The 60,948-nt window shown below is 48.0% G+C and overlaps 1 protein-coding gene across 1 annotated transcript; it reads left to right on the top strand.

The window, feature by feature from the left end:
• Nucleotides 1-6,243: 6,243 nt before the first annotated feature.
• Nucleotides 6,244-35,869, top strand: LOC142572850 (uncharacterized). The gene is made up of 4 exons (XM_075682252.1): nucleotides 6,244-6,492; nucleotides 29,652-29,916; nucleotides 30,777-31,048; nucleotides 35,759-35,869. Exons 1-3 carry the CDS (start codon nucleotides 6,481-6,483, stop codon nucleotides 31,010-31,012), a joined length of 513 nt encoding a protein of 170 aa, XP_075538367.1. The 5' UTR covers nucleotides 6,244-6,480; the 3' UTR covers nucleotides 31,013-31,048; nucleotides 35,759-35,869.
• Nucleotides 35,870-60,948: the final 25,079 nt, after the last annotated feature.

Here is a 60,948-nt window from a genome sequence, read left to right as displayed (position 1 = left end):
CGTGTCGTAAATCAGTCCATTCCACTTGGTTCGCGTTGTAGGTCATGAACTCTGTTTTGCTTCTACTGTTACTTAAGATACTTTTCTCTAAAGACTTTCGCCGGCAGTCGAACTCCGATTCAGTAATTTCTTTCAATTTTGCATAGAGTAGAATGCACTCTGCACAGAGAATGTTGGAAGGTGCTTCGTTAAAATACTCCATGAGAACCTTCAGCGCGATGTTAAACAAGAAGCACCAAACCTCGGTGCATCCTATCGGCTACGCCGAAGCTTCCAGTATCTTCTAGGCCGGTGTGAACCCGTGAACTGGCTTCCTTGTACGTTTCCTTGATCAGCCGGACACACTTCTCCTGGGTGTTCTTTTTTCGATGCACCTCCGGACATGTCTTGGCTCTGTGTCACACGCTTTCTGCGGGTCAAGGAACACAGCGTAGACGCTTCAGGGACCCCAGTGGCTCACTGTGGCGCGTATTGGAGACAGAGAAATTAGACAGCAGTTTCCCTGCCCGCAGCATAGGATCTCTGTGTAGAAATCGATTTATTTATTTATTTACTTAAATGAAACTAAATAGAAAACCTTTTGTCACCATATGATTGCGACGGCTACTCCATTTTGCTCAGTTATAAAATAAGAAGGCTAAAGCGAAAATATATATGCATTGTTGCTAATAGTAACTTGGGAAAAAAAGAAAAGAAGTTAGGGAATTTTCCACAGGAAGTTACAGTCGAACAAAAGTCTGCGGATGTTGGAAGCCGCACGAATCAGTCACGCAGAATACACGCTGCTGAGTGTCACTGTTCGTCACATAAACGCTCAATGCGCTCACGGCTAATGCGATGCGTGGCATTTAATGGCTGCAGACCGCCTTGGCTCATAAAACGGCATCGAGTTCTTGTTCGAGGCGGTGGGTTTAGGACGCTCTAGGAGGGGTTGGTAGAAATCCTCGCCGCCGTGGCCGCACGAAAGTGACGTAGAGGACACACGCCTATAGTTCGAAATAGGAGGTGCCCTCTGTAAGCGCTTTGTGTACGTGGAATATGCAAATTTACTGGTGAAGATACCTACTCACTACTACACTACCTACTACTACGCTAGCTGTCTTTCTTTCTATAGACTATATAGATAAAGAAAAAAGAATCGCCCGCGGCAAACAGCTCTCTTCCACCACTTGAAATGGAATACAGGAATTGATGCGGACGTTACGTTGATGACAAATGCGCGATGGCGAAGCGGCGTATGAAAGCTACAGGCAGAATAGGCAATGACAGCTCCTTTCATTATGCAAACATCTTTTTTCTCTGTCCAATGTCCTTGCTCGGTTCCTCCGTAAAGAATCTAATGATTTTTCAGGCTGAAGTCTGCATCAAAGCGCTCTTGTCAAAATGTGCATTTCGCTTGTTGCGCAGGAAGCCACTATAGGTCTCATGAAGCCATGTGCACTGCCCCAGAGAATTCAGACTTCGACTTACCGCCGTTTCCTTTTTTTTTTCCTTTGCTTTCGCCGTATTTCCTTTTCTTCTCCGGAGTACCGTAAAAGATTTGAAAGCGTGCCTATCTTTGAACTATTCTAATGTGTGGAAATCGCAGAACTTCAACAGACTTTATTTTTCTCGGTGTTTGGGGTGTCAGGGTGTAATCCCGCAGTTATTTTCACTCGGCCCCATCATATTTTTTCTGTAAGCGTTGAATTCGTTTCGAAAATTTTCGTCGAATGATTTGGTCGACGAAATTTGGTCATCCTATTTTCCCCGTACAAGGTACAGCCAAGTGGACATCTGTCCGGTTGACCTTCATGTCATGTTTTTCATTCTCTTTAAAATAAATAAATAAATAAATAAATTTTATGTTGAGGCATCTTCGAAAATAAGGTGAAGCCGTTGCTGCTAGGACATCCTGCCGCCTCGAAGCGTCCTGAGGAATGTGGTTCGTATAAGGTGCCGCTGTGCGGCCTATAGCTCCAGAGAGAGAGAGAGAGAGAGAAAGGCAAAGGAAAGACAGGGAGGTTAACCAGAGATTATCTCCGGTTGGCTACCCTGTACTGGGGGAGGGGCAAGGGGATGCAATAGATGAGGAAGAAAGAAGTATAAAAAAAGGGGAAAAAAACCTAAGCACACACACACGCACGTACACACGAACTATTTCTATGGGCACTGTCACGCTCCAACTCCAACTCAGCTCCAACTAAACAACGAAGTGACCTGGCACTTTTCTTGTGTACTCCTGTGGGGCTACTACTGATAAGGCTATGGCGCATGCGTACAGACATCCGTATCAATTTACCTGCTTAGGTCCGTTTACAATGCAGTTATATTTGTGCACATGCAGATGTTTTCTATCTTGGCATTTTCTACTCCCTCACGGTCCCTCTATAGGTCAGCTTTGCGATCCTCCTACTTGCGAAAATAAAAAGTAATAAAAAAAAACACGAGCTTTTTTTTTTCTTTAGAAGAACCCGTTGCTTTGTCTCTCCGTCCCTCTCTTTGCCTTTTCGCATTTATGCAATAATCCTCTTGCCCTAGCGCTCTGCACTCGTACTACGATTGTCGCGGTAAACATCTCATATTTTTTTCTTCCGTACATTCGTATACACTGGTGCTACTTATTTTTCCATCGTATTGGTCGCGAGCGAATTTCGAAAATTGCCCCGGAAGCTACTAACTGAAGACTGGTCAGTCGAACGGCATGTGGCAGTTAAGCTGCATGGCTCATTTCCCGCGCAATAAATAAATAAATAAATAAGAATAAAAAATTTTAAAGAAAGTAGAAAAAGAAGAAGGCTGAAGAGCCGCACTGGCTACTTTTATTTTCTTTAAGTGAAAAACTGAACTTCACTTCCTTGCACATTTCGGAAGAAATTCAGCGATAGCATTCACGTTGTCGTGAGCCCACAAGAGATACGCGTAATTAGGCGTCATATTCGCTCCAAATAACGGTTTTTACCATTGTGTTTCAAACTTACCAAATATATGTCTAAAGTCATTTTACACGAAGTTTCTCGTGAAGCAACAGTATTTGCCATATATGGGGTGAATTATTTTTAAGTTTTCCGGAATTTAAAAGATCGCCTGTTGCAGATAACAAATCCTAGACCTGCAGCTAGATTATTCAGAGAGGCAGACATTACCCGCACAAGAAATTGAAACACATCTTCAACTAATTCAAAAATTCACTAATTGAATTCTTAAGTAACCACGTTACGGCAGATATCGCAATTTACAAATTGTAGCTGATGAGTTTGCAAGGCGTCCACTTAGAATGAATTGCCAGAGTGACACCAGTTTGGAGATATGGGTCATCAAACTAGTCTTAAAAATGCACTGTTGTTGCACTTACCTTTTCTTTTTTTAGCAAAGCGCGCTTTTGTGCATTGAAGCACAAAACTCGCTGTGTTCCCATGTGTTCCAAAGCCCATGTGTTCCGTCCGACACTTTAGGATTTCATATCTCGAAACTGATGTCACCCCGGAAATTAATTAAACTTAATTAGTTAAATTAGTTAACTCACCGGCTACAATTCGTAAACTCCAATACGTGCCGTAAAGTGATTCATTAAGAAGTTAATTACTGCTTTTTTTTCTCTTAATTGCTAGAATATGTGTTTCGATTTCTCGTGCAAGCAACGAACGCGTCTCTTCGAATAATTCAGCCCAAGGACAAGAACTGTGGTATCTGTACACCACAGGCGAGTTTTCAAAAATTCGGAAAGCTTAAAGACGATCGCCACGTGTATACACAGTGTGCGCACCCGCTGTCTCACCGACCCTGCCGGCGTCACGCACGCTTTGCTTGCCATCTCCTCGCATGCAGCGCTCGCCTTCCGAGTCCCCTCTTCTGCCGAGCCTGCCTTGTGCGACCCGCTTCTCCGTTTGCTCGTCCGTGTTTCCGGGCAGGCTCCTCTTGTCGTGCGCGCACTACTTTGACAACAGGACACTTCAGCCCTCCTGTCTGCATCGCACGTGGAGAAAAACGAGGCCTCGAGCGACTTACTTCGCGAATCAATTGTTCGGCAGGTAACCCGTGCTTTGGAAGCGCATAACGGCAGCCGCTGTAGTTCACAGCGAGCCGCACCCCGCTCGGTAACAAACGTACGCAGTTGTCCGGTGGCGCGAGATGGTTGCAATGCCTTCATCGTCATCATCATTGCCATGCATGTCATCGCTGCGAATGAGCGCGTTCGACCCTATACAGAATTCGTCCACATAGCCCGTGCTGCTTCCCGCTCCTTTGTGGTACGTTATGGCTAATTTCGCTGTTGTGTCGAGGCCAACTGCCCAATGACTAGCTAAGTTGAAAGCAATACTGTACTTCCGCCTCTTTCCTCTGAGTGTTCTTTCCACAACCTGGCTTACGTAATTACGACTGTTTGACAGCCTGAGGATGCTGTGTGTGCGTTTGTCTTCTTTGTTTTTTTTTTCAGTGCGCTTGAGGCTGCACGTGCAGTCGTGGGTAGAACTGCATGTAGCCTGCGAGATACTGTTCTGACACAGTACAAGCCCTTCAAAATTGTACGCTTCTTTGGACTCTTATTTTGTACATCTGACGACTTTCAGTCCCTCCGCCCTACTCCTTATTCCTTTAAGAAAATAAAACATGCTGTATTAGCGCAGGATTGATGCTGTCAGGCTGAATTGACAGCGATTACGAATCGTTCAAAGCGCCTGCGGACAGATAATCCGAACTTCGTTACATGGATAGGTGCAAAACCTGTCTTTCACTGCTTCGCAGGTTCCTCTGTCGCGCGCGATATAATTAGCGATATAATCGTAAGACATTAGCAAAGAATTAAAACAGACCAAATCAATGAGCGCAGCGACCCCTCTCCTCATATTTGAACCCAGTTGTCGACCATAGACGATGGTTGCTGACGCGAGCTCAGTTTTGCCATTCCGCGACGCACAAGATCGTAGTTTATTTAAGGACTTACATTGTTACTGCAAGTTACACTGTGCTGCAAATGCTACTGTGCTGTCCAGTGACGGCATGCGGTGACAGTGACCGACTGTGATTGTATGTCTATGGTCCTTTCTTTATCTCTGCTTTGCTATCACTTTACCTCCCCCTCCCCTCTCTCCCAAGCGTAGGGTAGAAAAACTGGATCTTCCCATCTCGTTAACCTCCCTGCCTTTGCCCTTTTTTTCTGTCTCTCTCTCTACACTGTTACGGAATTTCTCTGAGGTTAACGATGTAATGCTTTCCTATAGCAGCCTCTAACTTTAACTTCCTTGCTGTCACAGCGGCTCAGTATCTGTGGCGTCCCGCCGGGGCACAACGTCGCGGGCGCGTGTCCCGGTCGTATTCCGACGATGACGAACTGTAGAAACGGGGTGTCAAAATTAACCCGATGCCTTCCATTGTACGACGTCTCTCATATATCCATCTTGTTACTTGGAAACGTTAACCGCGTGAATAAATCAATTTAATTATTTTTTGCTTCATATTCGTCAATATAGCAAAAGATGTCTGTTACTATATGGCACGCACGCCGCATGAGTTGTCAGCACAAATTCAAATGGGCTCTCCAACGGCGTTAGTACTGTATAGGGTTATAAGAAAGAAGAGAGATATAAAGTGCGTGATCTTGCGAAGCATGCAGGACGATAATAAAAAAAAACACAGTAGTCACGAGGCGCCCGATCCCCTCCGTTCGCGTCTTTTCTGCGGAAAATAATGCCTTCCTGATTCGTTTCGAATATGCGCAAGCTTTTTAAGGCTTGCGGAGACGGTTCGCGCCTCGGCAAGAATGCGGAACCCGGACGCTAACAAACACTCGGGTTTTCGTTAGAGAGTGGGGAGGTCGAAAGCAACGCGTGCTTTCCGGCATAACAGTTTATCGAGAAGTGGAGCTACGCGGAGCGCCTCTGTTCCGCGAGCAACGCGCGAAAAAGAAAGAGAGTCGCGGGAGTCGTGTTTTACAAAATGACGGGCGAAGAACGACAACAAAAAAGGGACGGGGAAGACGAAGAGTGCCGTGTCCTTTCCTCCTTCTGACGCGGCAATTAAGCGCCTGCCCAGCGAGAGAGCCACGCGCGCTGCAGCCACGATGATGAGCGGAGGCAGAAGCAACATCAAAAGACTCTCGTACACACAAACACGCACCGGCACCGCTCGGCGGACTCTTCTTCCCCGCGTGTACACGCATGCCCACGCGGGAGTGACGTGCGGGCACACCCGGTGTGTTCGGTGCCTTCTATTTCGGCGCGCCGGCGGGTCGGCTCTTTCCCTTTCTGTTACAGTTTTCTCTAGGTCAGTTCCCGGCCGGAGGAGCTTCCTCCTCCCGCTATATAAGCGCCGCTCGTCCCCCCGCCGTGTGCCAGTCGCTTCTGCCGGGTCCCCGCCGCAAGCGATAGTAGCAGCGCAGTGCGCGGCGCGCGTGCAGTCCGTCGTCCCCTCCGAAGTGTTCTCGAGGCCCTCGCCGAAGGTCAGCCACTCGCCGGCCAGTGTTGTTTATCGGCGCACCGCTTGACACCGACTAAGACCATCATGAGAGGCGTGGTGAGTGGGAACCTGTCCTCCGGCCGCTCGTTCCGGCATAGCGGACCTTCCGGCCGCGCTCGTGCATCTTCGGCGGACGCTCCCCGTGGCGCGTGAGAGGAAACAAATGAACCGTTTGTCCGGCCTTTGACGTCTTCGTATATATATTTGTTTATCTGCCGCGTAGTGAAGGCATTGAAGAGTGCGCTTAGCCTGTTCAAAAGCAAACAGGTTGTGTTTACACGCAAACCAGCACGCGAATGACTGTTCAGCCATGAACAGAGAGGACGCCCTTCCCGGCTACTTCTGTTTTCTACGTGTGTCGTGTGTTGTGCTTCCATCACGCAATCAATCCCCGCCAACTATCCGACCAGTAAACAATGCTTCGTGAGGACGCTTTGAGCATCGCGGTTCCGGTGGTACAAAGCCGTTGCTTGATTATATTCGAAAGAGTTGGCCTCGAGCCATGCTAGAAAAAAAAAAAGGTGTAACAAAAACCATGCCGCTCAGCACAGTGCAGATATTGCGGCAACACTTTTGCTAAGTGGTCGACGGTAAGTCGATGGTTGTAGTTTGCCACTGCACTGGGCCTCAGTGTGGCTTTTTCAGGCATCCTGAGCATGATGGTGCGTGTACCAGGACAAAGCCAAATGAAACGTCAAGCGTTTGCCGCAGCTAGAGAAACAAGGCACTTACGACACGTTCCTTGGTCTGTCGCTCGCGGCCAATATAGAAAAGGCGGACACGTACCTTTCCTAAAAAAAAATAATAAGTAATTACTGCAAGTGATGGTTGACCAACTTAGATGAGTCCTTCGAGTAGAACAGGCGCCTTCTGGTTGCTGAACGGCTCACCGTGAGAAGCTCAAAGTGGAATCCATTCAAATCACAGAGGATTAGAATCAGACAGAGCGGAAGGTAGTTCAGGGACGTTAACACCATCCCACAAGGGAATCGTGTAGAGATATTGATCTTCACGTTTCTGTAATAACGCTTTTTCTGCTGTCAATATCTAAGCGAAACTTCCCGTCTCTGCGGGAACAACACCGATGCTTTTCAGCTTATACGATATAGGATTAACTGACAGAGAACTGCGTGAGTTGAATCTTGGGCCGGTACATTCACTGAACGACAGCCCGCGCATTGAAAGCAGCGGTCCAATGTGAAACTCTCACGCTTTTGCATAATAATTTTCTTCGGTTACGCCGAAATTGACATCAGGCTTTGCTCTTGAGGTAAAATGGTGGCTTTGGATGAAGTCAAGCTAACTGGCGCTAAACATCACTGCGGTGTAAACTTGGCATTCACAACAAAGGATTTGCTGGAAATTCTACCGAAACTGCATTGCTGCACTGCCCTTATACAGGAGCGTACAGACAAAATATATATGTTAAAGGAATAACGAAGGACAGGACAAATGTGAACTCAAAACAACAAGCGAAACGCATTCGTGACATTATTGCCGAAGTGTGTCATTGCTGCTTTAGCGGTGTTCGAGCGGGTCTTTGTGATGGTGCGCGATGAGGAAGAATGATCAAGGGATACGATGAGCTAAGCCGTGCAAACAGGCAGCTCAGCCTTAATTTTCGGCTCTCATCTTTCGGATGTATGATTGCTGAATTTAGCAATAATTAACTGTTTGTGAAGACCGACACGCGTGTTTATGTATAAAAGTTATGCCCCTGTAGTCAACCCTGAATTTCCCTTCTTCTTGTTAACCCCGCCGAGAGGACTCAGTGGCAATGGCGTTCTGCTTCTCAGCACAAGGTCGACGGATTGGTTCCCGGCCATGGCTGCCACATTTCAGTGGAGGGGGAGGGGGCGGAAGATGCAAAAACACTCGTGTGATATATGTGGACGGTCAAACTACAGGTGGTCAAAATTAATCCGGAGCCATCTACTGCGGTGTCCCTCAGAACCCGCCGTGCAGTTTGGGGACGTTAAACTACGCAATTTAATCTTTTTTTTTAGCAAGGGAGATTGCGCCCTTGAGGATCAGGAGCTGAATTCACAAAGCTTGTCGTTGGTAAGTGCTCTTTGCCATTGGCTGACCCCCTCCGATAATAAAATGGCCAGCATCAGGATTGGCTGGAATTTTCTCTTGAGAACAATTATTTCTTGCGTAAGATCTTTTTGTGAATACGGGGCGCGAATGCAGCATGTGTGCAAAGAAACATGCTTAATGCAAAACGAATTCCTTCTGCACAGGCGTGCTGGTTTTCTTTTTTTCTTTTAATTCTGGGGTTTACCTGCCAAAACCACGATGTGATTGTGAGGCACGCTCAGGCGTGGTGATAACGGATTGCGATGATATCGCTTGAACTCTCAAGAAATTTCGCCTACCTTATTCAAGAACCTAATTAGATAGGCGGTGAGTTTTAGCGACTGTCTGATAGCCAATAATAAAAAAGAGAGGCTTTATTACTTAATAAGGTAGTAAGCGCATGTCGCTCGCAAATAGAGTAATAGTAGTAGTTTCTATGAGAGGCCATTCTCAGACATCATGACAAATCTCAGTGCATTTATCGATTAAACTTCTGACAATTCGATCAACTCTCAAAACTGCACTGTTCTGCTGTGCGCAGCCTTTTCTGACCTCGGCTTCGTCCACAGAAAGCTGCAGTTTTGCCGAATAATGTAAAATGTGCCTGACAGCTCCTCGTGTTACAGCAGTCATTCCATGACCGATTACTGCATATATGTAGCAGCAAACGAAAAAGCACACAGAGGATAACAATTCGGCAGAGACACTCGAGACTGCTTACGTGTTGGAATGCGAAAGCATTATAGTCGCTTTGGTGCAATGTTTTCTTCAGCCCGTTCCTTGACCGCGTAAGTTCTCGCCTGCGTTTTAACTGCGCCTCCGTAAGGCCAAATGAAAACGCGCCAAGCGTCTCAAGAGGCTTGATTGCTGGCGAGTGGTTCCTAACTCGAAAAACCGCACAGCGGCATTCAATTGGACATTTTTATTTTTTATTTCGTACACTCATTTTCTGTACTGATGACCTGGTGCAACCTCCTACCCATTGGCTGCGCCGTCACAAGCCAAACGACACACGTTCTAGGCCACAGGTTTAGTCACCCAGATGATGATGATAATGATGATGGACAGTTTTAGTTGGGCGTCCGCAGCAGCTCTGCGTACGCAGCAAAGCAGCAAACCTGCAGAGGCGTCAGTGCGCATGCGCAGTACGCAAGCACGCACGGCATCTTGCGTGCGCCCGCAGCTTTTCAAAAGCTGCGTAGCATCCGCTGCAGGCTCAGCGGGCTTCGCAGGACGTTCTCGCGTGTCCACGAGAGCGCATTTTTCGATATTGCTCTTGCCGAAGATATGACTCCGGCTTGTGGTTTGACTTCGTGGCGGCTGATGCCATAGAATAAAGAACCCTGGTACTGGCTACAAAGTTTCAGAAGGCGGCATATGGCGGCGCTGAGTAGCACGTGCACTGCCGGCTCCTGCGCGTACAAGTCAGCAGTCCCCTCCTCAACTTACACGTCCGGCCAGCTATTGCCGTCTCGTGCGCGCACGCTCCGCTACGCACGCACCAGCTCGCGCGCTGCGTACGTGGCTGGTTGCGGACGGCCAACTAAAACTGCCTTATAACTTTATAGTTCCGTCAGATAAGGAGGCCCCATACCCCTCGTCACCGGCACACAGGCATAGGGGAGGAGGGCTGGGACCTTCGCGATTAGAAGCAAGCAAAGAGGTCTTGACTCTTCGCGGCTTCTTCCGCCAGCTGGACGGCTTGTTGCTGTGGGGTAGGGTCCTCGCTCAGCCAGATGGCTTCGACGTGACGTGCGCAATGATACACGCACTAGGCACACATTTAGTCAACCAGAACCGCGGAGCCGCCGTGGCGTCGGGGTAGCGTGCCCGTCTGGCATCCCGGAGGCCCGGTTTCGTTTCCCACCCAGACCGAAATTTACCTAATATTTTTTTCAAGGGCATTAATTTACTCTGTTTACAGGAACCTCCCTCAGAAACCTGACATCGATTCGATGTTGTTTTACTCTTTCCCGTCGGCCATTTTCGGTACCATCATTCGGTCAAGCCGCCGACTACAAACGCCGGATTCTCGCGTAATGGGATATATAATGCTTTTGCATTAATAATCTGAGTAACTGTGCGTTGTCACGGCTTCTCTCGGAGAACGGTATGATGGATACACTGTAAAAAATGTACTAAAGCGCGGCAATTATCTTGACAGCGCTGTTTCCCGGCGTTTAACCGTCAAAAATACGGCAGAATGTCATTTTTAAGTTGTACACCACAGCGTACTGCACTCGGCAGCCAATTGAATCGTGTTGTCACAAGCTATTTCTTTCTCTTTTTTTTTCTTCTTTTCACGTTCTATTCGTGGCGCTCTTCGTTTTACTTTGTTGACGGCGACAAAAACGTCTAGTCGGAATGGCGCCAATGGCTTGAGGAGAATGATAAAAAACATGACCATTTAAGTGATGGCTGGTATTTACAGTGTACTTCAGGCATTCTTGGTTCGCAGCCGAATATAAAACCCGTGAACATGTGTTCCAAAGGAGGGCAGACTTTGTTAACGTCTTTTAAAGGAAAATTCCAAGCGTCTAAGAGCAATAACAGCATGGTTTTGTGATAAGCAAAAAAAAGAAAATGCGCAATTCGTAGGTGACCATTTTGTGTATAAAGGCCCAAGCGCCATCATTCCTGAGTAAACGTTTTGTCGTCATGTAGTTAGTATCCGAAAAAGTGATAAATTACCTGAAAAATATGTCTTCCGTGTTAAAACACGTGTGACAACCTTTCCGTGCATGCACAATTAACATATTTAAAAAGCAACAATGAGCCATTCCTTGTCTGCGTAAAGTGACAAGCTCTACTTTCTGCAAAATTTGCACCTAATAGCTTATCGCTTTGATGGGTCAGCTTATTTATTGGCATTTGTAGTATCAAATAAAGAAATCATTCTAATGGCATTTTTACAACAGCATGTCTCGATCATCAATTTCAGCAAGAAGATTCGTGGCCTATTTACTTATCTTTCTTTTATTTCTATGGTGGCTTGCAACAAAGCATAATGTTTGATACGTGGTATACCATGACGCGGTAAGGCCTGCGTTATGCATTGATTAAGGTAATCTCTTGCGGTATGTGTTCTGTGATATATTAGCTGGACGTGGCACTGTAGCTGAGGCAGAAGGAGACGGGAGTTTTCGGCTTGCAAGGCTGGACAATTCCATAATCACACTGGACAAGCAGTGGCGAACAACTGCTTCTATTACCGGATGAGGACACTTTGGGCATGTTGCATTCAGTGGAAAGTGCTGCCAGGTCCAAGTACAAGTACGGGCCGATCCAAGGGCCACCCCATCCCATCACCTCCTAGGTACATCCTCCGCCCTGTTATGATGGCATTGTAGGGAGGAGACACATGGCGGTATCATAACGCGTACATCATGCCCGAGGGAATTTTACAGCGAATGGGTTCCTTTGGCTACTGTCTTTCATGGTTGGGTCACGTGTCTCGTGGGAGGGAAAGGGCAGCGTGCGAGAGGGGGAGGTCGAAGTAAAGCCCCTTAACCTTCGTAAAGTACTGCCACGCTTTGAAGAATGCCGCCTCCTCCTCGCGCGCTCTGGTCGAGGCCAACGCCGCGTCGCTATTGGCCTAATAGCATCACGTGGGCCCTCGCGCCGTGCATCAGCGCCATTTTTGCTCGAGAAGCGTCCTCGGAGAGACGAGGAGCGCATGATGGCACCGTTGCTACGCTCGAGCAGTGTAGGCGGCGCCACGGTCGAGGAGGGAGCGTAAAGGAGAGGAGAAACGAGGAGGAGTGAAGGCGGAGGAGGAGAGTGTCACTACTTTACGAAGTTTAAGGGGCTTTAGGTCGAAGGAGAGAGCACTCGCACTCATTGGTTCTCACCGCGCGCTCGCTCAATGGCCCGCGCCAGCGCCTCCGTCACGACTGACGTCTCTCCCGGAAAAGCCAGAGCCGGCGTTGTCGGTGAGGAATAGGGATGTGACGCGCTTTCATCGACGAATGCCAGACCTAGTACGTGCTCTCGCGCGCGAGCTTTGTGGCGGTCAGTGGCGGCGCTATGTCGCGTTTTTCCGCCGCCTGTGCTAACGGCGTTGCGGGGTGCGTTCGTTGGTGTAGCCCGCTGCTCGTATCTTGTGGAGAAACGCCGCTTCGTCCTACGATACGCTGCGCAGAATGCCGAAGAAAAAGCACGTCTTGTACTGCAAGTGAAAGTGTACAGCGATGCGTAACGGCTGGTGACCACAGATGAAACCGTGTGCAGTGCTATGAAATGACGTCCTCCCACCGTTTGGTAGCGCAGCAGCACGCTCATAGACGTGGAAGATAGTACCTCATACTGAGGTGAAGTTGAGGTGCTCACTGTCGATATCTTCCGTTGCAGGTTTGTTTGTTGTGAAGTTAGTGAAACTCTCAAAGAGGCATTGACTAGGGCTGGTTGTTGATAAGGTCCCGTTGAAAGTGCGCATGTAGCTCTGAGACAGCCGGAGTAAGTCGGTTTAATTCTTTATTTGCGTAACATTGGATATGTTCTAAATGAAACTCTTGCAGCAGTCAGTACGTAGTAGCTAGCGGCTAAATGATGAATAAAAGTGATGAAGAGTTGAAATCAAGCAGCAACAGCACATAGGTGTATGCTTCCATACTTTATGCAATAATTTGTCTAAAGAACAAGTCGTAATCAATAAAAGGGTCCGTCCAATTGCACTGATCATTGTAACAGCGATAGTTTACCGGGTTCATAGAAGTATAAGCTTTCCACATGGATGAAGATACCGTAAGGCATATTTCTCATGTAATAATAATAATAATAATAATAATAATAATAATAATAATAATAATAATAATTTATTTGCCGTGCGCAGGAATGACCATGAGGTCTTAGTGCTGGCGCATGCAAAAATACAAAAAGACACAAAATAAAAAGAAACGGCAGGAGAATATAAGTAAAAAAACAACGAAGAAAAAAGAACAATCTTGAAAAGAAGGTTGTACATACAACAACGCGCAAGGTGAATATAAAAGAAAAAGGAGGAGAAGGGCAGTTGAACAATATGTGAAACTATGACACAGCAACGCAAAGCTCCGAAAAGAACAATGACAGATTTATGAAAAAGAGCGAGATCATGAAACTAAGCGTTTTAAAGACTCAGTATTCTGAGGTAGATTGGGTGTTGGTGATGACAGGCCGGAACATGGAAAGGTCTATGTTCTCTGGTAATCTTGCGCGGGATACGAAACATGATACAACTGGGAAGTTCGGGGCACGTGAGAATACCTTGAAGGAGTTGGAAAAGAAACGGAAGGTCAGCGCGATTACGTCGGCAGCGAAGTAAGGACAATGACAAATCACCGTCCAAGCTCTCCGCACAGATAGTGAACCAGCGAAGCTGAAACGTGCAGTCCCGGTGTTTATTAAAATTAAATTACATTATGGGGTTTTATGTGCCAAAACCACGATCTGATTAAGAGGCACGCCGTAGTGGGGGACTCCGGAAATTTTGACCACCTGGGGTTCTTTAACGTGCACCTAAATTTAAGTACACGGGTGTTTTCGCATTTCGCCCCATCTAAATGCGGCCGCCATAGCCGGGATTCGATCCCGCGACATCGTGCCAGTGTTTATCACTGGGTTAATCTCGACGGTTCATTAAACGACAGCTTGGTAGGCTGCCGGACCCTCGGTACGCAGTTGCTGCTTGAGCTCAGCTGCACGAGCCCGTTCTTCTGCCCAGGCTGCAGCATCGGCACGGTGTAGACGAGCTCGTTCCCGGTTCTGCTCGCGGCGTTGCTGATCGAAAGCTGCCTGTTCCTCGGGAGTACGTATGACGCATGGCCTACCCATTTCGGTGCCGGAGAGAAACTGCTCTGTGCGCCCTCAGCTGCCACGGAAAGCAACGACGTCACTCCTGGCGCAGCCAATCGCACGCCTCTCTCTTTTTTTCGCACACGCGCATGGGGTTGCGCCGGAGGAGTTTTCGGCGTACAGGCGACAGACAGACAGACGGTTGGACGGACGAATTGGCTAGCCATATACAGCCTCGCTGTAATAATCCAACAGTGCTAGAACAAGGACCAGTGCCGTGTTAGCAAAGCGGCGGGGATATATGCTTAGAAACGTTTTCTGGGCCCGATCTGTAATGTCACTGTTGGTTCTAGAAATGCCATTCCGGACGACAGACGCGGATTAGAGTTTAGGAAATCAGAACTCTTCCAGAATGCTGTAAGAAAATTGAATTCTTTCAATAGGCTGCAAACAGGGCCAAGAGAGCACATGCATACCCCGCATTGCAACGCGTTTAGTGTGAGCTGAAAAGTCCAAGGTTGTATAAAAATGCACACCGAGATCATTGATCTCACAGACCTTGCACAATGGTACAGAATCTACAGAATAAGAAATAGAAATGCTTGCGTTTTTCGCGTGAAGGTCATGACTTTGGCCTTAACAGCATTCAATGTGAGTATATTATCTTTTCACTGCTTATAATAAGAAACCACGTCAGACTGCAGGATGCGATAGCCATCAACAGTATGAATTTCATTAGAAATATTGATGTCATCGGCATGTAGAAGGAATGAAGAATTCCGAATCGCGGAAAGAACGTCATTATTAAACATAAAATTGGAGTGGTCCTAATACTGATATTCGAGGGACGCCGCTATTTGCCGTGTAAAAAGAAGACCTTTGGCCTTTGACGTTAAAACAACATGATCTATCAAGAAGATAACTGCACAAGAGATAGACAACTGACGAGTCGATACCAAAGTGCGTAATCTCGATCAGAAGCAGTGAGTGGATGACTACATGAAAAGCTTTGCTGAGGTGACATTAAATGGTGTCAACTTTCCCCATTTGAAGCACCGGCGCGGTGATCTTCATGAAACTCGCGAGATTTGTGATAGTGAAGCGGCCGGTGAGAAATCCACGCTGATTTGGAATCAATGAGTTCTTCACAGTAAAAGACAATATGTTGTGAAGAACAAGCTCAAAAATATTATACGTGGCACAGAGAAGAGAAATCGGGCGATAATTTGAGGCATCGGTTTTACAGTCAGACTTAAAAACAGGAAAAACACGAACAGTTTTCCACGTGTGAGGGAAAGTGGGAGTATTCAAAGAGTTATTAAATATAGATGTCAATACTGGGGCAAACATACTGCCGCAAGCTTTTAGAATTACGGAGGGAATGCCATCAGCGCCGAAGTATAGGGAAAGCTTCAAGCGCTTAGGCATTCGCTGATGAGTTTTTCATCAAACAACACAGCACTAGATGTAGGAGCCGTCATGTGCTGCTGACTCACCCTAGCGTTGAAACCTGAATTTTACGTAAGGATTAGAAATAGGCAGCAAAATAATCCTCGACTACTCGGACGTCTACTCCGCTATGGAGTCGAGCAGGAGAAAACACTCTCCACGCGTCCACGTTTACCATAGCGCTTGCGGATATACTTCCAAAATTCCGCCGGCCAATCGGAGGCGCTCCTTTCCAAGAATGCAATATATCAGTCGTGATCCCGCTTATAGTGGTGTTTGCAGAGTGTCCCAAAAAGCGGAATTCTCTCCACTCATCAGACACAAGACTTCTGGATTTGCGTTGCGTGCGATCTTTATAGTTTATGGCAGTTATAAGTTCTGATGAGAACTAGTGGGAATATTTAGAGCGTTTGTGACTGTACTGGAGTATGTATTTGCGAATACTGCTCGAAACAAGCTTCGCAATGTTGCCTACTTGGTCATCAACATTGGTTTTCTCTGTGACCACTGGCCAATCGGTGGGGGACAAGAAATCATGCAAACCAACATAATCACCACGCTTGAAATCAAATTGAGAGGAGTCATTAATGCCACTGGAGGAGCTCTGCCTCAGGGCTGACACAGAGGCAGTTGTCTTTAGTGAAGAATGAAATTTATCGGGACGCACAAGGGAAATGCCAGAACGAGAGACATCTATAACTTGAGCATTCGAGGGACAATGGTCTAATGAGTTGCCACAGGAATTACCGATAAAGTTATGCTGCTGTAGGGAACAGAAGTGCAGAAAGTCCAACAACAGGCTGCATTTTGGACTACACTCTTAAAACGGTTGCACCCTTTGGGGTGAATATTTGTCCCACAACGATAATCGCCATCTGCCTTGCTTGTGTTTCCTTTCTTGAAAACTCGGCGCTCGCTACTTTCCTGTCGAGAAGGTTGTGTCACGCTGATAAAGTGCAAGCCGTTAGTGACTTGGAAGTACCGGGCTCGCAGCGTTAAAAACAGGAAATGCGGGTAAGAAAGATGACGATTATTGTTGTGGGACAAGATAAACCCCAAAGGGTGTAAATTTTTTAAGAGTGTACGTAATGATTGCAATGAGAATATCTGAGTGTGTTTCAATCAATTCCAAGTGCATTAAGAACACCAAGAAGAAGTACCCTGTGCTTGCTATGGAAAGATACGACAGTTTCAATAGAAGAGACCACCTCATCAAACAAGACAGGGGAAATATTCGGCGGTACATAGAGAGTTCCAATTCACAATTTTTTAAAGTGGGCTAGGCTGACTTCAAGCCAAATCGACTCCTGTACACTTTCTCTTTGCACCGAACACATCTCAGTGAACTGTCAACAGCAAGTGCGCCACCACCTTTTTGTTTAGATCCACTGAAGTCCCGGTCACTGCGGAATACGTTGTAGCGTGGTTATAAAAAGTCAAAAGAGGAAATTTCACTTCAGAACCGTTTCAGAAATAACAAAAAATAGAAAAAGAAGAAATGACAGTGGAAAAAAATTCACGCGATTTGGTGCGAAGTCCACGAGCGTTTTAATAATAATAATAATAATAATAATAATAATAATAATAATAATAATAATAATAATAATAATAATAATAATAATAATAACTTAAGTGGTCAGTTGAGCAAGTGCCATTGCTTGACCGCGTAAGGACCCCCCCCCCCCCCATTTCGATATACTTCAAACTTCAATTTGAGACAAGAATAACCAAATTGTTCATTCAGAAAACAAATGATTTAAATGGTCTCTGAATATCCTGGTAATATGAAGCGCGTAGTATAAATCTGAACCAACAGGCCTTTTGACATGTGCTTAGCTTTAAAGATAATATAAACCTGAGGTTCATGGTCACTGTCAAGAGTTGTGTGCACAACTTCCATTTACAAATATTTGAAATCAAGTGGAATATCTTTTTCTAGCTAAAGAATTGAGGGCTGTAATTTATCATCTATTAAGACAATAAAGTCTCCGTGCGTCTTGTTGTTACTTGGTTCATCGATCATATAAGTTTAACATTAGTATTCTGCGATATGTCATGCATCACGCGGTATTTTCTTTCCTTGCTATCATAGAGTGCATGGCGGTAATGAGCGGATTATAAGCGTCACCAACCGAAAAAAAGTTAAGTCCCAGCCTATGGTAGCGTTTTGCTGCGTAATGCTTACATGTTGATTAGTACTCGCGCAATACTTCACATTCATTTCTGGGCGCTCTATTATTTGAAACATACTTTGCCTGGTAGGCACTCCACTGTATACGTAGGTGCCTGCCTCTACCCGTCTGAATCTTCTTCAATAGAGGATCACGTGTCTGATGCTGCGATTAGAACCAAGATACCCCATGAATGAAAAACTTTATTTTCATGAAGGAGGTATACCGGCGAAGGTGGAGTCTTCAGTCCAGGGCCCCTGTGGCATTTGCAATCTTGCTAGCTTTGTCGATCAGCTTGAGCTGTTCTTCAGGCTTCGAGCAGGACAGCGCAGCCTCCCACTGCTCCGGTGTTGGTATTTTGTGTACTGGCGCTACCTTGGGTTTATAATATTTGGGGTTTTACGTGCCAAAACCACTTTCTGATTATGAGGCACGCCGTAGTGGAGGACTCCGGAAATTTCGACCACCTGGGGTTCTTTAAGGTGCACCTAAATCTAAGCACACGGGTGTTTTCGCATTTCACCCCCATCGAAATGCGGCCGCCGTGGCCGGGATTCGATCCCGCGACCTCGTGCTCAGCAGCCCAACACCATAGCCACTGAGCAACCACGGCGGGTTTACCTTGGGTTTCTGGCAGGCCCATGTAACGTGGTAAAATGTTGCGTGCTCCCCGCATAGCGGGCATTTATTTTCATATGTTGACGGATAGATTTTCCTGAACAAACTAAGATTGGGGTATGTGTTAGTCTGAAGTTGTCTCCAGGAAACCGACTAGTCTCTACTAAGGTCTTTGTGGGGAGGGGGGTAGATCCTCCTTAGGGCTCTTTGGTTTTCTAAAATTGCTCCATAGCGTCTGGTAACTGTGTCTGGTTCCCCGTCGTGGTGAACCCCCCGGTTGGCGTATGCTCGGGCGTTGGCGTCGGCACGCTGGTTCCCTGTCACAGTCTCATGACCTGGCGTCCACGTAATGAAGCATCTCGAAAAGGTGATTTTTCTCGTCTTGAGTATGCGGATGGCCGCAGTGGATATGCATCCACTGCTGTACCTTCTGCACGCTTCTTGCGAGTCCGTTAGTATTGCTGTAGTGGCCTCTTCGCCCTGGTTGGTGATGGCGAGTGCGACTGCCGCTTCCTCAGCCTCGAGGATGTCGTTACCTTTGATCGAAGCGCAATTGATTTCTCTAAGCTGGTGATCAACAACGCTGACTACCGCCCCGGAGTGCTCTTTGTATGTGGTCGTGTCGACGTATAACATGTCTTTTCCCGCCGCGAAATATCTGTTGTGTGCTTCTGATCTTGCCTTTCTTCTGGCCTTGTGTATTTTAGGATGCATGTTTCTCGGTATCGGGCTGACCTCAATGATCTCTCGAATCTCTTTAGGTATGCTTTCCGTGCTGTTAATTTCTCTGCAAGCATCCCTCATACCTAGTATCTTCAGCGTATTCCTGCCCGTTCGAGTCAGCATGAGTCTCACTTTCTGCGCGAGGAGGTGAGCTTCGATCTGTTCTTGCACTGTGTTGTTTATGCCCAATTGAATGAATTTCTCCGTCGAGGTGTTCACCGGCAGTCCGAGAACGCATTTGTAAGCGTTCCTAAGGATTGTCTCTAATTGTTCTTTTTCCTGCTCGAGCGGTGTTTGGTAGGGGACACTGTATACAATCCTACTTACCACGAGGGCCTGTATTAGCCTACACGTGTCCTCTTCCGTCATACCTCATCGTCTGTTTGAGATTCTTGCGATCATCCTCGTGATCTGAGCTGTAGTGTTTTGCCAGCTGTATGATTGTGTGATCCACACGACAGTTGCTTTGTATCCACATGCTAAGGATCTTAATTTGGCATACCTCCGGAATCTTCTTCCCACCTATGAAGATGTCTATGGAGTTTTGCAGATTTTATCCTCTTCTGCAGACTCACTCTGAGCACCTCGGATTTCTCCGGGGAGTAGACAAGTCCGCAGTGTTCAGTGTATGCGTGGACTGTATCTGGTGCACTCTGCAAAAGGTCTTGTTTTTCTCCTAAGGATCCCTTGGTCACCCAGACTTTGTCGGCGTATATGGCATGCCTGAGCCCTTCAATTTTTTCGAGCTTCCGTGGTAACCCGATCATAACTACGTTAAAAAGCGTAGGGGATATCACACAGCCTTGCGGTGTTCCCTTTTTGTGCATGTTGAAGGTGTCAGTCCTGATGCCTCCTATACCAATGGTGGCGGTTCTGTCACTGAGGAAAGCTTTGACGTAGTTGTGTATTCTCTGCCCGCAACCAATTTGGAGGGCTGAGGAGGGCTGAGGCCCTCCAGAGGCCGATGCTCTGCGCATTAGGCCACAGACGCATTCGTAACACAAGTGTACAGCAGCTTCACCGCTCTGATTCACTCATGGAAGCTAACGCCTTGAGACCATTGACACGCACGTGACATCCCATAGCAGCCACCAGTTTCCCAATCCTCCCCTGTGGCAGCGAGCGCTTTGGGACACCATGGAAGGATGCACCCTTTCGGGATCAACCGTAAGTGAACAGCCTGTAATGTGTAATGTGTCTTCGCCTCAGTGCAATACCCCATTCGTCATCGCCGTTGTCGTTCCGTCACACTGCCGTTGTCGCCACACGCACGCTCGCGTCACACACATAATCCATTGCGTTACACGGACATGTTGAGCCATCCAGTAACACTTTGAGGAACCCAAAACAATGGTAGATAGCCAGCTTTCTGCAAAACGCTTCGCATTACGTTGATTCCCACAGTGCGTGGGATCTGCATAACTTTTTAGTTTTTAGTTTTATTGCGCGTGCTCTCGTGCTTATCTTCAACAGATTTTTTTATTGCTTCCCAATGGAACATCGGCTCTTGGTGTGCCAACCTTACATTTAGAGCATAACAGTTGCCCAAACTTTTTATCTTCTTAATTCACTCCAGAGTTTACATTATGAGCTCATATATTTTGGAATTTGTATTGTGCGTGCCAGGTTTTATTCACGGCGTGGGTTTGTACGTATGCTACGTGCTCAGTGCACATTAAACAGTGTACGCGCTATAGATAATATATATGTTATCATGATAAACGTAATTCCAGCACCATCCTCGGATTTTCAACTTCGTCATGCGCTGCTTTATATCTCGTTGGTTATTTGTTGCATGTGTTTCATGCAGGCAGCTAGGGCTAGCAGCCTGGACTGGTCAGCTGCCCTGCCTGGGTGTCCTTTTAATTTTTCCCTTTTAAAGCGTTAACTTTTCACAGCTCGTTCCTCGGTTTCGTGTCGTCCGCGCCGTCGGGAGCGTTGGCCTTCTACCAGCTTATATTCAAATGCGAATAAGTCCAAAACTACTAATATACATTGTTGCGCTTCTACGTTTGCTTACATTTGTAATAGTTGCTTGATTCAGGCTCCAAAATGTACATTTGAGACTACGCCGACTACAGAACGCTTCAACGTCGCCATCCCATGTAATTGCATGTAAAAGGAGTTGCTATCAGCCTTTCTCTTTTCTGTTCACGCTTCAACTTAAGCTGATAGTAAGGCTGTGTCGTGGTCTGCAAGTTGATAAAATGTGCTCAGATCACGTTTTTTGGAGCGTAACTAACCGCATGAGCGCTCCAAGCAACGCAATGATTCCAGAGTTTTGTGCGCGCATCTTCAGGAAAATGGATGTTTCAGTAAAGAACGCCTCATGCTAGGGGTGTGGCATTAAGGCTACTCGAAGATCAAGACTAAAATATTAGAATCACCACGATGCAAAATTTATAGTGCGCCGTCCGTGACCTATGATCCTTTGATGCCTCGAATGACAAACAGGCTGTATCTTGCAAACAATTAGCCTCATAAGATGAAGCTGGAAGACCAGCTGTCGCTTCCTTTTAATAAAAACTGGCTGTTTCTTTATATGGCTTCAGTTTAGTTCGCTTTCATAGCTAACGCTGAACGCCTGCAGTCCTCAAAGCACTTTTCAAGAACTAAACAATTGATCTTTGAGGGAGGCAGCCAAAGAAACTCAATTTAAAGTTCACGCTGAAGGACGCTACAACCAAACAATATATGGAGCAGTAAAGAGAGATCGGTATTCTCATCCCCCCCCCCCCCAAAAGAAAGAAAACACTAAAGCAAAATACTGCTTGTTATAAAAGCGCCTCGTCGCCGAGTAAGCGCAAAAGCGATAACAGCCACCGCTGAACAGGCAATGCGAGGGGCATCTCGGAGCAAGCAAAACAAAGCAGCAAAGCAAAAAGCACAAGAAGAAGCAGGCGGTAAAAGCAAACAAGACGACTTGAAAGGTTCCTCGAAGGGTCGTCGGCGAAAATTGCCCGCCACAAAGCGTTAGGAATGCGCGGCAGCCTGCAGCGAGAAACGAAAAACGAAAGCGCGTCATGATTCTTCTTTTCTGGTCTTGGAATAAGGACGGCCGGCGCGTGCTCGATGCTGTTCCTCTTCCCCCTGCAACAACCACCTCCACGCGGCGGCCACTGCCTCGGGCGCACCAGAGAAAAGCGCCGGTTTGCCACCCTCTCTCCAACGCGCATTGGCCGGGGTATAGCCGGATCGCGGTGATAGAAAAAGATGATGGTGGCGCGTTCTCTTTCGGCATCGCCAAGGTGAAGGCCGGCGAAACGCCAATCACGCAGGGTCAGCGACTCCTGCATCGCGTACTACCACGCGCGCGCCTGTGAAAGAGGGGCGTAGCGGAAAGTCGGGAATTGGACAGCCGGGTCCCCCCCTCCGAACCCCTCGCCGTTGAACGTCGCCTTACGGCCTGGCCTTCGCTTCCTCCCCTCTTTTGCGAGGTCTTGAATTTGGGTTATCCGTGGACCAGCGAATCTTATGCAGATCCACTCCTCGCTGTTTAGTAGTGCCTCCCTCACTCTACTCCCCTCCCGAATCCTCTCCCCCTTTCGCGTTGGTTCGTTACTGCTCGCTGTTGGCAGCGAGGTGTTCGAACGAGCCGTGCAATGGATGCCGCGCTGGAACCCGAAACGAGTTCTCCCTTTGGAGCATGTGGGAGCGCACACCTTGCGTCCCGCTCCGAAACGGCTGTGGCGGCAATCGCCGCCAGCCTGTCAGCCGCCCAGGGGAGCGATGGCTCGCGGTGCGCCTGCTTGGCGTCCAAATGTGCCATTTAGAGTGATACCGTGACCGCGGCGTCTATTATTGAGGAGTATCGCCGGTCATGCGGAGCTATGACTATCGGGATGCAACGCGCCGAACGGCGTTCGCAAACAGCCTGTCACGAACGGACTGAATATCACGGCCTCAATCGGCCAGAGATTGCGCCGCCAAGACGCGCTTTATTGTGTAGATGACGGCCCGCACCGCGCTGGACCATGGCTGCCCGTGGCGCTTCTCCGCGAATCGGCCGCCATTCACGCCGCTATGCTGCCGCCATGGTAGCCCATTCACGCCGCGTCGCGTGCCCGAATTTGTCAGTAGACCGTAGTCCAGGCACTCCTCCACTGCTTGTGTTCTCCTGAGCAGATCAACTGGAGCATAACCGCCGTGCCAGTCTAGCACTGAAGTTGAAGTTTACTGTAGTCTTTTAGGGTACATTGCATTTTTACACTCTTCGGGACCCAAGAAAATAGTTAAAGGGTCCCGAAATTCAATCAGAGAGATTCGCTTACCCTGCCATAGAACGGGTCGCGTGAGCAGTTTTGGAAGCCCGGGGCGCGATCGGAGGTCCTTGTTCGAAACGCGCGTTAAGTTTGCGTTCAATCGCGTGAGGCGAAACTGAAAGCAAACTGAACGCGCGTTTCGAACAACAATCTCCCATCGCGCCCCTGAATGCGATAGCAAACGAAACGGGCGCGAATTTGCCAGATAAGCAAGCAAAAGAAGTAAGCTGAAAAGCACCCAGGACATCGGGCGATCAGAACACGGTCGTGAATTGTGTTTCGTGGGAGTGCCATAGCAAAATTTTGCAGATGACTTATCCGGAAAAAGAAGACGAATAAAGAGAGAAAGCGGGCGGAAATGCAATACTATAAATGGATAATTTTTTGGCCACGTGTGCACAATAACGATCCTGCAACACGTGCTTGTCATTGTCGAAGAACGTCTGGGGCGAATTCCCAAATACCGCTCTTATCATCATCGTCAAATGCGTAACACAGACTCTGGCATTGTTGTGACACCAGTTAATTAATACAGAAGGAACTTGTTCGTAATTTTTTACGCGGCTCAATTACCTGGCAAAGGCTATGCTGCCACAGTGCCACACTGTGGGTCCTGCGAAGGATTTATAAGTCTTCAGAGCAATTCTTCGCAACCAATATTCGTTAGGACCATAAACATGTCTACGCTTGTGTACACAAAATAAAACGAGCAAACACAATGACTTCGGAGTACGTACATCTATATTATTGCGTTTGATCGCTTCTTGCCTAGGTAAAGTACCTTTTAAGAATGACTTTGAAAGTTCAGCAGTATACTATAAAATGCTACGATAGACTGGGATTGACATCTATTCGGGTGATCATCAGATGGCGAATGAAGAGTGCTTCAGTATAGCGAAGCACTCACCTCGTCCTATAGTCGATAGCAAGCACAGAAGATGCTGCGCTTTCTTCGAACAGATGGCTAATGTTAACAAGTGCACAGTTTAGCTTTTCTTCTTCTCGCTGCTGTGTTGTATTCGCGTGGATGGCGTTGCGTTATCTTTCTTCCTTCACTTTTTTACCATTCTCCGTGCGAGATACCAAAACTGAACATTCGCATTTGTTTAGCTCCTTGACAGTCGTTTCATTTCTTCTCTCTCTCTCTCTCCTTCTACGCTAAGTTACAAATATGGAGTATAACTCTGTGCGCCGTTCAGTTTCTCTTATCGTGAAAACAGACGAAAGCATTTAAAGCTCTTTTGGCACTCGCCTGCTTCCGTTTGTGTAGCGAGAGGCTTGACAGCTGCCTAAACATCGCATCAGTTATTAACGGAAAGCAAACGAATCAAAGGAAGAACAAAAAAAATTGTACTCGTTCTTCCCAGTTTTTTACATTACGTAGGGGTAATAGCATTTCCGCCAGCAATGCGCTACCTTATCACACATGAATGGATCGTGCACAAAAACTAGGCCACCTACAACCTGAGTGTAGTTACAGTGCAAGGCTAGACATGGACAGATACAAGAAAGAACGTGTACATCGCTGCAGTGCTAACTGACCACGTAAACACACTTAGCAGAAGTGTGACCTCAAGCAGAACCTGCTTGACGCTGTTTCTTGTCACCACGTCTTTCCTTCCTCTAGCTCTCGTTCTCATCTTTCTATTCCCCCTTTCCCGTCCCCCTGTGTAGCATAGTCAACCAGACACATTTCTGGTTAACATCCCTGCGTTCTCCCTTTCTTTCATTTTCCTTTCCCTCTGCTGTTGTTTTCTCTGTCCCCTTTTAGCCTTGCGCTGTAGATACATTGAGGATGACCCACCAACTAGCCACAAACGTTCACCTATAACTGTTACCATCCCATCAAAGGAAATACTTAGGAATTCAAATTCAGCATGTATTCCCAAGTACTAGCCTGAGTGCCGGAGCACGTAAAAGAGGCACTCTCGTGAGAACAAAGTAACAACGACATAAGTCAAACGGGTACTTGGTGCGATCTGTAAAACTTTGCCATAACCCTCCCCCCTCCCCCAACCACAACGACAGGAAAAAATAAGGCCCCTCAAGGCAAATCAGCAAACTAAAGAGTGCAGCTACACCCGTGACATGCGATAGAAATAATCATGCGTAATCAGAATCAGCTTAGGTGACTGCAAAAATAGTTACATTTAGTTAAAGTTTTAAGGACGTCAACATTTGCGTGATGCGAAACCCATAGCACACATCTTGAGGAAAGTTTTATGGAAATGGCGGGACGTTATGCGTTTGAAAACTTGGAGTATTCAAAATTCCGTGCCCTCCTCGTATGCATCATCATCATGACGAATGGTGGCATATCAGAACAGCTCGAGAATGTAACACAGCTATGTGCATTGGCTAGCTAATGACGCAGTTCATCGTCATTTTCTGCTCGAAGCAGTACATTTCAGATAATTTGCTTCTGCGTAGTCATGCTGTCTTGTGACGTATCATAACAGTTACTATTACAGGGGCGCCAACAGTCGAACTAAATTTGAGAAATGGCCCTGTATATGTAAAGTTTCCTTACCTATACTTTAGCAACTGTTAACATCAAAGTATTTTCATTGTGAAGGCCCGTTGCACTTCGTGTGACGATTGTACGGCGATTGCAACTATTCTTTAAATTCTTGGTCAACAAATGCTCCATGGTAATGTCACGTTGCATAAAAGTTATTCCGGGACATCATACTCTTCACGTCTCTTTTCATAGCCTAGCTTTAGCTTTTGGGCATTAAGCCACATAAAAAGAAAGAGAGAAACACGGTAAATTCTGTAAGTTAAACTGTCATACCGTGTAGCTGTAGGAGCAAGCACGCTGGCGGCTTTGAGCACACACTAAGAATATTTAGGAAAGTAATTCAGGTCTAGCGTTAACTCGCCAAAACTGATCAGCCCCTCTTACAGGTTATTCACCAACCACAATAGCCACACAAACAAAAAGAAGTATATATATATATATATATATATATATATATATATATATATATATATATATATATATATATATATATATATATATATAAACGAGAAGAAAGGGGGTTAACCGAAGGGCCCGATTTTTATTAGTCATATCATGAGAACTAATAAAAATCGGGCCCCTCGGTTAACCCCCTTTCTTCTCGTTTATTACATAACGAGGGTCTCGAATCCGGCAACATTGATGCCTTCGGGTAGCATATGTGGGTTTATTGACCAGTTGCCTTCACCCAAAAAGATCACGTTCTCGCGACGCCTGCGGCAAAAAGGACGTTCCACGTCCGCCGCCAAGGCCTGTGAGTGGTGGCGCTGGCTAACACTCCCAGGGTTCTACTAGTACACATAAATACCCAAGAAAGTGGGTGGGGAAACGCCGCCACGGTAGCTCAATTGGTAGAGCATCGCACGCGAAATGCGGAGGTTGTGGGTTCGGTTCCCACCTGCGGCAAGTTGTTTTTTCATCCTCTTTAATTTGCATTAATTTATCGTTTCTTTATTTCATTTATTAAGCACAAGTAATTTCCCCTATGTCTTCCTCGGTGTCAGTGTTTGTTGGCTTCTCATGATATGACTATATATATATATATATATATATATATATATATATATATATATATATATATGTGTGTGTGTGTTTTGGGTTTAAATTATCGGTTCTCCACAAGAAAATAATGAACAAATGAATGAACGTTTATTCAAATAAGGATGACACTTGGCTTACTTATTGATAATGAGGGGATTAGAAAAAGGGTTCACTTTGCAGTGAAGCCGACTGCTTCTCAGGCCTAGATACAGTGGGTGACGCTTGTCTCCCTCGCGAAGGTCAGGAGGATGAGCAGTATCTTATGTTCCAGCTAACGTTAGCCAAGCTCTAAGCCAAAACATAGTTAAAGGTGCGATTTCATGACCAGTCGTGTTCGGGTGTCGGAATTCTGGAGTCCGAACACCGTAGGTCTTGTAACTGTATCTTGCACTTTGTTTTTTAAATCTTTTCTTTTCGTTGGACAATTTGGCTAACATTAGCTGGGACACACTGTACACATGTATATACAGTCGCTGGTGATTTGAAGATGATCGGCTGCGTGGAAGGCTTCCGTATTAAGCGCTCCTCACCGGTAAGAAGGCTGCAGCTATCCTTCATACGATATCAGATGCTGCCTAAATTGGTTATACTTTGAACCACCTCGTGAAAATAAGCAACCTTGGCACGCCTTATACCAACCCAATGACGATTTAGGTGATCACCTTCATAAAGGCGACAACTGTACTCTTTTCTTTCGTGCGTCACTGCCGGTCGGTGCTGTCCACAGTTCATCGGCGCACAGTGCCGTATCAAATACAAAGCTATGAAGAAGAGAATTATATATTTCGTTGCTCTTCGCGAGGCATTTCAGTGCAAGCACTTGCTCCACCTATGCCCTAACTAGAAATCAAATGGAGATGTTGAAGGAAACATGCTTGTGGCTACTACAATTTAATACAGCAAAAAATATTACATAAAAAAGTTATAGGCCAGTAACTTAGCACCCGTAACTCTCTAAGCACATGCCATGCTTAAAATGCGGTTTCTTTGACGTGTCGACGCAGGCGTGCGCGCGCGCGTCACCTTGCACTCTCTCATTTATCAAATCGACGTTTCCGCATGCCTCGCATATCTTACAAATCCGCGAATTCGTGCACACTGTGACGCATTCGCGTACGCTCGAGTTTTCTACTAGATGACCCAATAGCGGGGAAAGTTCGCCAATAATGTTGTAGAATAAATGCGCGAACGATGGTGGGGTTGAACCTCTGTCTTCCAACGCAGCAGCGCAATGCTTTAACCACTAAGTCACGATCGCTTTCCTTTTCTCTTTATTTCCAGGTTTCTGCAAGTCAGAAAATGAACAACATGAAAAAAAAAAACACGTGTGTACGAATAAAGACAACCTAATAGGCATTCCAAATAGGTAGCGCCACTATAGGCCGCGAGCAAGGCACTAGGCCAAGCACGCACGCATGTTTCTCTCGTGCCAAAGTAGCTCGTCGAAACGTCTGGCATGTTCGTCACGTGCCCGTTGCTCGCATTCCTCCCTCGGGACAGCGAGCGCTTTGAGACGTTGTGTTAGACTGCACCGCCTTCGGGATCGACCCATATATTTTTTTTTTCGTCAGAGGAACGTGTGATACCTCCAGTCCAAATGGGTGAAATCTCGAAGTGAGCGCTATTGTAATACAATAATCGAGACATGTTGTCGGGCACTCCTGGGTGACCCGGACAGTGGGCCATGACTTGGGCCTGTCCGACCGGACAGGTTACGCGTGGTTCAGCCCGTGCACGCAAAACAGCGCGGCCTGTACTCACACACACACACACAGAAAAGTTCTTACGCTAATGATGTTCGTGGCAGATGATTCTAGCCATCCGCGTTGTCGGGCATATAGTTAACCAAGGAAGCCGGCGAATGGTAAAGAGCGCTCTTGCGAACGATACGAATAAGTTAAGTAATTATTTTAATTAAGGAAATAAGTTGGTAAGTAATTTTAATTAGCGAAATAAGTAGGTTTTTCTGTCAAATGATGTCAGCCGGGGGATACAATCGATCTCTGGTAACGTAGTTCGAGTAAATTTTGTAGTATTTCTTAAAAAATAAAGTGTTCGAAGTAAAAACAAGAGATACAAAACACCATAAACACGGTAACAACCCGACGAACTCGCCACGCTCATCCCTATACTTTTATTCCGTATTCCCTTTAACAATAGAAAAATGGAATGCGCTTCCACGTTAATGGTGTCCTTCTCTAGAAACCTTAGAATCCACTCTTCAGCTCTGTCTAGATTTTTCTTCCGTCTGTATTTCTTGCTTCTCCTGCTTGGACATTCCATGTCCTGCAGTAGTCAATAAATAAATAAATAAACAAATGAATACGTGGACCCACCGCCAGAAAAAAAAAAGGCGCCTATATTTATAGCCGGCGTGAACTGCGGACCTGAAAAGGGCCCCTGATATCAGAAACGCGAGCTGACATGGCTCCAGGTCTATGGACCAAGAGACGCCCACTGGCTCGTCGTCTGGATAAAGCATTAGACGCGAGTAACTTGTAGCGTGTGCGTACGCCTCTCTGTTTCTATTTCCTTCTTTCGCCGTTGGCTTAAGGGCCCGACTACTATTCTCTACCGCAGGCACTGTCTGCCTTGTGCCTGCTGTGGGCCCTAGCCCACACTGAAGCCGGCGGCGGCGGCGGTGGCTACGGGGGAGGCGCCGTGGCCGTCGCAACCCCGGTCATCGCCAAGACCACGCCCGTCCTCATCGCGGCCTCCAAGCCCGTCCTTCCTAGCATGGGCAATGCAGGCCACTACCTCGGCTACGCGGGCAACGTCTTCGAGCAGCTGCTGAGGTTTAGCGGACACTACGGACTCCCCAGCGGTGGCGGGGGAGGGGGCAAAGGTACGGGCCAGTATGGCCTGCGTAATCCGAGGTGGAAGCGGATCCCCGAAGACAGCGGTACACGTGGTAGTCGAACGGTTGACGGCCGCTTCGTAGTCGCCCCGACTGTTGCGATATCGCGCGACACTGAAGCTTGAGCGCACTTCTGCATTAAGAAAAAACAAACAAACCTTTATTTAACCTACGCTGAGGTGCGTGGACTCGTGAACAGAAACTTACCGTAAGCAAATTTGTACATGCGTACAAAGGCATCGTGGTACACAAGAGCGGTTAGCAAAACGGGCGCCTGCCAGTAGTGAAAGCGCCGACCAAAGAAAACTACTCGTGAGCGGGAAGGAGCCGTAAATATGGCCCTTAATCTACTAGCGAGTTTAATGCGGAACGCGAAACCTTCTTGAGATTCACTGATGCGCATCGTTCTGTAAGAGCGGTGCTGTGCCATTGATGCCGTCAAGAAGAGATTTCGAAAGGTTCCATTTAATTTTCTATTCTCTTTTATTATTATTATTATTATTACGCGTCGCGCTAAGTGGCCAATACCGAGGATAACGACGGCGTGACGGCCTCCGAGCCGCGTGTGAGCCTAAGACGAAGGGTGGAAAGGATGAAATAGAAAATGCTAACCTAGAACACCCAGTTTCAATGACACGCCGTGGAGGAAAAGCGGGAAAGAAGACACGCAATTGTCACACGCTGTCAGGGGACCGCCTTCAGTCTTTGATACGGCCAAATGAGCGTTATGGTTGGCACTGTGGCCGCGCATGGCCGGATGGTCGACCAACGCTGTGAGGCGACTTCGCTGCGAGGCGAGAGGCTTACAGGCACTGCGCTTCGTTTGGCTTCCTTTCTTTGTTCGCCAGGTCTGTTGCGTGCCGTCAGTGTGCCCGTGTTCAGCGGCAGTGTGATGCTGGGCCACGGCCTGGGTCGTGGCGGAGGTGGCGGAGGCGGCGGCGGTGCCTTCCTTCTGGGCCATGGCGGCGGCTACGGTGGTGGCAGCGGCTTTGGCGGCGGATCCATCAAGACCTACAAGTTGGCCCATAGCTCCTATGGCGTTCCCGTCGGCCTGCCCGTCAGCTTGGCCCACGGATGGCACTGACACTACGGGAGCTGGCCCTCCCGACACTTCCTCAGCGTAAGTGCGCGTGTTTCCGCTGTTTGGTGCTGACAGATGTAGCTCTCGCGAACGTGTGACGCTGTTACATGATTCTGATAGCACTTTGGATATTTCCTATGGACATGCGTACGTGTAAGAAGGCTTAGCACGTAATCACAAGCCAAGAGCAGTTATTTCTAATGTTCTATGTATAACTTTTCCTCGTTCACCTTTCAAGATTTGTACGCGAGAGTGCTTTAGTTTAGTTCTACCACGATGCCTTCTCACGACGCCTCAGTGCGTAATTGCTGCACTTACGATATGGAATGATGATGCTCTCGTTTAGAGTCCGCTATATATCCGTGAGTCGCTCTATGTGGGTTACATTGTCTTGCGTCCAATCTCCCTGCGATGTGAAGGCTTACTCGACCAGTGAAACCGATGTAGTTGCCATGCCTATCTTTCTTGTATGCATGGAGACTGTCACCCACTCAGTGAGCTATTGCTTAGTGCTCTCATTTAATTTTTTGTATAAGAACCCAGCTCTAATAAAGCACTGACTGCGACGCAAACTCGTACAGGCACGGTGTGCGCATGTGGAGCACGCTTATGCTAGTTTATGTCGCAGAACAAGACGCTTGACAATCGTAAACCGCGCTAAACTCTTGTTATTCTTGCATATACCATGGAACGTATACGCTTATCACTTGCATTATTTTTCGAAATTTTTGATGGCAGCCAGTTTTCCTGCTTTTTGAAATGTTAAGTAATGAAAAGTATTTGAAGTATGATAGGAGCGTATCGTTAGGAGCCGTTTACTTGTGGCAAAGAGAGCAACAGCTGCCAGGGCGTCGAAGACGACGATCGGCGCACCGTTGCGAGCACTGAATGCCCTGTGGCCATATTGGCTACTTTCATTCATTCATCTGCAAACAGACTGCATATAAACGTTTTGTTACTTTTATCCTATTGGTCGTCCCCGTCATAATGTACGGGGGATCTGTTAAGGAAATTAACCTCCCTGTCTCTCCGTCTATTTCTCCTCCTCCTGTTAATGTAATGATGTGTATTAAATTCAATTAAAGAGTGGTTTACGGAGTCGCGTATTGAGCATAATATTCGATTGCACAGTACGCCGTACAGCACCTGCTTTATACGATTGATCGCCAGCAGAAATGGAGACAGCTTTCTCTATATACAACGTCTCACGAACACCCTCCAGTTCGGAAACCTAAGCGCTACACTGCGTGCAAATAAACTGGAAACCAAATCTTGTGAACTAGAGGGTGAAAACACAAGTGCGTTGATTGTATCTTCACTATAACCATGAAATCTGGGGCATCTAGTTTAGTTCGCCCGCTTCGCCACCACGTGGCTGGAAGAGCCTTCAATATGAGAAATTCTCGGTGCAGTACGCAGAATAGCATTGACTATACTGTTTTCGACCAATCCGTTGGATAATCGGCGACGGACTGGTCGAAAGAGCGCACCCACCCCTGAATTGAGCCACTGAACTCGCGTTCACCTGCTATCACAGAAATTGTGCAGATCCAACGCACATTTTTTGGAATCTATCTGAAGCAAAGTTTTCGTGAAGCGGTTACTCGAATGCTATAAATGGTGCCCATTTCGTTTCTGCGTCTTTGGCGCAAACTGGCGCACCCGCGCGGCGCAATGCGACGCGCGATCACCTCGAGGTTGGCTTTGGAAGGAGTGCGATTACCGGGCGGCTGTGCTGGGGCACCGAGGTCCCATCCTCGGGGTGCGTGATTCAATTTTTGGTGGCCCGGGGATCCAGTGACGCTCTTGTTTCTTGCGCAGCACTGCCGGTTCACCTCCCGAGACGACCGGGGACGAAATTCGAAAACAAAAAGGAAATAAAAATAGTATACAGTACAAGATTCCCGGGTTTCATTATGGATATGATACCAGAGTATATATAAGGATAGTTACGAGTTACTGCAGCCTCCTGAATAATTATAATTAATTTGAAATCCCCGATTACTGCGCTCCAAAGCACAGGATCGTGGACTTTAGAGACCCGTCACGTGAGCACGACTTTTGCGAAATTCCTGGAAACCCGGAAGTAGAAAGCGGATGTAATGACCTCACTAATGATGTCACACACAATAAGGTGGCATGGTATTTAACGGACTAACTAATGGAAAACAGTTGCCTCCGAGTTCAGTTCGTGCCTTGCGTTCGCCTAATGTTAACGTAAAGAACACCAACGCCGAGGTGCGAGTGCCACTAAGAGACACGTAAGTCAAAGATTAGGGTCGCCTACCATTTTTTTTTATGTGTGAGCTATTCGGCAAGACAGGAGCAGCACCTAACAGCCACGGCCAGGAAAGCCCGGGAGGATTCGAAAAAAAGAAAGAAATGAAAAAGAAAAGAAAAGAAAAACTCCTCTTCAAAATTTAATTGACAGTCGAAATAGCTGATACGCTGCATCCATAGGCACTTCTGAGCATGGACACGCTTAGTCCTTTATATGTAGGAACACTTCTATGTTCGATTTTGACACGGTGTTATGAAAACTGTGATTTCCGGACACATTTTTGATGTACATGGCGCTTTAGATAGACATAAGACAAAACCCTAAACTACAGTATACAGCTCTTTGGAATTGCCAAGTTACATAGAAGTTTCTTTCCACAATTATTGGTTTTCGCGAACAAAAAATATTCCCAATTTTCGTTAGATCTATGGATCATAATAAGTTGATTTTCGCGTGTTTCTCAGAAAGGGAATTCAACCGTAAAATACCGAGCCTGTGAATGCGTGGTGTGCTGTTCAGCCTAAAGACGCAAATTCTTGTGGCGATTTCATCTTCGTTACCTGTGCGACTGCAGGTATTCGCGAAAACGGCGTTTTCCTAGTTAAATCACATCTATTTTCAGTGAGTTGTCATTCGTGCCCCCGATTCCGGGACTTGATCTTAGATAAGCAGTACTACTTATTGTTGCTTTTCAATGCGTAAGCATTCTTTGGCGAGCTCCCCAACCCTGTCACGCAAAAAGTATAATGCCTTAATATCTGCACAAAAATGCGTAATTTGCAAAGTTAAGACATTTAATCATTATGATAGTCTATATGTAGATGATTGGAAACTTGTAAGCGAGAAGGAGCAATTTAAAGCAAGAAAATAAAACACCTATAGTGCTCCTTAGAAAATACATGGGGAAGCTTAAGTCTACGCATGCGCAGTACCATGGCCCCCCGCGCTAGCTATAGTAAGGGTGAGCCAACTGAAGTTTGGGGTTGGGTCAACTTGAAATTTGGAGGTGGACCAACTGAAATTTGGGGATGGGCCAACTAGAAATTTGGAAATGGGCCAAATTAATCTTGGGGTTGGCCAATTTAAACTCCGGGTACGCCAACATAAATTTGGGTGTAGGCCAACTTGAAATTTCGGGGTGGGTCGCCTTAAATTTGGGGGTGGGCCAACTTGAAATCTGTGGGTAGGCCAAGTTAAATTTGGGGGTGGGCCAACCTAAATTTGGGGATGGGCCAAGTTGAAATCTGGGGCTGAGCCAATTTAAATTTAGGGATGGGTCAACATTAAGTTTGGGGTGGGGGAGGGGTGGCCCAAATGAAATTTGGGGGTGGGCCTACTTACATTTGGGGATGGGCCAACCTATATTTCGTGTGGGTCTACTTGAAATTTGGGCTTGGCACAACTGAAATGTGCAGTTGGGCCAACTCGAAATTTGGGCGTGGCCCACTTGAGATTTTGGAGTGTCCCATTGTCCATTTGAACGCTGCCGAACGTCCTCCGAGTCATTAAGACCTCGCGGCGAAGTGAGCACGTGCAGACGCTTGGCGCGTTTTCGTTGGGCCTTGCCGAGGCGCAGTCAGAACACAGGCGAGAGCTTGCGTGGACAAGGAATGCGCGCATAACGCAGGCTTGCGAGAGCGACAGTGAGGTTGACATGACATCGCGGCGATGCACTCTCCCCTCACGCAGCGCCTTACGCGATAATAATAATGCGGCAGCTGGCGTTTCCTTTCGACCGCTCTGCTCCGTCGAGGCGCGCTCATGCCTGGCGTTCCGGCTCAATTGGTACGATTGCATTGAAGAGGCCTAAGCATTCTTTGCCACCGGAAAGGCCATGGGTGGACGCGCATCAGCTAGGAAAAGCAAGTAAGCAAAACTAAGCAAAAACGAAGTGACAGCCTAGCAAAACAATGCTTATGCATTAGTAGACAAGTCTCAGAATTTCTGTAGCTTTTTTTTAATTACACGTGAATCAGGAAACATTCACATCTGTCAGGTAATTCCTGCTACTCGACTTTCTTGGTGGTCGGTAATAGAACACGCAGTGTGATTCATCTCTCTCTTTCCGCCTGTTGCACACGCGCACACACGCAAAAAAAAAGAAAGAAAGAAAGCGCGAAGAAAGTTCACGCGTCATTTCACAAGCGTGCGCTGACCATATGCTCTTTTCTCGAGGTGTTGAAGCGTGTTCTTGTGTAACTATCATAGTGAAAATACAGCACGGCAAGGGCGTCGCGTACTGTTACGTCGGTAGTGAACACGCCAGTGGAAAAATGCCACGCGTCATTACAAACATATGAGTGCGGAAATAGGACATATGTGTCATTAGTCTATATACTATCTTGAACGAATTTACACTCAATAACTTTTGAACAAAACGGACGACGTAATTTGATTCGTTTTTCAAAATAACTACGATTACTTATTACTGCTGTATATTTATGCTTCGTTATTTATTCTTTTTGCAGGTAACAAACGACACATCAACCATCTGAAATTCTGGAGGACACCTGTACATAATGTTTCACATTACAGCTCATTACGTTTTCCTTTTGTTCAATAAAACACGTTCTAGTTTTGCTGTTTGAAACAAGTGTTTCAGTTCATGGATTTTAGCTACGAATACGCACTGCTCTGGAGGAAAAGAGAAAGCGACTGCGGTGAACAAACACGATAAGATTGGACATGAAACCTAGTATTCTAGACGCATAATATCTGCGGTAGTGTGTTCAAGGCGCACAGTAAGGCCTTCCTATCATCTGTATTGATTCCGTGCATTGAAGAGAAAGCTATAGACCGCGTCAGCCATTCAGCGAAGAGAGTCGGAAGAACGGTTCCTCCACTGTCCACTCCTGACCTCCCTCTGCGTGACGCCGGCTGTATGGAAACTTCACGGAAGCATTAGTGCGGGGCAATGAGCGAGGCTCCCCCACATTCTTTCACAGAACGCGCAGCCGGCTCTCGTTATTGATTGGCTGACACGATCTTTGACGTTCGCTGCACTGCACGGAGTTGGTGAGACGTAGTATAGGTGAAGGTCTGTGGCTAAATTGTCCTGTATAGAGACAGAGAGAAAGAAAACGAAAGAAAAAACTGAAAGGTTAGACAGTGTAGACAGGCTGGTTGCCTTGAGCTGGGGTAAAGGGTAAACGGAATTAAACAGGACAGAAAGAGACACAAGCAAGAAAAGAGAGAAAATAAAAAGGAAACGCGTACACGATTATCATGTGACGCGCATCACTTCTCAAGGTTTCTCACTTAGTCCACTTTTTCCCCAAAAGCGCAACAACGTCGTTCAACGCCTTCTGTGCTGTGCCTTCTGCCCTGTGTAGGCTTTGTAGCAACTATAGCAGCCTGGCGAGTTGTTAAGCACTGCCTCAATAGGGGTGCCCGCTGACTGAATTATCACAACGGAGTCTGCGCAGCAAAGTTTAGGTGCACCTTCTCTCGAACCGCGCCTCTCGGGAGATAAGAGAACAAGATTGTTGGCAGCCTGTGAGCGAGCTCTGCGACAGGCTCCTTATGGTGTCAGAATAGGATGGAATACCGACAGCTCGTGCATGACGCGTTCAAGGAGCGCAACGAAAAAGCAAAGTTTACTTACTGACGTTATACGGAAGCTAAGCGCATTCTTTAAGCGCGCTGCGTGGAGATCCTGCAGCTCCTGGGCATGAGCGAACAGACGGTAACATAAGTGTATGGGGCATCTGACACCGGAGTATTGTGACACTAAGTAGCACATCATGGTGTCGCGGTGAAAATTGATGGAAAACAAGGAAAGCGCACCAATTATATAGGCACACTATGGATGTTTCATTCAGAGGTGTCATGAAAGAAGCTCCCATTTCACATACCTTCTCTTGTGTATGGGCGCCTTGTGGCTAGCGGCTGCACGAATGTCGTTCGAAGAACACACGAAGACCACTTGGGATTCCTTAACGTGCGCCTAACCCTAAGTAAACGGGTGTTTTCGCATTTCACAAGCATAGAAATATGGCTGCCGTGGCTGGGATTGGATCCCGCGACCTCGTGATTAGCAGTCGAAGCGAATAAAAACTAAGCAACTACCGAGGGGAAGGAATGTTGGCAAGTCGAGGAAGGTCGAGGAACGCCCTGCGTCAGTTGTACACTTGACAAATTTGCATGGTGTTTATATTTTAGAAATAGCAGAAACGTACAGTATAGCCTTCAGTTTACCCGCAACTGCTGTAGTGTCTATAGTAGTAGAGTTACGGTATCTCCTCGCGTCGTCTTTTCCCTGTCCCATCTTTCCCCCCCTGAACGCCCAGTGATATGCTACCACTCAAGCCTACGCTCAAGCAACTGAAGTCGCAGGCTTTCTTCAACACGGCGCTCACGTTCAATATGGCTATCCTCAAGTACTTTTCGCTGACTTCACTCGCCAACCGGGCTCAGTCCTTGTTAACCTCCCTACCTTTCGTTTATTATTTGCTCTTGCTCTCGCTCGCCGCTTTCCCTCCAGTATCATCTCTTACACTACTCGCTCCCGCTAGACACAACACAAACACGCAACGACCTTAATGAAGTATCAATTACACGCTAGTTGACATGCTGTCGATGTACAATTCCGCTGATCACCGGGATAGGAGCGTGGTCCTGTCTTTGGTGACATTATCGGTCCACAGCGTCGCTGAACAACACCGCTCCTTATTCATCACTTTGTTTTTGTCGACAGGAGCATACTGTATTTCCTCTGAACCTACTTTCGGCTTTAGGTGTGACCTTGCACGCCTGCTTATACCCCAGTCACACGGGCACTTTCCAAGTCCTTTGAACCAAAGATCCTTTACTTCAAGGGAGAATGCGCACTGTCACACAGGCACAGCAAAGGAGCACTACTGGAAGGGAGCTTTGAGTCCAATGAGTGCGCATTCATCCTTTGAAACCTCAAGGGAATACTCTCGAGCCTAGAGGGCGTCCGACAGCAGAAAAGAAAATCTTCAAAAATATGGAAGTTCAATTTTTACCTCTTTAGAACAAGCTTATAAGTACTGAATACTATTACTAAAGTACTAAACACTTTCGGGACACCCGCAATCTCCATCATGAACTCGCCGGCACAGCAGCGCAGGCAAGGCCTGTCGTCAGCAGCAACATCGACACAACACGGGTGCCATGTTCGATTTTGTTCTTTGGTTAGCGGCTGCTGGGTATCCCAGTCTTCTCGGCATTTTTCTGCGCGTCTTCTTCCCTCGTCACTTTTGTGTCGTAGCTCATCTTTACAATCGTTGCTTTAAAAAAAAAACAAGGCAAGAACACTAAAGGGCAACAACGAATAATCGACGCCAACATGCGGTGTACGAAGCAGTACACATGGTGGCCATCATTACAATAAATATATCTGTATTTGGTAAAGTAATGCCTTTACTACGCGTGCATTTTGTTTTGATGTTTGTATGTATTAGGAAAAATAAATATTGCTGCAAGAGTATGACGAATTTATTATAAGACGCATTTGGGCCATATTTTTTAATATTACTTTTGGGGCGGTGGCAGCGCTAAGGGTACGTTGCGGTTTCCGTTACAAGCTTCAACTGAGAACATCCAGAGAGACCGCGTAGCACCGACACATATCCCTTGAACTAATGTGCCTTTGAAAGCTCAGTGCTCCTTAACTTCAAAGGATCTTTGGCCTGCTCGTGTGACTGGGGTATTATTATGTTACGCTGACGGCGACCGTTGTCGTCAGACTGCCGCTTCATTCTGAGCTTCGCCATCACCAGAGAGCACAGAAGGCTGTCTTCACAAACAAACCACCGGTATTCGAGCCCATGTATTCGCAGAATTCTGCATTTGGGAGCTGTACACGTTAACCATTACGCTACCGCCTGCCCCCACCACTGTCTGTTCATCTGCCTTCCCACTTCTCGTTTTCGTCGAAGACGCAGGCACGACGGAAGCAGAAAGGAAAAAAAAGTAACGATTGCTTGAGCGGCTTGCTGACACATGACCTTAACTTTGGCAGGCTACTCTCATTCGAGCGCATGTAGGCTTGCGGCTGTGTGCAGATCGTCGGTCGCCTTAGCTTTATTGTAAATTTGCTTTCACCGAATCTTTTCGGTTGAAACTGAAACGCCGGGCAAAAATGAGACCTACCGTTGTATTTTTTTCGTAGTTTCTAAAAACGCTCATTCCTAACGCTAAAAACCAAAAACGCTCATTCCTAACTTTAAAGCAGCAACAGCTTCATCACCAGCGACTTCAACGCTCATTTACGCGAACAGTGATTTTTTTAAAGAAATGACATCAGGATGCCATTTTTCGAAATCATGTCACTGCTGTTACGTTTCGCCTACGACGCGCGGTTTAGCCGGCGCGGCTGCAACGGACGCCGGGGCTTCGTTCAAAGCGGCAGACATTTTGGCCCGTTCGGCGCCGCCGCTACGCCTCCCCGCCAAGCGCGTCCAGGCCTGTTCTAATGCCACGTGTCTTCATGTGCGTGTGTGTGTGTATGTGCATGTTGGTGCCCACGCTTGTCGAAGCGCGGCAGCCGGGGAGAGGAGCTCCCCCAACTGTGAAGCGAGGGGGTCTGACCGGCGCCGACACGACGTATGCGCCACCTTCTCTTCCCATTGTGCCCGAACGGCGCCGGCACGACGGCTACGCCACCTTCTCATCCCATTGTTCCCGAGCGGCACAGTCACGTGCTCGTCTATAGAGGGGTTCCTTCTTGCCCTCAACTGCGAGAGTATAAAAGCAGCTGCCCCCGGACGCCAAGAAGGGCTCCGATTTCTTCTGTTGAGTAACGTGCTCTCCCGTCTCTCTACTTCGGTCGACCTGACCGCCAACTCTTTGCGATGTTAGAATAAACAAGTTGTTTTGTTGTTACCAGTCGACTCATGCTTTGCCGGGACCTTCGGATGCTTCCAGTTGTGCCCCAGGCCGCCAGGCCAACGCTACCCTTGGGGCTTGCGACCCAGGTGCAACAACGGGCGTCAGCGCCGAGTTCCCAACAACTCGTGCCAGCAGTGCGATTAGAACAACTTTCTGCCAGCGGTGAGATCGCGACAACGGAGGCCAGCAGCGAAGATATGCGGTTGACTGTATGCTGAGCAGCTCAACGACCATCCGGGAGCAGTGCAACGAGCCCTGTGTGATGACTGGTTGCCTGCAGCGGAACGACTGCGCTGAATTCTTGGCTGCGAGGTTTGGTGAGTGCGGGACTTTCTTCTTCTGAGCTTTGCCAGGCTTTTGTTAGTGTCAGAAACAGAGCTGGTAATTGTGGTTGTCGTTGCTGCCGGGTTAGTTTGCGGCAAGACAATAATAGGCAGTAGAGAAAGCAGCATTCAGAGCAGCCATGGATTTGAAGTCGTTGCGCAAACCGAAATTGCTGGAGCTTGCAAGAGAGTTGGGTCTGGATGTCTCAGACAAACTCAGAAAACCAGAACTGCTAAGGGCTATTCTTGAGTTAGAAGCTGAGGATGACGAGCTGTCGGAATGCCTTGAGACTATTGAGGAGAGGTCAAAAAGACAGGAGCGCGAACTTAAAGAACAAAAAGAGCGAGAGCAACAAGAGAAAAAAGAAGAGCGCGACCGTCAACACGCTTTGGAAATGAAGCGTCTTGAGGTAGAGATGGAACGCGCTCGTAATGGAAGTCAGGCACACGGTGCAGGAGAACGAGTATTGTTCAGAATGACTGACCTGATGCGGCCGTTTAAGCTTGGAGAGGACATTGGTTTGTTCCTGGTTAACTTTGAGCGAACGTGCGAGAAGCAGGGGTTCTCTCGGGAAACGTGGCCACAGCGCTTGCTCACTTTGTTACCCGGCGAGGCGGCCGACGTAGTCGCTCGCTTGAATAGAGAGGAGGCAGAGGATTTCGACAAAGTGAAATCGAGTCTGCTAAAGAAGTACAGGCTGTCAGCGGAGGCGTTCCGTCGGAAGTTTCGGGAAAATGAGAAAGGCAGAAGAGAGTCATATACAGAGTTTGCCTACAAGCTAATGTCAAACATGCAGGAGTGGCTCAAAGAAGAGAAAGCGTTTGGTGACCACGATAAAGTTCTGCAGTGTTTCGGGCTAGAACAGTTTTATAGTCGGTTACCGGAGAACGTGCGGTACTGGGTCTTGGATAGGCCAGACGTTAGTACAGTGGCTAAAGCCGCCGAGCTAGCCGAGGAGTTTGTGACGCGTCGGGCTCGCGGAGCTAAGGACGGTCAAAAGGGTGAATTTGGCTCGAAGTTTGAGAGGCCGAAGTTCACACCCATGAGAGCAAAGGGAAACACACGTAGTGCGGATGCGAGTGAAAGCAGTGCGACCGAACCTAAGGAGACGGCGGCAGCCGAAGCCGAACGCAGAAAGCGGTTCGAGACGAGGCAAGCGCGCGTTTGTTATACGTGCCAGAAGCCGGGTCACTTTTCGGCGCAGTGTCCGGAAACAACACCAAAAGTTGTGTTTTTGTCATTATGCAGCACTGACGAGAACATGAAGCTTCTCGAGCCTTACATGCGAGACCTCCTCGTGAACGGGAAAGAGTGCCGAGTGCTTCGCGATTCCGCAGCTACAATGGATGTAGTTCACCCCTCTTACGTAGAACCCCATATGTTCACGGGCGAGTGCGCATGGATCAAGCAAGCCGTGGAAGCTCATAGCGTGTGTCTGCCCGTAGCAAAAGTGCTTATTGAAGGACCTTTCGGAGCGCTTGAGACGGAGGCGGCAGTGTCATCTATGCTGCCCCCCCAGTACCCGTACCTATTTTCAAACAGGTCCGATCACCTCCTGCGCGAGAAGGGGCTTTTGTTTGGTGAGGCTAGCGTTCAGGCCTTAACCAGATCGAAGGTTCGGGAGCTCGCTGCAAAGGCGGTAGTTGCGGGGCCGACGTTGTCCAACAATGAAAAAGGGTCAGAGGCGCAGCAAGCTGATATTCAGAGCACGCCTGAACTGAATAAAATTGAGTCTGTAACGTTAAAGGCACCAGATACTGGAGAGGAAATTCCCGATGCGGGAAAGTTAGAAGAGCTATCTGCAGATTTGCTCATCGCGCCTACGTCAGACGGACTTAATAGGTTGCTAAAAGTCAGCCGGTCGGCTTTGATAGCCGAGCAAAAGAAGGATCGCAGCCTAGAAAACATACGCTGCATTGTCAAGGAAGGCATCGCCAAGAAAAATGCTCGCTTTGTGGAAAGAGGTGGGGTCCTGTACCGGAAGTATCTAGACCGCAGGGGAGTGGAGTTCGATCAGCTGATCGTTCCTCAATGCTATCGTCAGGATCTCTTGCGCTTGTCGCATGGGGGTTCGTGGTCAGGACACCTAGGAGTTAAGAAAACTAAGGACCGTCTCTTGCAAGAGTACTATTGGCCAGGGTGTTTTCGCGGCGCAGACCATTTCGTGAGGACATGTGACACCTGTCAGCGGGTGGGCAAACCAGGGGACAAATCAAGGGCGCCGTTGAGATTGGTACCTATCATTACGGAGCCTTTTAGACGGCTCGTTATTGATACAGTGGGACCTCTGCCGGTAACAGCCACGGGGTACAGACACATTTTGACTGTGATCTGCCCAGCGACAAAGTTCCCTGAAGCAGTGCCGCTTAAAGAACTCAGCTCAGTTGAGATAGTCAATGCACTACTGTCCATATTTGCGCGAGTTGGTTTTCCTGCGGAAATCCAATCAGATCAGGGCACAGTGTTTACTAGCGCTTTGACGACAACTTTTCTCGAAAGGTGTGGGGTAAAGCTGTTACACAGCTCAGTGTACCACCCACAGTCGAATTCCGTTGAGAAGCTCCACTCCGTCATGAAGCGCGTGTTGAGAGCATTGTGTTTTGAACATCAAACTGACTGGGAGCTGTGTCTGCCTGGGGTGATGTTTGCATTACGGACCGCGCCGCATGCGGCTACGGGGTTTTCGCCAGCTGAGCTGGTGTACGGTCGCTCGCTGCGATCTCCGCTTCGCATGCTTCGAGAATCGTGGGAAGGCAGGGGCGACGACCCAGTCGTGGTGCAGTACGTGCTTAAGCTCCTCCAACGCTTAAGAAGGGCACAGGAGTTGTCAGGTGAAGCAATGGCAAAGGCCCAGCAGAGGGCCAAGGTTTATTATGATCGGACCGCCAGGGCCCGTCGTTTTGAGGTGGGCGATGAGGTCATGATATTGCGCACATCGCTAAACAACAAACTAGACGTGCAGTGGGAGGGCCCAGCACGGATTGTTCAAAAACTGTCAGACGTCAACTACGTGGTGAGTCTACCAGGAAAGCGGAAAGCACAGCAAGTTTACCACTGTAATCTGCTCAAACCTTATAGACAAAGGGAAGCAGTAGTGTGCATGATGGTAAACGTTCCCGAAGAGCTTCCGGTCGAGCTTCCGGGACTAAGCTCAGTGACGAACAGGAAAGACACCGATCAGGTCATTAGTGACTTAGTCAGTGGAGCATCGCTGTCGCCTGAGCAGAAAACCGAACTACACCAGCTCTAACAAGAGTTTCAAGGTCTGTTCTCTGAGAAGCCTGGTAGGACTTCTGTACTTACTCATGATATAGAACTTACCTCCCCAGAGCCAGTACGATCCAAGGCGTATCGGGTGTCACCCCGCCAGAGCGATATTATGGAGGCTGAGGTAAAGAAAATGCTACAGCTCGGTGTTATTGAGGCAGGTGAGAGTGATTATACCTCCCCTTTGATTTTGGTTGAGGTACCGGGCAAGGTACCTCAACCATTAATCATTAAGGAGTGTGCAATAGAAGTCGGTGGTAACTCCGTTAGACAGAATACCAGCAAACTATCGCAGGAGACGAAAGATCTGATCAAGAAACGCCAATGTATGAAAGCATCTAACCCTACAGCTAGAATAGAACTTGCAGAACTTTCGAAGTTAATCAACAAGCGTAAGACAGCTGACATAAGGAAGTATAATATGGATAGAATTGAACATGCGCTCAGGAACGGAGGAAGCCTAAAAACAGTGAAGAAGAAACTAGGAATTGGCAAGAATCAGATGTATGCGTTAAGAGACAAAGCCGGCAATATCATTACTAATATGGATGAGATAGTTCAAGTGGCTGAGGAGTTCTATAGAGATTTATACAGTACCAGTGGCATCCACGACGATAATGGAAGAGAAAATAGTCTAGAGGAATTCGAAATCCCAAAGGTAACGCCGGAAGAAGTAAAGAAAGCCTTAGGAGATATGCAAAGGGGGAAGGCAGCTGGGGAGGATCAGGTAACAGCAGATTTGTTGAAGGATGGTGGACAGATTGTTCTAGAAAAACTGGCCACCCTGTATACGCAATGCCTCATGACCTCGAGCGTACCGCAATCTTGGAAGAACGCTAACATAATCCTAATCCATAAGAAAGGGGACGCCAAAGACTTGAAAAATTATAGACCGATCAGCTTACTGTCCGTTGCCTACAAAGTATTTACTAAGGTAATTGCAAATAGAATCAGGAACACCTTAGACTTCTGTCAACCAAAGGACCAGGCAGGATTCCGTAAAGGCTACTCAACAATAGACCATATTCACACTATCAATCAAGTGATAGAGAAATGTGCAGAATATAACCAACCCTTATATATAGCTTTCATTGATTACGAGAAAGCATTTGATTCAGTCGAAACCTCAGCAGTCATGGAGGCATTACGGAATCAGGGTGTAGATGAGCCATATGTAAAAATACTGGAAGATATCTATAGCGGCTCCACAGCCACCATAGTCCTCCATAAAGCAAGCAACAAAATCCCAATACAGAAAGGCGTCAGGCAGGGAGATACGATATCTCCAATGCTATTCACAGCTTGTTTACAGGAGGTATTCAGAGACCTGGATTGGGAAGAATTGGGGATAAAAGTTAATGGAGAATACCTTAGTAACTTGCGATTCGCTGATGATATTGCCTTGCTTAGTAACTCAGGGGACCAATTGCAATGCATGCTCACTGACCTGGAGAGGCAAAGCAGAAGAGTGGGTCTAAAAATTAATCTGCAGAAAACTAAAGTAATGCTTAACAGTCTCGGGAGAGAACAGCAATTTACAATAGGCAGCGAGGCACTGGAAGTCGTAAGGGAATACATCTACTTAGGGCAGGTAGTGACGGCGGATCCGGATCATGAGACGGAAATAATCAGAAGAATAAGAATGGGCTGGGGTGCGTTTGGCAGGCATTCCGAAATCATGAACAGCAGGTTGCCATTATCCCTCAAGAGAAAAGTATATAATAGCTGTGTCTTACCAGTACTCACCTACGGGGCAGAAACCTGGAGGCTTACTAAAAGGGTTCTACTCAAATTGAGGACGACACAACGAGCTATGGAAAGAAGAATGATAGGTGTAACGTTAAGGGATAAGAAAAGAGCAGATTGGGTGAGGGAACAAACGCGAGTTAATGACATCTTAGTTGAAATCAAGAAAAAGAAATGGGCATGGGCAGCACATGTAATGAGGAGGGAAGATAACCGATGGTCATTAAGGGTTACGGACTGGATCCCAAGGGAAGGGAAGCGTAGCAGGGGGCGGCAGAAAGTTAGGTGGGCGGATGAGATTAAGAAGTTTGCAGGGACGGCATGGCCACAATTAGTACATGACCGGGGTTGTTGGAGAAGCATGGGAGAGGCCTTTGCCCTGCAGTGGGCGTAACCAGGCTGATGATGATGATGATGATGATGACCGGGCAAGGAACCTCGTCCTTGCGTCGACTACCGCAGGCTTAATTCCATCACTAAGGATCAAATTTATCCTAATCCCTAACATCGAGGAGCGCCTTGAGAAAGTTAGTAGCGCTCAGTTTATTTCCACCCTAGATCTTGTCAGGGGTTATTGGCAGGTTCCACTTACAGAAGAGGCTAGCAGGTATGCGGCGTTCATTTCACCAATGAGAACATTCCGTCCTAAAGTGTTGAGTTTTGGTTTGAAGAACGCGCCATACTGCTTTTCAAGCCTCATGGATAAAGTGTTGCGGGGACAGCAAGAATTCGCTTTACCGTATCTAGACGACGTAGCGATATTCTCCGCATCCTGGTCTGAGCATATGGCACCCTTGCGGGCAGTGCTAACCCGCCTGCGCGAAGCGGGCTTGACAGTCAAGGCTCCCAAGTGCCAGTTAGCACAGGCCGAGGTTGTCTACCTCGGTCACGTGATTGGTCGGGGTCGTCGCCGCCCCTCTGAAATAAAGGTGGCCGCTGTGCGAGACTTCCCGCAACCGCGCACGAAGACCGATATTCGGTCGTTCTTAGGTGTCGCCGGCTACTATCAGAGGTACATCCCCAGGTACTCTGATATCGCGGCTCCCCTGACGGATGCTCTAAGAAAAACAGAGCCCCAAACAGTCGTATGGGACGAGACAAAGGAAAGAGCTTTTAGCGCCCTAAAGAGCGCCCTAACAAGCCAGCCGGTGCTACGATCGCCAGACTATACAAAAGGGTTCGTTGTTCAGTGCGATGCTAGTGAGCGAGGCATGGGCGTTGTACTGTGCCAACGGGAAAATGGAGAAGTAGAACACCCCGTCCTGTATGCTAGTCGTAAGCTGACCAGTCGTGAGCAGGCGTATAGCGCCACCGAGAAAGAGTGTGCGTGTCTCGTGTGGGCCGTTCAGAAATTGTCATGCTATCTAGCCGGCTCGAGGTTTATCATTGAGACGGATCACTGCCCTCTCCAATGGCTGCAGACCATCTCTCCCAAAAATGGCCGCCTCCTGCGCTGGAGCCTCGCTTTGCAACAATATTCCTTTGAGGTGCGTTACAAAAAGGGGAGTCTCAACGGTAACGCCGATGGCTTAAGTCGAAGCCCCTAACGTAGGAATCAGCCTCAAAATTGTTTGTTACTGATGTTTTTCTTCCTGAGGCAGGATTTTTAACATATTGCTTTTGTTTAGTGTTTCAAAGTGATGACATGCTTTCTAGTGCAATTTTCCAATTTGTGGACGCGTTCTGAGTGCTGCTAGACTACTGTAAGGAACTAGGCAGTGGTATAGAGGGGGAAAGAGCCTGGCAGGGCTTAGTGAGGGTTGTGCCGTGCTTGCTGACTAAGCGGTTGAGTTTCAGCTGTTGTAATCGCACCGCTGGCGCGAGTTGTTGGGAACTCGGCGCTGACGCCCGTTGTTGCACCTGGGTCGCAAGCCCCAAGGGTAGCGTTGGCCTGGCGGCCTGGGGTACAACTGGAAGCATCCGAAGGTCCCGGCAAAGCATGAGTCGACTGGTAACAACAAAACAACTTGTTTATTCTAACATCGCAAAGAGTTGGCGGTCAGGTTGACCGAAGTAGAGAGACGGGAGAGCACGTTACTCAACAGAAGAAATCGGAGCCCTCTTTTGGCGTCCGGGGGCAGCTGCTTTTATACTCTCGCAGTTGAGGGCAAGAAGGAACCCCTCTATAGACGAGCACGTGACGGTGCCGCTCGGGAACAATGGGATAAGGTGGCGCAGCCGTCGTGCCGGCGCCGTTCGGGCACAATGGGGAGGAGAAGGTGGCTCACACGTCGTGTCGGCGCCTGTCAGACCCCCTCGCTTCACAGTTGTTGGGAGCTCCTCTCCCCGGCTGCCGCGCTTCGACAAGCGTGGGCACCAATATGCACATACACTCACACACGCACATGAAGACACGTGGCATCGGAACATGCCTGGACGCGCTTGGCGGGGAGGCGTAGCGGCGGCGCCGAACGGGCCAAAATGTCTGCCGCTTTGAACGAAGCCCCGGCGTCCGTTGCATCCGCGCCGGCTAAACCGCGCGTCGTAGGCGAAACGTAACAGACCGCCCCGCCGGGGGAAGGAGATCCCGATGGTCAGGGGACTGCATCCGCTGTCCGGAGGGATGTCGCTCGATGATGCTCATAACCGAAGTCGGGCGTCCCTCGACGTTTCTTGAGCGCAGCGCACAGAGAAGGCCTCGTTCTCTCGTTCAGGTTCGCACGGGACACTGCAAAGTGACTTCGGGAGAGTTCACATTTTTGTTCTCGTTCCCGGCCAGAGTTATAACTACGCTGAAACTCAACCGCTCAGTCAGCAAGCACGGCACAACCCTCACTAAGCCCTGCCAGGCTCTTTCCCCTTTTATACCACTGCCTAGTTCCTTACAGTAGTCTAGCAGCACTTAGAACGCGTCCACAAATTGGAAAATTGCACTAGAAAGCATGTCATCACTTTGAAACACTAAACAAAAGCAATATGTTAAAAATCCTGCCTCAGGAAGAAAAACATCAGTAACAAACAATTTTGAGGCTGATTCCTACGTTAGGGGCTTCGACTTAAGCCATCGGCGTTACCGTTGAGACTCCCCTTTTTGTAACGCACCTCAAAGGAATATTGTTGCAAAGCGAGGCTCCAGCGCAGGAGGCGGCCATTTTTGGGAGAGATGGTCTGCAGCCATTGGAGAGGGCAGTGATCCGTCTCAATGATAAACCTCGAGCCGCCTAGATAGCATGACAATTTCTGAACGGCCCACACGAGACACGCACACTCTTTCTCGGTGGCGCTGTACGCCTGCTCACGACTGGTCAGCTTACGACTAGCATACAGGACGGGGTGTTCTACTTCTCCATTTTCCCGTTGGCACAGTACAATGCCCATGCCTCGCTCACTAGCATCGCACTGAACAACGAACCCTTTTGTATAGTCTGGCGATCGTAGCACAGGCTGGCTTGTTAGGGCACTCTTTAGGGCGCTAAAAGCTCTTTCCTTTGTCTCGTCCCAGACGACTGTTTGCGGCTCTGTCTTTCTTAGAGCATCCGTCAGGGGAGCCGCGATATCAGAGTACCTGGGGATGTACCTCTGATAGCAGCCGGCGACACCTAAGAACGACCGAATATCGGTCTTCGTGCGCGGTTGCGGGAAGTCTCGCACAGCGGCCACCTTTATTTCAGAGGGGCGGCGACGACCCTGACCAATCACGTGACCGAGGTAGACAACCTCGGCCTGTGCTAACTGGCACTTAGGAGCCTTGACTGTCAAGCCCGCTTCGCGCAGGCGGGTTAGCACTGCCCGCAAGTGTGCCATATGCTCAGACCAGGATGCGGAGAATATCGCTACGTCGTCTAGATACGGTAAAGCGAATTCTTGTTGTCCCCGCAACACTTTATCCATGAGGCTTGAAAAGCAGTATGGCGCGTTCTTCAAACCAAAACTCAACACTTTAGGACGGAATGTTCCCATTGGGGAAATGAACGCCGCATACCTACTAGCCTCTTCTGTAAGTGGAACCTGCCAATAACCCCTGACAAGATCTAGGGTGGAAATAAACTGAGCGCTACTAACTTTCTCAAGGCGCTCCTCGATGTTAGGGATCGGATAAATTTGATCCTTAGTGATGGAATTAAGCCTGCGGTAGTCGACGCAAGGACGAGGTTCCTTGCCCGGTACCTCAACTAAAATCAAAGGGGAGGTATAATCACTCTCACCTGCCTCAATAACACCGAGCTGTAGCATTTTCTTTACCTCAGCCTCCATAATATCGCTCTGGCGGGGTGACAGCCGATACGCCTTGGATCGTACTGGCTCTGGGGAGGTAAGTTCTATATCATGAGTAAGGACAGAAGTCCTACCAGGCCTCTCAGAGAACAGACCTTGAAACTCTTGTAAGAGCTGGTGTAGTTCGGTTTTCTGCTCAGGCGACAGCGATGCTTTACTGATTAAGTCACTAATGACTTGACCGGTGCCTTCCCTGTTCGTCACTGAGCCTAGTCCCGGAAGCTCGACCGGAAGCTCTTCAGGAACGTTTACCATCATGCACACCACTGCTTCCCTTTGTCTATAAGGTTTGAGCAGATTACAGTGGTAAACTTGCTGTGCTTTTCGCTTTCCTGGCAGACTCACCACGTAGTTAACGTCCGACAGTTTCTAAACAATTCGTGCTGGGCCCTCCCACTGCACGTCTAGTTTGTTGTTTAGCGATGTGCGCAATATCATGACCTCATCGCCCACCTCTAAACGACGGGCCCTGGCGGTCCGATCATAATAAACCTTGGCCTTCTGCTGGGCCTTTGCCATTGCTTCACCTGACAACTCCTGTGCCCTTCTTAAGCGTTCGAGGAGCTTAAGCACGTACTCCACCACGACTGGGTCGTCGCCCCTGCCTTCCCACGATTCTCGAAGCATGCGAAGCGGAGATCGCAGCGAGCGACCGTACACCAGCTCAGCTAGCGAAAACCCCGTAGCCGCATGCGGCGCGGTCCGTAATGCAAACATCACCCCAGGCAGACACAGCTCCCAGTCAGTTTGATGTCCAAAACACAATGCTCTCAACACGCGCTTCATGACGGAGTGGAGCTTCTCAACGGAATTCGACTGTGGGTGGTATACTGAGCTGTGTAACAGCTTTACCCCACACCTTTCGAGAAAAGTTGTCGTCAAAGCGCTAGTAAACACTGTGCCCTGATCTGATTGGATTTCCGCAGGGAAACCAACTCGCGCAAATATGGACAGTGTTGCATTGACTATCTCAACTGAGCTGAGTTCTTTAAGCGGCACTGCTTCAGGGAACTTTGTCGCTGGGCAGATCACAGTCAAAATGTGTCTGTACCCCGTGGCTGTTACCGGCAGAGGTCCCACTGTATCAATAACGAGCCGTCTAAAAGGCTCCGTAATGATAGGTACCAATCTCAACGGCGCCCTCGATTTGTCCCCTGGTTTGCCCACCCGCTGACAGGTGTCACATGTCCTCACGAAATGGTCTGCGTCCCGAAAACACCCTGGCCAATAGTACTCTTGCAAGAGACGGTCCTTAGTTTTCTTAACTCCTAGGTGTCCGGACCACGAACCCCCGTGCGACAAGCGCAAGAGATCCTGACGATAGCATTGAGGCACGATCAGCTGATCGAACTCCACTCCTCTGCGGTCTAGATACTTCCGGTACAGGACTCCACCTCTTTCCACAAAGCGAGCATTTTTCCTGGCGATACCTTCCTTGACATTGCAGCGCACGTTTTGTAGGCTGCCATCCTTTTTTTGCTCGGCTATCAAAGCCGACCGGCTGACTTTTAGCAACCTATCAAGTCCGTCTGACGTAGGCGCGATGAGCAAATCTGCAGATAGCTCTTCTAACTTTCCCTTATCGGGCATTTCCTGTCCAGTATCTGGCGCCTTCAACGCTACAGGCTCAATTTTATTCAGTTCGGGCGTGCTCTGAATATCAGCTTGCTGCGCCTCTGACCCTTTTTCATTGTTCGCCAACGTCGGCCCCGCAACTACCGCCTTTGCAGCGAGCTCCCGAACCTTCAATCTGGTTAAGGCCTGAACGCTAGCCTCACCAAACAAAAGCCCCTTCTCGCGCAGGAGGTGATCGGACCTGTTCGAAATTAGGTACGGGTACTGGGGGGGCAGCATAGATGACACTGCGGCCTCCGACTCAAGCGCTCCGAAAGGTCCTTCGATAAGCACCTTTGCTACCGGCAGACACACGCTATGAGCTTCCACGGCTTGCTTGATCGATGCGCACTCGCCTGTGAACATATCGGGTTCTACGTAGGAGGGGTGAACTACATCCATCGTAGCTGCGGAATCGCGAAGTACTCGGCACTCTTTCCCGTTCACGAGGAGGTCTCGCATGTAAGGCTCGAGAAGCTTCATGTTCTCGTCAGTGCTGCATAATGACAAAAACACAACTTTTGGTGTTGTTTCCGGACACTGCGCCGAAAAGTTACCCGGCTTCTGGCACGTATAACAAACGCGCGCTTGCCTCGTCTCGAACCGCTTTCTGCGTTCGGCTTCGGCTGCCGCCGTCTCCTTAGGTTCGGTCGCACTGCTTTCACTCGCATCCGCACTACGTGTGTTCCCCTTTGCTCTCATGGGTGTGAACTTCGGCCTCTCAAACTTCGAGCCAAATTCACCCTTTTGACCGTCCTTAGCTCCGCGAGCCCGACGCGTCACAAACTCCTCGGCTAGCTCAGCGGCTTTAGCCACCGTACAAACGTCTGGCCTATCCAAGACCCAGTACCGCACGTTCTCCGGTAACCGACTATAAAACTGTTCTAGCCCGAAACACTGCAGAACTTTCTCGTGGTCACCAAACGCTTTCTCTTCTTTGAGCCACTCCTGCATGTTTGACATAAGCCTGTACGCAAACTCTGTGTATGACTCACTTCTGCCTTTCTCATTTTCCCGAAACTTCCGACGGAACGCCTCCGCTGACAGCCTGTACTTTTTTAGCAGACGCGATTTCACTTTGTCGAAATCCTCTGCCTCCTCTCTATCCAAGCGAGCGACTACGTCGGCCGCCTCGCCGGGTAACAAAGTGAGCAAGCGCTGTGGCCACGTTTCCCGAGAGAACCCCTGCTTCTCGCACGTTCGCTCAAAGTTAACCAGGAACAAACCAATGTCCTCTCCAAGCTTAAACGGCCGCATCAGGTCAGTCATTTTGAACAATACGCGTTCTCCTGCACCGTGTGCCTGACTTCCATTACGAGCGCGTTCCATCTCTACCTCAAGGCGCTTCATTTCCAAAGCGTGTTCGCGCTCTTCTTTTTCTTTCTGCTCTTTAAGTTCGCGCTCCTGTCTCTCTAACCTCTCCTCAATAGTCTCAAGGCATTCCGACAGCTCGTCATCCTCAGCCTCTAACTCAAGAATAGCCTTTAGCAGTTCTGGTTTTCTGAGTTTGTCTGAGACATCCAGACCCAACTCTCTTGCAAGCTCCAGCAATTTCGGTTTGCGCAACGACTTCAAATCCATGGCTGCTCTGAATGCTGCTTTCTCTACTGCCTATTATTGTCTTGCCGCAAACTAACCCGGCAGCAACGACAACCACAATTACCAGCTCTGTTTCTGACACTAACAAAAGCCTGGCAAAGCTCAGAAGAAGAAAGTCCCGCACTCACCAAACCTCGCAGCCAAGAATTCAGCGCAGTCGTTCCGCTGCAGGCAACCAGTCATCACACAGGGCTCGTTGCACTGCTCCCGGATGGTCGTTGAGCTGCTCAGCATACAGTCAACTGCATCTCTTCGCTGCTGGCCTCCGTTGTCGCGATCTCACCGCTGGCAGACAGTTGTTGTAATCGCACCGCTGGCGCGAGTTCTTGGGAACTCGGCGCTGACGCCCGTTGTTGCACCTGGGTCGCAAGCCCCAAGGGTAGCGTTGGCCTGGCGGCCTGGGGTACAACTGGAAGCATCCGAAGGTCCCGGCAAAGCATGAGTCGACTGGTAACAACAAAACGACTTGTTTATTCTAACATCGCAAAGAGTTGGCGGTCAGGTTGACCGAAGTAGAGAGACGGGAGAGCACGTTACTGAACAGAAGAAATCGGAGCCCTCTTTTGGCGTCCGGGGGCAGCTGCTTTTATACTCTCGCAGTTGAGGGCAAGAAGGAACCCCTCTATAGACGAGCACGTGACGGTGCCGCTCGGGAACAATGGGATAAGGTGGCGCAGCCGTCGTGCCGGCGCCGTTCGGGCACAATGGGGAGGAGAAGGTGGCTCACACGTCGTGTCGGCGCCTGTCGGGCACAATGGGGAGGAGAAGGTGGCTCACACGTCGTGTCGGCGCCTGTCAGACCCCCTCGCTTCACAGTTGTTGGGAGCTCCTCTCCCCGGCTGCCGCGCTTCGACAAGCGTGGGCACCAATATGCACATACACTCACACACGCACATGAAGACACGTGGCATCGGAACATGCCTGGACGCGCTTGGCGGGGAGGCGTAGCGGCGGCGCCGAACGGGCCAAAATGTCTGCCGCTTTGAACGAAGCCCCGGCGTCCGTTGCATCCGCGCCGGCTAAACCGCGCGTCGTAGGCGAAACGTAACACAGCGTAGTTCTAACGCTTGCCGGGAACGAGAACAAAAATGTGAACTCTCCCGAAGTCACTTTGCAGTGTCCCGTGCGAACCTGAACGAGAGAACGAGGCCTTCTCTGTGCGCTGCGCTCAAGAAACGTCGAGGGACGCCCGACTTCGGTTATGAGCATCATCGAGCGACATCCCTCCGGACAGCGGATGCAGTCCCCTGACCATCGGGATCTCCTTCCCCCGGCGGGGCGGTCTGTTACGTTTCGCCTACGACGCGCGGTTTAGCCGGCGCGGCTGCAACGGACGCCGGGGCTTCGTTCAAAGCGGCAGACATTTTGGCCCGTTCGGCGCCGCCGCTACGCCTCCCCGCCAAGCGCGTCCAGGCCTGTTCTAATGCCACGTGTCTTCATGTGCGTGTGTGTGTGTATGTGCATGTTGGTGCCCACGCTTGTCGAAGCGCGGCAGCCGGGGAGAGGAGCTCCCCCAACTGTGAAGCGAGGGGGTCTGATCGGCGCCGACACGACGTATGCGCCACCTTCTCTTCCCATTGTGCCCGAACGGCGCCGGCACGACGGCTACGCCACCTTCTCATCCCATTGTGCCCGAGCGGCACAGTCACGTGCTCGTCTATAGAAGGGTTCCTTCTTGCCCTCAACTGCGAGAGTATAAAAGCAGCTGCCCCCGGACGCCAAGAAGGGCTCCGATTTCTTCTGTTGAGTAACGTGCTCTCCCGTCTCTCTACTTCGGTCGACCTGACCGCCAATTCTTTGCGATGTTAGAATAAACAAGTTGTTTTGTTGTTACCAGTCGACTCATGCTTTGCCGGGACCGTCGGATGCTTCCAGTTGTGCCCCAGGCCGCCAGGCCAACGCTACCCTTGGGGCTTGCGACCCAGGTGCAACAACGGGCGTCAGCGCCGAGTTCCCAACAACTCGTGCCAGCAGTGCGATTACAACACTGCCAATACGGGCCGACACCGCGTATCGACGAAAGGGCATCACACTGCCGACGCACGCGGCAGGTTGCTGAATGATGAAAACAGAAAATACGAGGGTTTCTGGTCCTCGAAACTTATTATACACAGAGCACAAGGCACCCCCCACCATGACAATTTTTTTTTTTGACAACAGCATCACACAACGGCAAATTGATATATTTCTTAAATGGGATTAATTTTCATTTTTCATCGCAGAACCGCAAGCGCAGGGAGCGCCACGCGTATACCGCGGCCACGTAACTGTAGCCGCGCTCCTTTTCCTCTAGCAATATGGCCGCAGGCGGCTTCACTCCCGCAGGTGGCGGCTGGGACTGGTACTCGAGAAGTTTTTGCATAGAAACGACAGCATGATTGCTAATATATTGTTGGCTTGGATATGTTTGGCACGAAGCCCAAGACGGCATCTTGTCTTCTAACGCGTTCTTATGTTTGTGTTCGCGTCTCTGTCTTAAGGGACGCGCGCCGTAACATGCTGCAATGGTGCCTGCGTTGAGCGTATGTAAGGCGAGAAACGATGCTTAAAATCCCTGTTCTCTAAGTTGTGCAGTATACACATGTTTATAGTATTCGCGCAATAGTAAGAGTCACGAGTATGGCAACCGTAATCGCAAGCGTTACGGTATGGTCATAACTTGTTGCGACGGCGTATAGTTGTAATCCACACACCCTGCCACTAAGCAATACGTGGCGAGGTATGGCCAATGAATGAGTGATTGCCAAAATTGGTTTTCAGTAAACCAATCTTGCCAATCTTGGTCTCATTTTGTCCGGCACTTCACTTTCAACCGAAAAGAGTCGATGAAAGCAAATTTATAATAAAGCGAAGGTGACCGACGATCTGCACGCAGCCGAAAGCCAACATGCGCTCTAATGAGAGTAGCCTGCCAAATTATGAAGAGCGGCGGCTGCTCATACTGCCGCAAAGGACCGACGTTGAGCGGTGACTCCAGTCATTTACTCGCCGCATAACACATCTACACTGGAATGCAACTGGCTCCACCAACTCTCGCTTATATTCTCTCGACCCTAAACTGCGACTTTGTCTGCCACCCGGACTCCAGCTTTTCCTCTCTTTGTCCCCCGCTCCTTTCCCAGTGTACTGAGACGTGCTTTCACCGATGCTTGCTCCTCCTTTTTCTCAATAAATGAAGGCATTCATTCATTCGTTCTAAAGTTGCTGCAGAAAATACCGTTTCTTAATTTCTATAACCACCCTGTCTCTCACCTGGACTCTCCCATCGCAAAACAATGTTGCTGTGTTGCAAATCGTTGGGCGTCGCATATAAGGTTTTCTAGGAATGGCCAGCAGCGCGGCATGCAATTTTCGGTGGGTGACGAGACAGTACAGAGCACCTTCTCTGCCACTTCCACACTTAGCGCTCTGCTCCGTGGCGTACTATCAGCCGCTATAGGGCGAAGTACGAAATGAATGAAAACTAGCTGGGCTGGTCGCAAGCAGCTCTTTTCGGATTCGTGGTGCGTCGATTTAAAATATCCATTTCTTATCTAAGCGTAAATGGCAGCGATATAGGCAAGGTGAGTTACGGTAGCTCGTTGGTTTGGACTAGCGACGTTCTTCATGCAGCACTTTCAACTTATGCGTGTTTGCGAACGGGAGTGAAAGGCAGAAGGGTAGCACGCTTTCCTGAAATGAAACATTCGGAATAACTCTTTGTTTGACGGTTGGACATATGTCGAGGGTCCCCGATACGAACCACCTGCAAGTCTGTATCACCTTGCAAAGGGGAACTCAGACGAAACGTTGTCAGACGGATAGGCTTTTAATTATCATAAGTATATCTTTATTGAAATTCTTTACCATGTGGTGAAAGCCGACTAATAAGCATTTAAATTTCCTGTGTTATTAAGACCTCCTGTAAATATAAAGTTACTTTCTTATGCAGCCTCCGAAATTAAGAAGTACGTTATGAAAAATAAATCGTTACGGTAAATGTGTAAACGCACACGCCCCCAACAAAAGCCCTAGTCCATTTCCCAGGATTCACTCAATGAAGATGTGGCACGTCTATACTGTCATGTTGTAGTGATGTGAAGAACAAAACACTTCCAAAAGAGTGAGTCAGGAATATTACTCATTATAAGGTGGGCTTGCGCTAGAAGACACTCAAAGTACAACGATGGCTGCACGCAAAGTAATGCTTCCTCTGAATCTGATCTGTGGATCAAGGCATCGGTTCATCAGATTGGAATGCTCGTACATCGCAGCGCGATCTCGGGTCCTCAAATCGCTTTACACGCGCAATCTGATAAGATAACGATCTTTCGCTATTGAATCCGTGACAACATACTGGATATTAGAAACACATGCAGGCGCCTCTTGAGCTAACTGATAACTTTGGAACAGTGGTTAGACGCTAAAAAAGCTCCCCCCTCGCCCCTAAAAAAAAATGAATAGTATACAGTTGCTTCGAATATTAGCAGAAACGTAGTGCTCTTGGTAAAAATGGCCCCCAAGACTGCACAGCGGCGCAGACATACGAAAAATTCAAGAGCTAAACACTTTCGAATTACTGGTATTTATCAAACCAGCATTTCGTGGTTGAGTGTAGCCCTGTAGTCCAGGGGCCAGTTCCACCACGGGTACTGCGTCGGAGCTCATATTTCATGTCAGCATTAGTTGTTAGAAAATCACAGTATTTTTTCTTTAGATCTTAACATTAGACAGCCAAAATACATGCAGCGAGACCCTCATCTTAATATTTTAGTACTTTTCGTTCTAACGTACATGTCCGCGCTCATCCATATGTTACAAAGTACTGAAAATGTGTCCAATGCTTTCTCCCAGGCAGCTGTTTTTATTCCTGATGATGGCACGAAACCGAGCCTGATGCCACTAACGCCCAGAAATCTAAACGAGAGCGCGCACTTTTTTTTTTTTTGATACCGGGTGATTCGGTCCATCTCATTTGTGTTTTTTGTATGTGTTCTACTTTTTACTGCTGATGTTGCATTTATTGGAATATATGTCTCCATCGACTGCTTTTAACATTAAAACGATGCCCTCTAATTGAGTTTCTTTTGGATCTGTACTTATAATATCTCTGAGATTATTGCTTCGTTTACTACGCGCAATCTTTTTTTTTTTAATGCATCCTTATGTTGCTGTATTCGCCTGTGTCTGCCATTTGTAGTGGATCGTGGTCCTAGTCAAGCCCGTGTAGCGGCTTTTTGACCACGGCTCTCAACATCCCGGATGTTGGAATAAAGTGTGATTTTTATCGCACACATTCTGTGATGTACCGTAGCGCTGAGTTGCTTCTTGTGTAATGTAGGATAATCAGCTGTAAAGGCAGAAGTGCACGATTCGGCACATGCATTTAAGCTCATAAACTTGATTTGCGCCATGAAAACCTGTCCAAACCTTCACACTTCCTTTATAAGAAGCCTACAGCACCACCAATATGCCGGCGGCTTTTAACTGTGCCAAACAAAACTATTAAACCAATATAAGTATTGGTGACATCATTTTATCATTCGAGTGTTCAGATCGGTAACCTCTTGATGCGGAGTAAGTTGAGAAGTTGTGTGCGTAACTAACAAAGCTACGTTAATTAAATTTTCAGTAATTAATCTTACGTGGCTAAAGAAAATGAGCAGTTTGGAGCCCGTCTTCGAGATTGTCCAGCCGAGTGAAGAAATTTCGATTAAACATGCTTCTGTAAGAGCCATGTGAACAAAAACTTTCCAATGCTGTTATAAAGCGTAACTGACGCAGAAAAAGAACATCTGTTAAAGTCACAGAAAGAACAGCGCTTCAAGACGGGACACAAAGGAGGAACCACACGCACAGAGCGCGAACAACTTGAAGCGCTATTTTTTTCTGTAATAATGAAGCATCTAGCCCGTCAGTCAATCCTTGCAAACCTGTAAAGTCAACCTGACCGCACCTAGCCTTTTGGGACGCCGTCATCAATAGTGTGGCCCCGTCAGCATGTTCCTTGTGGCCAGTCAGCTTTCGATTTTTATGCACGCTATTTTTTCGAAGGCAAGCAGTTCAAAGTTTTAGTGCCGATATAGCAATGAACGATGCATGATGCAATAATGGTGCAGATTTAGCGCGTCGCTGGCATCAAGACAATGCGCTGCCGCCGAGGGAAGGAAGATAACGAAAGTTATCGGCTTGGTAGCCGCTCACGGAGCCGAGTCAATGGTGACGATGCCATGGTGACGAAATCTGGGGCGGCGATATTGACGGCTGGGGCGGTTTCTTTTTTGTTGTTGTTGTTGTTGTTTCTTTCGTTCTTTTTTTTTTTCTTTTTTCTTTTTTACAGCGAAGCCGCTAAGAGGAAGCTTTAGCTCCGGCCCAACTCCGACGAGGCCTATTGAAATAGATGTAAAGCGCAGAAACGCTTTTCTGAGATAGCCCCCGGACCGTATTTAATGAAAGTTGTTGGATTGGAGAGAGAAAGGTAAATTCTAGTGACTGTTGGAAGTGGAATTTCAATTTATGGCATGGATATTGTTAAAAGAATTTTCGAAAATTCGAAAGTGCGAAAAAAGTAGAGGCAAGAAGGTTACAAAGTAATAGTTCCGCATGAAGAACAGATATTTTTCTGTAAACGGCACCCTTTAGATTATTCAAAGCGGACATATTCGATATGTCGATTTATATCTTACGTGAATTCGTTACGTTATGTACAATGGCTCTGAAAAAGCTGCATTTCCATATTACTAAACTTTTTTAGATTTATGTGTAATATATCTACTTTGTCGACTTTAGATACACTGTTAGATGCAATGCCGATAATTTTAATATCATTTTTCATTGCCGAAAGACAGAGTTGTAAACTTGATTATATCGTTTTCTGAAAATTTGCAATATTTCCCAATTTTTAATAAACACATGAACATTTAAATGAAAAATTCGAAGCCAACAGTCACTAGATATTAGATTTTTCGTTTAAGTGCAACATACCTCGTCAAATTTGGTGCAATGGTTGCCGAGAAAAACGAATTCTCCTTTTACATGTATTTAGATAGGAGCACCCGAGCTAAAGCTTCCTCTTAAAGGCTACTTTCTTCATTATCATGTCGGCGTCTAGAACAAAATTCCGAAAATAGTAGCTAAAGTCACGGACCGGCCCGCGGCACCGGCGACACAGGCTTTAAGCACTCCCGATACGTGGGCTGAACCCGAAGATAGTGGAATGCCGGGCCGACTCGCGGCGGAGGTGCTGTTCGCTAATAAGGGGCCCACATGCACAGCTTCGCTGGTCATACTTCTTTACAGAGTGGGAGGGAACTGCGTTTTTTTTTTCATTGATTTCGCTTTTAGAAAGAGATAATGCTATAATTGGCAATGCCATTCGTTCTTGTCTCGTAAATCTAAATATATTGCTTTAAATAAACTCTATGTCCTATTTATCCGCAAGATTAGGTGTTCACTAGCTCGCTCTCTAGCTCGCTCGCTCGCTCGCTCGCTCACTCACTCACTCACTCACTCACTCACTCACTCACTCACTCACTCACTCACTCACTCACTCACTCACTCACTCACTCACTCACTCACTCACTCACTCACTCACTCACTCACTCACTCACTCACTCACTCACTCACTCACTCACAGAAACGCCGACACACAGAGATACGACACATACTCACCCGCATTCCCATTCACACGGGCCCACGCATGCACACATGCTGAAATATTTGCGCACGCACACACGTTCTCGCATACTCACACAAACGCACACACACAGATATCCGACACATACCCGCATTCTCATTTACACGCACCCACGCATGCACACACGCATGCACACACGCACAGAAGTGTACGCACGCAGGCACAGAAAAACACGCGTGTGCTCGCACACGCATACACGCATTTGTGCGCACCCATATTCAAATACGGAGACACAAACACGCGCGCACATGCAAATACAAGTACACACGCACGCACGCTCAAGGTGTGCACATCCATATACACTCCCTCAAAAAAACATGTGCGTACAAACAGACTGAATGACACTTGCTCTGCAATTACCGT

Source organism: Dermacentor variabilis, chromosome 1, assembly GCF_050947875.1.
Source record: "Dermacentor variabilis isolate Ectoservices chromosome 1, ASM5094787v1, whole genome shotgun sequence".
Classification (NCBI taxonomy): domain Eukaryota; kingdom Metazoa; phylum Arthropoda; class Arachnida; order Ixodida; family Ixodidae; genus Dermacentor; species Dermacentor variabilis.
The sequence above is the reverse complement of the archived record's forward strand: the minus strand, read 5'-3'. Positions and strand labels throughout refer to the sequence as shown.

What these genes read in the sequence shown, in the direction of transcription:
- LOC142572850 (XM_075682252.1), top strand. An exon ending in TGGCGGGGGAGGGGGCAAAG is followed by an intron (nt 29,917 to 30,776) that starts GTACGGGCCAGT and finishes TTTGTTCGCCAG; the next exon opens with GTCTGTTGCGTGCCGTCAGT.